At 44.6% G+C, this 72,089-nt stretch overlaps 6 protein-coding genes across 6 annotated transcripts; 5 read left to right on the plus strand and 1 right to left on the minus strand.

Annotated features, from left to right (window-relative positions):
• Positions 1-4,377: 4,377 nt before the first annotated feature.
• LOC147967754 (E3 ubiquitin-protein ligase Os03g0188200-like) lies at positions 4,378-5,387 on the plus strand. Its single transcript, XM_087522536.1, has one exon. It carries the CDS (start codon positions 4,846-4,848, stop codon positions 5,335-5,337), a length of 492 nt encoding a protein of 163 aa, XP_087378662.1. The 5' UTR covers positions 4,378-4,845; the 3' UTR covers positions 5,338-5,387.
• Positions 5,388-20,202: 14,815 nt separating this feature from the next.
• Positions 20,203-21,394, plus strand: LOC147967755 (putative E3 ubiquitin-protein ligase ATL45). The gene has a single exon (XM_087522537.1). It carries the CDS (start codon positions 20,418-20,420, stop codon positions 20,865-20,867), a length of 450 nt encoding a protein of 149 aa, XP_087378663.1. The 5' UTR covers positions 20,203-20,417; the 3' UTR covers positions 20,868-21,394.
• Positions 21,395-25,994: 4,600 nt separating this feature from the next.
• On the minus strand, positions 25,995-26,953 carry LOC147967756 (E3 ubiquitin-protein ligase Os03g0188200-like). Its single transcript, XM_087522538.1, has one exon. It carries the CDS (start codon positions 26,850-26,852, stop codon positions 26,367-26,369), a length of 486 nt encoding a protein of 161 aa, XP_087378664.1. The 5' UTR covers positions 26,853-26,953; the 3' UTR covers positions 25,995-26,366.
• A 1,892-nt stretch (positions 26,954-28,845) lies between these two features.
• LOC147967757 (RING-H2 finger protein ATL70-like) lies at positions 28,846-29,407 on the plus strand. The gene has a single exon (XM_087522540.1). It carries the CDS (start codon positions 28,852-28,854, stop codon positions 29,317-29,319), a length of 468 nt encoding a protein of 155 aa, XP_087378666.1. The 5' UTR covers positions 28,846-28,851; the 3' UTR covers positions 29,320-29,407.
• A 6,212-nt stretch (positions 29,408-35,619) lies between these two features.
• On the plus strand, positions 35,620-36,395 carry LOC147967758 (E3 ubiquitin-protein ligase Os03g0188200-like). Its single transcript, XM_087522541.1, has one exon. The coding sequence runs from the start codon at positions 35,652-35,654 to the stop codon at positions 36,105-36,107; it is 456 nt and encodes a 151-aa protein (XP_087378667.1). The 5' UTR covers positions 35,620-35,651; the 3' UTR covers positions 36,108-36,395.
• An 8,344-nt stretch (positions 36,396-44,739) lies between these two features.
• LOC147967759 (polyubiquitin-like) lies at positions 44,740-45,790 on the plus strand. Its single transcript, XM_087522542.1, has one exon. It carries the CDS (start codon positions 44,789-44,791, stop codon positions 45,635-45,637), a length of 849 nt encoding a protein of 282 aa, XP_087378668.1. The 5' UTR covers positions 44,740-44,788; the 3' UTR covers positions 45,638-45,790.
• The last annotated feature ends 26,299 nt before the right edge of the window (positions 45,791-72,089 follow it).

The following is a 72,089-nucleotide window of genomic DNA, read 5'->3' on the forward strand; positions in this document are numbered from 1 at the left end:
TTCAGCATTGCGAAGAGCTCGGGAATAGTCTTATTCATCCCTTGCATATTATAGTTCATCACGAAGCTCTTGTAGCTAGATGGCAGTGATTGGAGAATTCTGTCAATGACGCAATCATCTGGAAGATTAACTCCCAATTGAATCAAGTGATTATTATACCCAGACATTTTGAGTATATGCTCACTGACAGAACTGTTCTCCTCCATCTTGAAGGTATAGAACTTATTGGAGACTTCATATCTCTCAATCCGGGCATTTGCTTGAAATATTAACTTCAACTCCTGGAACATCTCATATGCTCCATGACGTTCAAAACATCGTTGAAGTCCCGATTCTAAGCCATAAAGCATGACACACTGAACTATCGAATAGTCATCAGCTTTGCTCTGCCAGACGTTCATAACATCTGGTGTTGCTCCAGCAGCAGGCCTGGCACCTAGCGGTGCTTCCAGGACGTAATTCTTCTGTGCAGCAATGAGGATAATCCTCAAGTTACGGACCCAGTCCGTGTAATTGCTACCAGCATCTTTCAACTTTGCTTTCTCAAGGAACGCATTAAAATTCAAGGAACAACAGCGCGGGCCATCTATCTACAATCAAACATAAACAAGCAAGATACTATCAGGTACTAAGTTCATGATAAATTTAGGTTCAATTAATCATATTACTAAAGAACTCCCACTTAGATAGACATCCCTCTAATCCTCTAAGTGATTACGTGATCCAAATCAACTAAACCATGTCCGATCATCACGTGAGATGGAGTAGTTTCATTGGTGAACATCACTATGTTGATCATATCTACTATATGATTCACGCTCGACCTTTCGGTTTCCGTGTTCCGAGGCCATATCTGTATATGCTTGGCTCGTCAAGTATAACCTGAGTATTCCGCGTGTGCAACTATTTTGCACCCGTTGTATTTGAACGTAGAGCCTATCACACCCGATCATCGCGTGGTGTCTCAGCACGAAGACCTTTCGCAATGGTGCATACTTAGGGAGAACACTTCTTGATAATTAGTGAGAGGTCATCTTAAAATGCTACCATCAATCAAAGCAAGATAAGATGCATAAAAGATAAACATCACATGCAATCAATATAAGTGATATGATATGGCCATCATCATCTTGTGCTTGTGATCTCCATCTTCGAAGCACTGTCATGATCACCATCGTCATTGGAGCGACACCTTGATCACCATCGTAGCATCGTTGTTGTCTCGCTAATCTTATGCTTCCACGACTATCGCTACCGCTTAGTGATAAAGTAAAGCATTACAGCGCAGTTGCATTGCATACAATAAAGCGACAACCATATGGCTCCTGCCAGTTGCCGATAACTCGGTTACAAAACATGATCATCTCATACAATAAAATTAAGCATCATGTCTTGACCATATCACATCACAACATGCCCTGCAAAAACAACTTAGACGTTCTCTACTTTGTTATTGCAATTTTTACGTGGCTGCTACGGGCTTAAGTAAGAACCAATCTTACCTACGCATCAAAACCACAACGATAGTTTGTCAAGTTGGTGCTGTTTTAACCTTCGCAAGGACCGGGCGTAGCCACACTTGGTTCAACTAAAATTGGAGAAACTGACACCCGCTAGCCACCTTTGTGCAAAGCACGTCGGGAGAACCGGTCTCGCGTAAGCGTACGCGTAATGTCGGTCCAGGCCGCTTCGTCCAACAATACCGCCGAACCAAAGTATGACATGCTGGTAAGCAGTATGACTTATATCGCCCACAACTCACTTGTGTTCTACTCGTGCATATAACATCAACACATAAAACCTAGGCTCGGATGCCACTGTTGGGGAACGTAGTAATTTCAAAAAAAAATCTTACGCACATGCAAGATCATGGTGATGCATAGCAACGAGAGGGGAGAGTGTGATCTACGTACCCTTGTAGACCGACAGCGGAAGCGTTATGACAACGCGGTTCATGTAGTCGTACGTCTTCACGGCCCGACCGATCAAGCACCGAAACTACGGCACCTCCGAGTTTTAGCACACGTTCAGCTCGATAACGATCCCCGGACTCCGATCCAGCAAAGTGTCAGGGAAGAGTTCCGTGAGCATGACGGCGTGGTGATGATCTTGATGTTCTACCGTCGCAGGGCTTCGCCTAAGCACCGCTATAATATTATCGACGATTATGGTGGAAGGGGGCACCGCACACAGCTAAGAAAACGATCACGTGGATCAACTTGTCTGTCTAGGGGTGCCCCTGCCCCGTATATAAAGGAGCAAGGGGAAGAGGCCGGCCGGCCCTATGGCGCGCCAAGGAGGAGGAGTAGGACTCCCCTCTTTCCTACTCCTACTAGGAGGGGGAAAGGAAGGGGGGATGGAGAAGGAAAGGGGGGCGCCGCCCCCCTCTCCTAGTCTAATTCGGACCAGGGGGAGGAGGTGGGCGGCCCACCCTGGCTGCTCCTCTCTCTCTCCACTAAGGCCCATAAGGCCCATTACTTCTCCCGGGGGGGGTTCCGGTAACCCTCCGGCACTCCGGTTTTCTCCGAAATCACCCGGAACACTTCCGGTGTCCGAATATAGCCGTCCAATATATCAATCTTTATGTCTCGACCATTTCGAGACTCCTCGTCATGTCCGTGATCACATCCGGGGCTCCGAACTAACTTCGGTACATCAAAACTCATAAACTCATAATATAACTGTCATCGAAACCTTAAGCGTGCGGACCCTACGGGTTCGAGAACAATGTAGACATGACCGAGACATGTGTCCGGTCAATAACCAATAGCGGAACCTGGATGCTTATATTGGCTCCCACATATTCTACGAAGAATTTTATCGGTCAGACCGCATAACAACATATGTTGTTCCCTTTGTCATCGGTATGTTAGTTGCCCGAGATTCGATCGTCAGTATCTCAATACCTAGTTCAATCTCGTTACCGGCAAGTCTCTTTACTCGTTTCGTAATACATCATCTCGCAACTAACTCATTAGTTGCAATGCTTGCAAGGCTTATGTGATGTGCATTACCGAGAGGGCCCAAAGATACCTCTCCGACAATCGGAGTGACAAATCCTAATCTTGAAATACGACAACCCAACATTTACCTTTGGAGACACCTGTAGAGGTCCTTTATAATCACCCAGTTACGTTGTGACGTTTGGTAGCACACAAAGTGTTCCTCCGGCAAACGGGAGTTGCATAATCTTATAGTCATAGGAACATGTATAAGTCATGAAGAAAGCAATAACAACATACTAAACGATCGGGTGCTAAGCTAATGGAATAGGTCATGTCAATCACATCATTCTCCTAATAATGTGATCCCGTTAATCAAATGACAACACATGTCTATGGTTAGGAAACATAACCATCTTTGATTAACAAGCTAGTCAAGTAGAGGCATACTAGTGACGTTTAGTTTGTCTATGTTTTCACACAAGTATTATGTTCCCGGATAATACAATTCTAGCATGAATAATAAACATTTATCATGATATAAGGAAATAAAATAATAACATTATTATTGCCTCTAGGGTATATTTCCTTCACAGCCCACTATGGGAATGAGAGGATAAGGGTCGCCGAGGCCCGTATCGCGGCGGAAATGGCGGCGGCGCGGGCGGCCGCAGAGTAGGAAGCCATCCGCACCCGCATTGTGAAGAAACGATAGCGGAGGACACGTGCACCCTCGCCTGAGGGCATAATCGGGCGGTCCATGCCATGGTTGGACTGCCACCGAAGGAGGAGGAGGACAGCGATAACGATGACTGCTCCGGCGATGATTAGATCCGGCTCGATCCCTACTGCGTTTTCGACCGGTACTTCCGCGAGAAGGACGGCCAGGGCGCCAGGAAGGGCAAGAGCAGCCGCGGATGATCTCCATCATAACCAAACATGCCTAATTTTGGTAGTCCGATGGCATGCTTAGTGTAGTGATGGAGTAGCCGGACGGTGTGTGTGCATCGACGTAGTTGCATGAATTTGAGATATGATAATTGAGATATTCGGTTGTAGATTGCATTATTTGAGATGTGACCAATCAACGTCTACAGGTGCGTCCACGGACGTTCGAGGGCTGGATTTGCCCATGGTGGTTGTTGATGCTCTCAGCAACCAAATGAGCGACGAATCTTGGTAACAGTTCGTGCAGGCAGAAAAGTGAGTGCACCAAATGAAAGAAAGAAACAGTCGAATGTTGCCTAGGGGTAATTGACGAGATACGAATGTACGGTCTTCATTAGCCAACACAAATTAAGCCACGGCAACGCCTTCTTGACCGCTGAAATTTTGCTCCCGGTCCCGGTTTCATTTCACGAGACCACACAGAGCACTATACTAACAAATTCCAGATTCTCCAAGCAGGCGTAGCTAGCCAACGGGTTACGAACAGGTCAGAAATTAAGCCTCATTCTTTCGGCCTAAACGCATGAACCCCGCAAAACAGCTACTAGTACTAGGCCAATCTGCAGGGTCTTTCTCCTGGCAAAGTTACACGGTGGTCGTATAAGTACACGGAGTATTATACTACTGGCACGTGAACCATTGACGCGTGCAACAAGCAATCGTTAAAAGAGTATACTTTGACGAGGAACAGCCGGTAATTACATGATATTCAAACAAGATGCCTAATTAGCCTGCCAATTAGCAAGTAGCGCGTTAATTTGGATTTGGACCGGGCTAGTTCGTTCTCACTGGGTTATCTATGCATGTCCGAAGGCTGATGCCAGAGATCTGATTTGATCTCGACCCGTGACGTCGCCGGCAGCTCGACGCACCCACGGACAATATATTGAGACTTGAGACTTGAGAGTGGCACGACCGGACGGCTTGCGGTTGGATATTGCCGCGAGAGACCACCATGCCCGGCTCCACCGTGCTGCTGATCGGCGCCTCCATGGTCGCGCTCCTCGTCGTCTCCCTCTTCACCTTCCTCTGCTCCAACCGGCGCCAGGCCCACCGCGCGTCGCCGTCGCCATCACAGCGGAGCGTCGTCGACCTCGAGCTCGGCCTGGGGCGGCCGTGCGGGATCGACGAGGCCGTCTTGGCCGCGTACCCGACCACGGTGTACTCCTCGACGGCGAGCCGACAGGACGAAGGCCAGATGGCTGCTGCGGTCGCCGCGTCGGCAGATGGTGGCCAGCCGCCGGACGACACGCACACGATGTGCGCGGTGTGCCTGGCGCAGTACGCAGACGGCGACGAGCTCCGGTGGCTGCCGGGGTGCCGGCACGCGTTCCACCGGCCGTGCGTTGACGAATGGCTGCGGCGGCGGCCGAGCTGCCCGCTCTGCCGCACGTCGCCGCCTAGCACGTGCGCTCCGCCACCGCCGCCTGCGGTTATGGACTCCTGAACGGTCACGGCGTCGCCAAAATGTGTCGTACGAGGTCGTGAACTTTCCACGAGGGAGCAACATTCACTCCATGCATGCATGCACTAGGTAGGGCAGAGTGTAGAAGAGGAACACGGTAGTGCGTCGGTCTAATGGACCACACATTTGTATTCATCCCTTGGCTCATATTTATTCATGTGTACAATGCACCGTGTGAAGTTATAAGGGTATCTTCAATAACAACCCGTAAATGTTTTTGACAGGCAAAGGCGGACCCAACGAAAAAAGGGGCAAAAATGCATGACCATATTCATGAACCAACAAGTCAAGCATCCATACTGACTAAAATATGGGCATAACCCAATTTCCATTATGCAGAGGCACCCATGAAAAAAGTTGAGATGGGCAACAATGTAGGGGCGGACCCCCTATATCAATTCCACTAATTAAACCCTTATTAAGAGAGACCTTTTCTTAGAAAATTGCACTATTATATGCTTATTCTGCATATATTATATAAAAAATTTGTGTTGTGTGCAAATTTTCATTTTCCTTTTACACTAATTTATTAGTATTCTTAGAAAACTTCATTTTTTGTCTATTCCATTTTCTTCGTATGGAAAACTACACATATTATAGGCCTACCTATGTCTTTGTACATCATCCTATGTGAAGCTTAATTGAACTCTAACTTCATATATATACACAAACCTCGTACTATAATAAATTTTTATTGGACCGATTAATCAAAACTAACACAAAGAAGATATATCTATGAGTTCCCAACACCTGTGTGTAGCTTTCAGGTTCTGTTCAACAAGATATATTATTATAGCTAGCTAACTTGTACTCTAAGCTAAGGAAGATCGTCTGAAGCATGCATGCAATCATAAAAACTCAAGATAGTCGCCGCCGGCTAGTACATATGTGATGTCGACCTAATCTTGATGTCGAGTGATTTCACACGAGTAGGTTTATTCGTGTGCTTGTATGTGTATAAGTAGGGAAGCACACACCCTACCCCTTTGTAATATGGGTATCCATGAGATATCAATAGAAAAACATTAGGTACGTACGTACCGGTGGCCACCAATCAAGTCACGATTGGTGTGCGTGCCTATACTTTGAGTCAATCGGCTAGATATTAGTCAGTCGTGCTTTGTTGTATGCGTGCGTATTTTGATCTCGGCGAAAGATTTCATGAAGTCCAAGAAAGCTAGGTTTAGATGTGCCCGCTTGTAAAAAAAGAGTGACCGGCTAAAACTGTAAATTCAGTCACTTGACCCTTATCCAGCCCTGACGATAAAAGGACAAAGTTTTGGCAATACACAACACAGTTTGTTCACAGCATATTTACATGATAAATGCAAAACATAACCCGTGCACAAAAAGTAAATGGCCAAAACACAACATATTTACAACTATTGTTGGGAGGCTGCACGGTCTGTGCGACTGCATAAGCGACAAGGCCAAACTTCCGTGATTTCGTCACACGCGGTGGTTGACGTGTGTATATGAAATCTGGCCACTGGGATCGAGTTGATTGGATGGATGATCAAGCACGTGTATAGGATACATCAACTCTATTGGTTTTGGGTTGCTTCTTCAAAGCTTAGACTAACATGATGCTTCTAGAGATACACAAGGAGCTTAGTTGAGTGGGGGCTTGGAAATAAACTGAGTGGGGGCATATGTGGTATACATGATACCAATTATAAGTGGAAGGAAAATTTGAGTGGGGCAGCTGCCCCCACAGCCTCACACATGGGTTCGGCCCTGTGTACAGAGGACCGGTCCGCGGACACAAATACAGAAGAACGTCATTCAACGACAGCAACATACATTTTTACCTACATTTGAGCAACCGAACGAAATTCATGCAAAACGACTGATATTCATCAAAGTCCGGATAGAAAATAGCATAAATCATCCATAGCATGCAAATTAAGTCTAGCACAACAATGTCTCAAATTCGACTAGATTCCGAATGTCCAACCAATTTTTCATCAACGGATCATGTTGTTCCACACAAACTTTTCTTTCAGCTTCATCTAACAGTGTGTGCACACAAATGACTGTTCCTCTACCCTGTAGTACACCACGTCAGCGTGCACGGACTACAAATAGAGAAAGAAAAAAAAAGTTGGGATTTTTGTAGGGATCTCATCGCGGACTGCAGCTTGAGCCTTGAGGAGGAAGGAGCTCACCGGCGGATGCCACCTTCCTTGATGCTACGCAAGGACGATCCCGTGGATATACTTCCTCCTTTTATCTATATAGGGCCTAATGTGTTTTTCGAGACTGCCTTTAACTATTGATAAGACTAATAATACATGCAGATGTATAATGTGAAAATTATATCATTGAAAGCTCCTTTCACGTACGAATTTGACGGTATGCTTTGTGTAACTTGCATGTCATATATTATTGCTACTAGAAGAACGCCCGTGCGTTGCAACGGGGCCACATTAACTTTAAAAGTTTGATATCAATTATGTTAATATTACATTTAATATTCTCATACATATTAAGTGACATTGACGATCTTTTTTACCATCAAATTCTCACATACACACACCCTCTACCTCCCTCTTCCTCACTCTCTCTCCCCCTCTCCCTCACTCGGGAGGTGGGACAAAAATAAATCCGGAACGGAGACAACCAATTGAGACATTAGGAGTAGAGATCATTTAGTTGATAAGAATAAATAGAAAACGGTGTTAAAAAGGAGAAACAGATTAGAATACATTGAAAAACCAAAAGGACAATGTAAAAGGGGATTCGCCCTGCCCCCCGGGCTTTGCCACCGAACCGGCTCAGCGGTCTAGTCCCCACGCGGTCGTCTTCTCCTGTTCCCCGAGCCGCGTCGCTACTGAGTTGGGCTCCCGCCCGACCACCTCGCTGGCATCGAAGGAGAATGGATAAGGGTGACGCCCTTCCTTCCCTGCCCCCATGGCCTCACCCCTCCTCGACGCCCCCTCCCAAATCCACTTCCCCTCCTCGCTCGCTCGATCCCGTCAATCTGGACGAAGTCAGACGCCACGGCCACCATGACCGACTCCGTCCACATGGCAACTGCCCTCCCTGCGGGCTAGGAGCTTGTCGAGGAGCTCCGAATGCCTTCGCTACTTCGTCTGCGCCAACGAGATCAAGTCCAGCACGCCCGCATCAACGCCATTGCCGTCTTCCTCAACCTCGGGCCACCGCGACATTGCCGTTCGATCCGCGCCGCCCCGAGCTCCCATGTCTTCCCCTAGGGCGCCATTGACACCGCCATGATCTCCTCTTGCCTTTCCCCTGTTTCCCCTCCCGTTTGCTCTCGTTAGGTATTTCACCGTGGCCGAGAACCGCCGTCCGCCATGGCCATTGCAGGGGTAGCCACTGAGCTCCTCGGATTGACCCCGTGGCACATGCCCGCTCCTATGCATGCCCATGCCCGAGCCTGCCGCTCTTCTTCCGCGCCCGTGGGGCCACTCCCCCTCCATGCCCATGCCCGTGCTACACCGCGTCGGCCGCGCCCGCCGCTGCCGCCGCGCTCGCCGCAGCCACCGCACCACTGTGCCCCGCGCGACACACACCCTGGCCGCGCGCCACACTCTCGCTGGCTGCGCTCGCCCCGTCTGCTGCCGCCTATCCCTTCGCTCGCCCCGCTGTCGCGCCCCTGCCTCGCGCCGCCTCCAGTCGTGGCCATTTTCTGTCGTCCGCCCCCTCAGCCACACCGGCCGCATCTCTGCCCTCCACCGTCGGCCGCTCGCCTCGCCTGTTGCATGTTGCTTCCTGCTGCTATGCGCTGCTCTACCGCTGGTATTGTTGGGGAACGTAGTAATTTCAAAAAAAATCCTACGCACACGCAAGATCATGGTGATGCATAGCAACGAGAGGGGAGAGTGTGATCTACGTACCCTTGTAGACCGACAGCGGAAGCGTTAGCACAACGCGGTTGATGTAGTCGTACGTCTTCACGGCCCGATCGATCAAGCACCGAAACTACGGCACCTCCGAGTTCTAGCACACGTTCAGCTCGATGACGATCCCCGGACTCCGATCCAGCAAAGTGTCGGGGAAGAGTTCCATCAGCACGACGGCGTGGTGACGATCTTGATGTTCAACTGTCGCAGGGCTTCGCCTAAGCACCACTACAATATTATCGAGGAGTATGGTGGAAGGGGGCACCGCACACGGCTAAGAAAATGATCACGAGGATCAACTTGTGTGTCTAGGGGTGCCCCTGCCCCCATATATAAAGGAGCAAGGGGGGAGGAGGCCGGCCCTAGGAGGGGCGCGCCAGGGGAGTAGGATTCCTACTCCTAGTTGGAGTAGGTTTCCTCCTTTCCTAGTCCAACTAGGAGAAGGGGGGAATGGGGGGAAGAGGGGAAGGAAGGGAGAGAGGGGCCGTGCCCCAAACCCCTTGTCCAATTCGGACTGTGCTTGGGAGGGGCGCGCGCCACCTCCTGGTCCTTCCCACTAAGGCCCATTAAGGCCCATTGCTTCTTCCTCGTATTCCCGTAACTCCCCGGTACCTCTGAAAATACCCGAATCACTCGGAACCTTTCCGATGTCCAAATATAGTCGTCCAATATATCGATCTTTATGTCTCGACCATTTCGAGACTCCTCGTCATGTCCCCGATCTCATCCGGGACTCCGAACTCCTTCGGTACATCAAAACTCATAAACTCATTATATAACTATCATCGAAACCTTAAGCGTGCGGACCCTACGGGTTCGAGAACAATGTAGACATGACCGAGACATGTCTCCGGTCAATAAACAATAGCGGAACCTGGATGCTCATATTGGCTCCCACATATTCTACGAAGATCTTTATCGGTTAGACCGCATAACAACATACGTTGTTCCTTTTGTCATCGGTATGTTACTTGCCCGAGATTCGATCGTCGGTATCTTAATACCTAGTTCAATCTCGTTACCAGCAAGTCTCTTTACTCGTTCCGTAATACATCATCTCACAACTAACTCGTTAGTTGCAATGCTTGCAAGGCTTATGTGATGTACATTACCGAGAGGGCCCAGAGATACCTCTCCGACAATCGGAGTGACAAATCCTAATCTCGAAATACGCCAACCCAACATTTACCTTTGGAGACACCTGTAGAGCACCTTTATAATCACCCAGTTACGTTGTGACGTTTGGTAGCACACAAAGTGTTCCTCCGACAAATGGGAGTTGCATAATTTCATAGTCATAGGAACATGTATAAGTCATGAAGAAAGCAATAGCAATATACTAAACGATCGGGTGCTAAGCTAATGGAATGGGTCAAGTCAATCACATCATTCTCCTAATGATGTGATCCCATTAATCAAATAACATTCTTTGTCTATGGTTAGGAAACATAACCATATTTGATTAACGAGCTAGTCAAGTAGAGGCATACTAGTGACACTCTGTTTGTCTATGTATTCACACATGTATTATGTTTCCGGTTAATACAATTCTAGCATGAATAATAAACATTTATCATGAAATAAGGAAATAAATAATAACTTTATTATTGCATCTAGGGCATATTTCCTTCAGTCTCCCACTTGCACTAGAGTCAATAATCTAGTTCACATTGCCATGTGATTTAACACCAATAGTTCACATCATTATGTGACCAACACTCAAAGGGTTTACTAGAGTCAATAATCTAGTTCACATCGCTATGTGATTAACACCCAAAGAGTACTAAGGTGTGATTATGTTTTGCCTGTGAGAGAAGTTTAGTCAACGGGTCTGCCATATTCAGATCCGTATGTATTTTGCAAATTTCTATGTCAACAATGCTCTGCACGGAGCTACTCTAGCTAATTGCTCCCACTTTCAATATGCATCCAGATTGAGACTTAGAATCATCTGGATCAGGGTCAAAGTTTGCATCGACGTAACCCTTTACGACAAACCTTTTGTCACCTCCATAATCGAGAAACATATCCTTATTCCACTAAGGATAATTTTGACCGCTGTCCAGTGATCTACTTCCTAAATCACTATTGTATTCCCTCGCTTAACACAGTGTAGGGTATACAACAGATCTGGTACACAGCATGGCATACTTTATAGAATCTATGGCTGAGGCATAGGGAATGACTTTTATTCTCTTTCTATCTTCTGCCATGGTCGGGCTTTGAGTCTTACTCAATTTCACACCTTACAACACAGGCAAGAACTCTTCCTTTGACTGTTCCATTTTGAACTACTTCAAAATCTTGTCAAGGTATGTACTCATTGAAAAAACTTATCAAGCGTCTTGATCTATCTCTATAGATCTCGATGCTCAATATGTAAGCAGCTTCATTGAGGTCTTTTTTTGAAAAACTCCTTTTAAATATTACTTTATGCTTTCCAGAAAATTATACATTATTTTCGATCAACAATATGCCGTTCACATATACTTATCAGAAATGTTGTAGTGCTCCCACTCGCTTTCTTGTAAATACAGGCTTCACCGCAAGTCTGTATAAAACTATATGCTTTGATCAACTCATCAAAGCGTATATTCCAACTCCGAGATGCTTGCACCAGTCCATAGATGGATCGCTGGAGCTTGCACATTTTGTTAACACCTTTAGGATTGACAAAACCTTCTGGTTGCATCATATACAATAAATCCATTAAGGAATGCAGTTTTGTTTATCCATTTGCCAGATTTCATAAAATGCGGCAATTGCTAACATGGTTCGGACAGACTTAAGCATAGATACGAGTGAGAAACTCTTATCGTAGTCAACACCTTGAACTTGTCGAAAACCTTTTGTGATAATTCTAGCTTTGTAGATAGTAACACTACTATCAGCGTCCGTCTTCCTCTTGAAGATCCATTTAATCTCAATGGCTTGCCGAACATCGGGCAAGTCAACCAAAGTCCATACTTTGTTCTCATACATGGATTCTATCTCAGATTTCATGGCCTCAAGCCATTTTGCGGAATCTGGGCTCATCATCGCTTCCTCATAGTTCGTAGGTTCGTCATGGTCAAGTAGAATGACCTCCAGAACAAGATTACCGTACCACTCTGGTGCAGATCTCACTCTGGTTAACCTACGAGATTCGGTAGTAACTTGATCTGAAGTTACATGATCTTCATCATTAGCTTCCTCACTAATTGGTGTAGTAGTCACAGGAACATATTTCTGTGATGAACTACTTTTCAATAAGGGAGAAGGTACAATTACCTTATCAAGTTCTACTTTCCTCCCACTCACTTCTTTCAAGAGAAACTCCTTCTCTAGAAAGGATCCATTCTTAGCAACAAATGTCTTGCCTTCGGATCTGTGATAGAAGGTGTACCCAACAGTCTCCTTTGGGTATCCTATGAAGACATATTTCTCCGATTTGGGTTTGAGCTTATCAGGATGAAACTTTTTCATATAAGCATCACAATCCCAAACTTTAAGAAACGACAACTTTGGTTTCTTACCAAACCACAGTTCAGATTGTGTCGTCTCAACGGACTTAGATGGTGCCCCTTTTTAACGTGAATGCAGTTGTCTCTAATGCATGATCCCAAAACGATATTGGTAAATTGGTAAGAAACATCATAGATTGTACTATATCCAATAAAGTACGGTTATGATGTTCAGACACACCATTATGCTGTGGTGTTCCAGGTGGCATGAGTTTGTGAAACTATTCCACATTGTTTTAATTGAAGATCAAACTCGTAACTCAAATATTCGTCTCTGCGATCAGATCGTAGAAACTTTATTTTCTTGTCACGATGATTTTCCACTTCACTCTGAAATACTTTGAACTTTTCAGACTTATGTTTCATCAAGTAGATATACTCATATCTGCTTAAATCATCTGTGAAGGTCAGAAAATAATGATACTTGTCGCGAGCTTTAATATTCATCGGACATCATACATCAGTATGTATGATTTCCAACAAATCTGTTGCTCGCTCCATTGTTCCGGAGAATGGAGTCTTTAGTCATCTTGCCCATAAGGCATGGTTCGCAAGCACCAAGTGATTCATAATCAAGTGATTCCAAAATCCCATCAGCATGGAGTTTCTTCATGCGCTTTACACCAATATGACCTAAACGGCAGTGCCACAAATAAGTTGCACTATCATTATTAACTTTGCATCTTTTGGTTTCAATATTATGAATATGTGTATCACTACGATCGAGATCCAATGAACCATTTTCATTGGGTGTGTAACCATATAAGGTTTTATTCATGTAAACAGAACAACAATTTATTCTCTTACTTAAATGAATAACCATATTACAATAAACATGATCAAATCATATTCATGCTCAACGCAAACACCAAATAACACTAATTTATGTTCAACACTAATCCCGAAAGTATAGGGAGTGTGCGATGATGATCATATCAATCTTGGAACCACTTCCAACACACATCGTCACTTCACCCTTAACTAGTCTCTGTTTATTCTGCAACTCCTGTTTCAAATTACTAATCTTAGCAACTGAACTAGTATCTAATACTAAGGGGTTGTTATAAACACTAGTAAAGTACACATCAATAACATGTATATCAAATATACTTATGTTCACTTTGCCATCCTTCTTATCCGCCAATCACTTGGGGTAGTTCCACTTCCAGTGACCAGTCCCTTTGCAGTAGAAGCATTTAGTCTCAGGCTTAGGACCAGACTTGGGCTTCTTCACTTGAGCAGCAACTTGCTTGTTGTTTTTCTTGAAGTTCCCCTTTTTCCCTTTGCCCTTTTCTTGAAACTAGTGATCTTGTCAACCATCAACACTTGATGCTCTTTCTTGATTTCTACCTTCATCGATTTCATCATCATGAAAAGCTCGGGAGTCGTTTTCGTCATCCCTTGCATACTATAGTTCATCACGAAGTTCTACTAACTTGGTGATGGTGACTAGAGAATTATGTCAATCACTATCTTATCTGGAAGATTAACTCCCACTTGATTCAAGCGATTGTAGTACCCAGACAATCTGAGCACATGCTCACTAGTTGAGCGATTCTCCTCCATCTTTTAGCTATAGAACTTGTTGGAGACTTCATATCTCTCAACTCGGGTATTTGCTTGAAATATTAACTTCAACTCCTGGAACATCTCATATGGTCCATGACGTTCAAAACGTCTTTGAAGTCCCGATTCTAAGCTGTTAATCATGGTGCACTAAACTATCAAGTAGTCATCATATTTAGCTAGCCAAACGTTCATAATGTCTGCATCTGCTCCTGCAATAGGTCTGTCACCTAGCGGTGCATCAAGGGTATAATTCTTCTGTGCAGCAATGAGGATAAACCTCAGATCACGGATCCAATCCGCATCATTGCTACTAACATCTTTCAACACAATTTTCTCTAGGAACATATCAAAATAAACACAGGGAAGCAACAACGCGAGCTATTAATCTACAACATGATTTGCAAAATACTATCAGGACTAAGTTCATGATAAATTTAAGTTCAATTAATCATATTACTTAAGAACTCCCACTTAGACGGACATCTCTCTAGTCATCTAAGTGATCACGTGATCCAAATCAACTAAACCATGTCCGATCATCACGTGAGATGGAGTAGTTTTCAATGGTGAACATCACTATGTTGATCATATCTACTATATGATTCACGTTCGACCTTTCGGTCTCCATGTTCCGAGGCCATATCTGTATATGCTAGGCTCGTCAAGTTTAACCTGAGTATTCCGCGCGTGCAACTGTTTTGCACCCGTTGTATTTGAACGTAGAGCCTATCACACCCGATCATCACGTGGTGTCTCAGCACGAAGAACTTCCGGAATGGTGCATACTCAGGAAGAACACTTCTTGATAATTAGTGAGAGATCATCTTAAAATGCTACCGTCAAACTAAGCAAAATAAGATGTATAAAAGATAAACATCATATGCAATCAAAATATGTGACATGATATGGCCATCATCATCTAGCGCCTTTGATTTCCATCTCCAAAGTACTGTCATGATCTCTATCGTCACCGGCATGACACCATGATCTCCATCTTGATCTATATCAATGTGTCGTCACGTGGTCGTCTCGTCAACAATTGCTCTTGCAACTATTGCTATCGCATAGCGATAAAGTAAAGCAATTATTGAGCGCTTGCATTTTATGCAATAGAGAGACAACCATAAGGATTTTGCCAGTTGCCGATAACTTTAACAAAACATGATCATCTCATACGACAACTTATATCTCATCACGTCTTGACCATATCACATCACAACATGCCCTGCAAAAACAAGTTAGACGTCCTCTACTTTATTGTTGCAAGTTTTACGTGGCTGCTACGGGCTTAGCAAGAACCAATCTTACCTACGCATCAAAACCACAACGATAGTTTGTCAAGTTGGTGCTGTTTTAACCTTCGCAAGGACCGGGCATAGCCACACCCAGTTCAACTAAAGTTGGAGAAACTGACACCCGCCAGCCACCTGTGTGCAAAGCACGTCGGTAGAACCAGTCTCGCGTAAGCGTACGCGTAATGTCGGTCCGGGCCGCTTCATCCAACAATACTGCCGAACCAAAGTATGACATGCTGGTAAGCAGTATGACTTATATCGCCCACAACTCACTTGTGTTCTACTCGTGCATATAACATCAACACATAAAATCTAGGCTCTGATGCCACTGTTGGGGAACGTAGTAATTTCAAAAAAAATCCTACGCACACGCGAGATCATGGTGATGCATAGCAATGAGAGGGGAGAGTGTGATCTACGTACCCTTGTAGACCGACAGCGGAAGCGTTAGCACAACGCGGTTGATGTAGTCGTACGTCTTCACGGCCCGATCGATCAAGCACCGAAACTACGACACCTCCGTGTTCTAGCACACGTTCAGCTCGATGACGATCCCCGGACTCCGATCCAGCAAAGTGTCGGGGAAGAGTTCCATCAGCACGACGGCGTGGTGACGATCTTGATGTTCAACTGTCGCAGGGCTTCGCCTAAGCACCACTACAATATTATCGAGGAGTATGGTGGAAGGGGGCACCGCACACGGCTAAGAAAATGATCACGAGGATCAACTTGTGTGTCTAGGGGTGCCCCTGCCCCCATATATAAAGGAGCAAGGGGGGAGGAGGCTGGCCCTAGGAGGGGCGCGCCAGGGGAGTAGGATTCCTACTCCTAGTTGGAGTAGGTTTCCTCCTTTCCTAGTCCAACTAGGAGAAGGGGGGAATGGGGGGAAGAGGGGAAGGAAGGGAGAGAGGGGCCGTGCCCCAAACCCCTTGTCCAATTCGGACTGTGCTTGGGAGGGGCGCGCGCCACCTCCTGGTCCTTCCCACTAAGGCCCATTAAGGCCCATTGCTTCTTCCTCGTATTCCCGTAACTCCCCGGTACCTCTGAAAATACCCGAATCACTCGGAACATTTCCGATGTCCGAATATAGTCGTCCAATATATCGATCTTTATGTCTCGACCATTTTGAGACTCCTCGTCATGTCCCCGATCTCATCCGGGACTCCGAACTCCTTCGGTACATCAAAACTCATAAACTCATTATATAACTATCATCGAAACCTTAAGCGTGCGGACCCTACGGGTTCGAGAACAATGTAGACATGACCGAGACATGTCTCCGGTCAATAAACAATAGCGGAACCTGGATGCTCATATTGGCTCCCACATATTCTACGAAGATCTTTATCGGTCAGACCGCATAACAACATACGTTGTTCCTTTTGTCATCGGTATGTTACTTGCCCGAGATTCGATCGTCGGTATCTTAATACCTAGTTCAATCTCGTTACCAGCAAGTCTCTTTACTCGTTCCGTAATACATCATCTCACAACTAACTCGTTAGTTGCAATGCTTGCAAGGCTTATGTGATGTACATTACCGAGAGGGCCCAGAGATACCTCTCCGACAATCGGAGTGAAAAATCCTAATCTCGAAATACGCCAACCCAACATTTACCTTTGGAGACACCTGTAGAGCTCCTTTATAATCACCCAGTTACGTTGTGACGTTTGGTAGCACACAAAGTGTTCCTCCGGTAAACGGGAGTTGCATAATGTCATAGTCATAGGAACATGTATAAGTCATGAAGAAAGCAATAGCAACATACTAAACGATCGGGTGCTAAGCTAATGGAATGGGTCAAGTCAATCACATCATTCTCCTAATGATGTGGTCCCATTAATCAAATAACAACTCTTTGTCTATGGTTAGGAAACATAACCATCTTTGATTAACGAGCTAGTCAAGTAGAGGCATACTAGTGACACTCTGTTTGTCTATGTATTCACACATGTATTATGTTTCCGGTTAATACAGTTCTAGCATGAATAATAAACATTTATCATGAAATAAGGAAATAAATAATAACTTTATTATTGCCTCTAGGGCATATTTCCTTCAGGTATGCTGCTGCGCCATGCCCTCAACACCGCCGTGGACAAATGTGGCAGAGGGATTGTTAATGGAGTACGAGAAGGAGGTGGCGGAGAAGGTGTGGAGAGGCAGGAGGTCTAGGGCGGTGTCACCTGGCTGTGGTGGAGGTGTTTATGCGAGAAGGAGCCGGAGTGGAAGGAGAGGTCACAATTGGAAAGAATCGCAAAAAAATCATAACCCGAAGATCTCAGTTCAAAAAAATGCTAATATCGATGGAGGGGTGATTTCCTTCAATAGGTGGAAAACATAGGAAATATTGGTTGTTATCAAGCAAAGGTTAAAATTTAGGAAAGTTAAGATTTTTCAACTGATTTCTATGCAAATGGGGTTTTATTGTTTGGTAACGTGATATCAGTACCTGCCCGTTTGTGACATGTCTGATTATGAAAGTTTGCAAATGTTAAGAAACTATTTATTGGGAGGAAAGTTGTGACGTGTCTGTTATTTGTTTCCTAAAACAAATTTCACTAATAAGAGAAATCGATTGATTTAGATAAGTTAGGAAAGTTAGATTAAAATGTATTATTTGTTTTCTGAAAATCTGTTATTTGTTTCCAAAGACAAATTGAACCAATAAAAGAAATTGATTGATTTGCATAATTTAAGGAAGTTAGATTAAAATGTATTGTTTGTTTCCGGAAAATCTGTTATTTATTCCCTAAGACAAATTGAACCAATAAAAGGAATCGGTTGATTTGCATAATTTAAGGAAGTTAGATTAAAATGTATTATTTGTTTCCTGCAAATCTGTTATTTGTTTCCTAAGACAAATTGAACAAATAAAAGGAATGGATTGATTTGCATAATTTAAGGAAGTTAGATTAAAATGTATTATTTGTTTTCTGAAAAACTGTTATTTGTTTCCTAAGACAAATTGAACCAATAAAAGAAATCGATTGATTTGCATAATTTAAGGAAGTTAGATCCGTGATTTGTTATACGTTAGGAAAGTTCTGGTTGTAATAAAGAATGGAGAGAAAAATAAACCGATGGACCAGGGTGGAAGGGGGTGGTGGGAGGAGAGACGAAAAAAACCCAGCGAAAATAAACCGCGGAGACGATTCACCAACTCGTTCATTAGAAGTAGAGATAACACTTGGTCAAAATTAGCCTCGAAAAACGATTATGCCCTATATAGATGGAAGGAGGGAGTAGCATTTTCGCTTCTGGCCACTAAATTTTTGCTCCAGCTCCGTTTCATTCAACGAGATGGCACAGAGACTAGTGCTGCCAAGAGCATTTAAATCCAGACCCCCATTTTCTTCTTAAATGTCTAAAACTTCTATTCGGTTAAAAAAACTTTAACCAAACCGGCCATTTATTTTATCCCTAAACACCCGAACTCACCGGCATACCTCAAATCCTTCTTAAATCTGAGGATGATATCAGGCTGGTCACGCCGGGGCCGGTAATGCTACACATACAAGAGATTACAGGCCTTACAGGATGTGTTTAAGCTGTCAAATTGTGATTGAATTAAGGTTAGGTTGGGGCCCCACCCACTTAAAAATCGGAGGGGGGCATGTTTGGTTGGTTAGGAAGGAGCCTCTAAAAGTCTGTAGGAGCCCGTACGTTTAGCATTTTTGCGCCCGGGCACCCCACTCCATGTCACAGCCCTCCCACGTGGTCCCACATGCAGCCACACACTCCTTTGTCTCTCTCTCATCTCTCTGTTGGCCGCCCGCGTCCTAGCCGCTTCATGCCCACCAGTCGTGCGCGTCCTAGCAGCTGGGTGCACGCCGCTGCTCGCGTCCTGGCTGGCCGCCCGCGTCCTAGCCGCTGCGTGCATGCTGCCCGCCGGCCGCCCGCGTGCCCGCCGCGCCTCGCTTCCTAGCCGTCGGCGTCCTAGCCGCCCGCGTGCCCGCCGCTGCTCGCGTCCTAGCTCGCCGTTATGTCCTAGTCACTGCGTGCCCGCCGCTGCTCACGTCCTAGCCATGCGTGCCGGCCGGCCGCCCGCGTGCCCACCGCTGCTCCCCTCCTGGCCACGTCCGGTTTGTGCAGCCCGGCCCGCATGCTAGCTAGCTAGTTAGCTGCGAGCCGCTGGCCACGTCCGGTGGCTTGCGTGCACAACCGCTGCGTGTGCGCTCGAGCATGTGCCCGCGGAGCGTTGGAGCTCGCGCGCCCGTGAGGATCAGCGCCGGAGCTCGCCGCCATGGTCGTTACCTGCTCTGGCGAGGTCGCACGCAGTGCCTTGAAGTAGGGAGAAATATTTGAGGTGCGTGATTATTTAAGACAAAATATAAGGGTTAAAACGGACAAGCCCGGCTGCTGTCCAGACGTGTCCGCAAACGTTTGAGGGATGAGATTTGCTTATTGAGGCCGACAGGCCGTAAATGCTCTAACAAGTTCGAGATTCCAGAGTCTCCAAGCAGGGCGCAGCTAGCCAACGGGTTACGAAATGCTCAGAAATTAAACCTCTTTCAACGCATGAACCCCGCAAAACAGCTAGTAGTACTAGACTAATCTGCAGGCTCTTTTTACTTGGCAAAGTTACACGGTGGTCGTAGTATATTACTTTGACGAGAAAGAGCCGGTAATTATAATTAACTAATAGTCAAACGTGCGTGATGCCTAATTAGCTTGCCAATTACGACTAGCGCGTAAATTTGGATTTGGACCGAACTAATTCTTTGGCAGTGAGTATATATATGTACGGGGCTGACAGCTTGATATCGACTGTGACGTGGCCGGCCGGACAGGTTGTACTACGATACTGCTGCCATCGACCACCATGCCCGGCTCCGCTGTGTTGCTGATCGGCGCCTTCGTGACCGCGCTTCTCGGCGTCTCCCTCTCCACCGTCGTCCTCTGCTCCAACCGGCGCCAGGCGCACCGCGCGTCGCCGTCACAGCGCAGCTTCGTCAACCTCGAGCTCGGCCTGGGGCGACCGCCGTGCGGGATCAACGAGGCCGTCCTGGCCGCGTACCCGACCACGGTGTACTCGTCGTCTGCGAGGCGACGGGGCGAAGGCCAGAGCCAGATGGCTGCTGCCGCCGCGTCGGCCGATGGTGACCAGCGGCCCGAGGAGACGGACACGAACACGACATGCGCGGTGTGCCTGGCGCAGTACGCAGACGGCGACGAGCTCCGGTGGTTGCCGGGGTGCCGGCACACGTTCCACCGGCTGTGCGTCGACGAATGGCTGCGGCGGCGGCCGAGCTGCCCGCTCTGCCGCACGTAGCCGCCTGTGGCTATCGACTCCTGAACGGTCACGGCGTCCTTATAGCGCCAAAACGTGTCGTACGAGGTCGAGAACTTTGCATGTCTTGTAGGGAGCAACATACGCGACGAGTGCATCTACGTCCGCGCCGGAAGAAATGTCTCACGGAGCCTCCATGCACGCATGCATGCACTAGCTAGAGCAGAGTGTAGAAGAGGAACACGGTAGACGGTAGTGCATGCGTCTTGTATTCATCCCTTGGCACATCATCTTTGTTCAGTGTACAAACAAAACAAACAAACTGCCTAGCTAATGCCCGAGATAGATTGCCTGTCATGTCGTGTCGTATCGTGTCGGGACCATTCCTAGGGCGGCAACGGATGGTGTAGCTAGTTCGCGTACGTACATGTCTCCTGCGTATTACGTATGGAGCCACACCCGCCGCGGAGAGATAGGAAAGTACACCGCAATTCTCTTTTAGTTGTAATCCGGTCAGGCAACTATCCAGCTCAGTTTTGTGTAAAGTGTGCTTGCACATTGACCGTGACAGAAAGCTGGGTGGAAGAAACTCCTAGCTTTTTGGTGAGCAACTTCTGACTGATGATCCAGCAAATGCTTTTATTTAAATAAAGCTCTCAATATTGCCTGCAAAAAAAACATACAAAGGAGGCAGATCATTGTGATTCGTCAGGATGCAGACGATGCAGCGATTTCGGTCATGTTTACTTTAGTTTTTCTTGTCCAAGCATAGTAATATATCATACAGGTAATTTGTGCAACTCTATAATGAACTATTTCTATTTCTTCTCTTGCTTTCTTAGGCTCTTTTCTGTATGTGGGAACTTCGTTGGGCTCTATATCTGTCTGCGGGAGAGCTAGGACATGGGCCAATCTTAGACATTTTCCTTGTCCTGCCGTCTTTCTTTTTATCTTGAGACAAACCTTATATTGCATAAGATTGTCGGGACGCCGCACATCCTTCACCCGTAATTGGTCTGGCCCTTTTTTGTCTGGTTTGTATAGGAAGATGCCGACCGGTTCAACTTCCTATGTCGCCCCCCCCCCCCCCCATTTTCGTCTCTCTTCCCCTTCTCGTCTCGGGCGGTAGGTGGGTGGTTCTTCTTCACCTTCTCATCCCTTCCGACGTGTCTCTCTGATAGAAGCTAGGCTTTCTGTTTTGTTCTTTTTTTGTTGTTGATGGACATGATTATGTAGAAGCTAGGGTTTCTGATTTGTTCTTTTTTCCTCTTTCAGATCTAGTTTGAAGGTGGCGGGTAGGCGGGTTGTTAGTCATTTCCTTAGGCATGGAGTGGACTGGGATGTGGCAGCTACGGATGAAAACCCTATTCCGACTGGTTGAAACGGTGATTATGACACCTAGGAATCATGTACATTTTGGGCGCATTATTCTGTTGTCGCCTCCTTTCCTTTGCTCGAGGTCCATACAGTTGGGGTTGGGGTGGGGGGGATCCATAGGTCCCGTTCGGGTGATGGTGACATTTTTGTTGATTGCCCTTCTTGAAGGATTTGTTATGGAACTGGTTGGTAATGTCGAACTTGCAAATTTTGGCTTGCTCGTGTGTGTGTTGAGATGGGTCATGCCATGGTCTTGGTAACTGGCTCGATCTCCAACATGTTCATGGGATCTATATGGCTTCCTTCGTCACATTAATTAAAGTTAGAGCGGCAATAAGATCATACATAATGGTGATGACGACAAGCAGTGAATGCTTTTATTTGAATAAAGCTCTCAATATTGCCTGCAAAAAAACATACAAAGGAGGCAGATCATTGTGATTCGTCAGGATGCAGACGATGCAGCGATTTCGGTCATGTTTACTTTAGTTTTTCTTGTCCAAGCATAGTAATATATCATACAGGTAATTCGTGCAACTCTATAATGAACTATTTCTATTTCTTCTCTTGCTTTCTTGGGCTCTTTTCTGTATGTGGGAACTTCGTTGGGCTCTATATCTGTCTGCGGGAGAGCTAGGACATGGGCCAATCTTAGGCCTTTTCCTTGTCCTGCCGTCTTTCATTTTTTCTTGAGACAAACCTTATATTGCATAAGATTGTCGGGACGCCGCACATCCTTCACCCGTAATTGGTCTGGCCCTTTTTTGTCTGGTTTGTATAGGAAGATGCCGACCGGTTCGACTTCCTATGTCGCCCCCCCCCCCATTTTCGTCTCTCTTCCCCTTCTCGTCTCGGGCGGTAGGTGGGTGGTTCTTCTTCACCTTCTCATCCCTTCCGACGTGTCTCTCTGATAGAAGCTAGGCTTTCTGTTTTGTTCTTTTTTTGTTGTTGATGGACATGATTACGTAGAAGCTAGGGTTTCTGATTTGTTCTTTTTTCCTCTTTTAGATCTAGTTTGAAGGTGGCGGTTGTGGCGGGTAGGCGGGTTGTTAGTCATTTCCTTAGGCATGGAGTGGACTGGGATGTGGCAGCTACGGATGAAAACCCTATTCTGACTGGTTGAAACGGTGATTATGACACCTAGCAATCGTGTACATTTTGGGCGCATTGTTCTGTTGTCGCCTCCTTTCCTTTGCTCGAGGTCCATACAGTTGGGGGTAGGGTGGGGGGGATCCATAGGTCCCGTTCGGGTGATGGTGACATTTTTGTTGATTGCCCTTCTTGAAGGATTTGTTATGGAACTGGTTGGTAATGTCGAACTTGCAAATTCTGGCTTGCTCGTGTGTGTGTTGAGATGGGTCATGCCATGGTCTTGGTAACTGGCTCGATCTCCAACATGTTCATGGGATCTATATGGCTTCCTTCGTCACATTAATTAAAGTTAGAGCGGCAATAAGATCATACATAATGCTGATGACGACAAGCAGTGAATGCTTTTATTTGAATAAAGCTCTCAATATTGCCTGCAAAAACAACATACAAAGGAGGCAGATCATTGTGATTCGTCAGGATGCAGACGATGCAGCGATTTCGGTCATGTTTACTTAGGTTTTCTTGTCCAAGCATAGTAATATATCATACAGGTAATTCATGCAACTCTATAATGAACTATTTCTATTTCTTCTCTTGCTTTCTTGGGCTCTTTTCTATATGTGGGAACTTCGTTGGGCTCTATATCTGTCTGCGGGAGAGCTAGGACATGGGCCAATCTTAGGCCTTTTCCTTGTCCTGCCGTCTTTCATTTTTTCTTGAGACAAACCTTATATTGCATAAGATTGTCGGGACGCCGCACATCCTTCACCCGTAATTGGTCTGGCCCTTTTTTGTCTGGTTTGTATAGGAAGATGCCGACCGGTTTGACTTCCTATGTCGCCCCCCTCCCCCCATTTTCATCTCTCTTCCCCTTCTCGTCTCGGGCGGTAGGTGGGTGGTTCTTCTTCACCTTCTTATCCCTTCCGACGTGTCTCTCTGATAGAAGCTAGGCTTTCTGTTTTGTTCTTTTTTTGTTGTTGATGGACATGATTACGTAGAAGCTAGGGTTTCTGATTTGTTCTTTTTTTCTCTTTTAGATCTAGTTTGAAGGTGGCGGTTGTGGCGGGTAGGCGGGTTGTTAGTCATTTCCTTAGGCATGGAGTGGACTGGGATGTGGCAGCTACGGATGAAAACCCTATTCCGACTGGTTGAAACGGTGATTATGACACCTAGGAATCGTGTACATTTTGGGCGCATTGTTCTGTTGTCGCCTCCTTTCCTTTGCTCGAGGTCCATACAGTTGGGGGTGGGGTGGGGGGGATCCATAGGTCCCGTTCGGGTGATGGTGACATTTTTGTTGATTGCCCTTCTTGAAGGATTTGTTATGGAACTGGTTGGTAATGTCGAACTTGCAAATTCTGGCTTGCTCGTGTGTGTGTTGAGATGGGTCATGCCATGGTCTTGGTAACTGGCTCGATCTCCAACATGTTCATGGGATCTATATGGCTTCCTTCGTCACATTAATTAAAGTTAGAGCGGCAATAAGATCATACATAATGGTGATGACGACAAGCAGTGAGCCCCCCCTCCCCCCCCCCCCCCCCCCAAGCTCCTCAATGATCAGAATTGCGGATGTCTCTTCATTGGCGCATTTGGCCAACTTTTCGGCAGAGGCCGGTGTGGTTAGTATGTAGCTTTTGTTGGGTCCTGTCGATAATTGTCCACAGACTCTAAGTCAAGGCGAAATGTGATGACCATGACGCTTCTAGGCAACCTCGGCAATGTTTCACACAACAATGTGTGTGTGTGTGGGGGGGGGGGGGGGGGGGGGAGGTCCCAGTTTGTAGCCAGGGTGGCTGGGCTATGTGTGTTATAATCTTGTTAGTTATCCATTTTTATTTTTTAATACAGTACAATTAAAGTCGCTCACATACACGAGCATACAGTCACCCCTATAAATACCCACACACACACTTTATCCCTACGAGCATTTCTGAGAGACTGAGCCGACACATCATCTTGAGATTGACTTAGTCACCACTCACCACAAACGCCTTTATAGTCGACGGACATGTATCGTCCGTCTGAACACACATCTTCGCAAGGCCTGGAATAAACCCCAAAAATACGAGCACAAATGTCAAGTTTAGAACTTATACTTTGATAAACTGGAATACTATTGTACTCCTAACCATCTTATTTGTTTAAGTGTGAAATGCACTTTTGGTTGATTAAAATAAAACGGCCAATGTTTTGCCAGGTTAAAAAAGGTTGCCAGATCATATGCATATCGGTGATTCAGGGTGTAGATGTCACTAATCAGCGGTTTGTCACGTGTAAATTCGTTCGAGCTGGTTTCTTATTCATTTAAAACCACGAATAGTGCGTACTCCCTTCGTCCTACTCCCTCCATTCCATAATGTAATGTGCCTGCGCTTTCTAAGATATAAGTTTGACTATAAATTTAATCGACGAGACCAACAGCGCAGGAGCAAAAAATATACCATTGAATTTGCTATTTCGATATGAATTCAGCGATATAATATTTGCTCCCGCCACAGTCAATCTCGTTGATTAAATTTATGATCAAACTTAGATGTTGGAAAATGCGAGGGCACTATTATATAGGACGGAGGGAGTATTAGGCCCCATCTTATTTTGTGCTAAAGTTTGACCTGTAACTTTAACTAATAAAATGTAAATTATGTGTCACAAAAATTATATTGTTGAAAAGTTCTTTCAAATACAAATCCAAAGGTGTACTTTTTGTATCTTATATTTTTATATTTTTCAGTAATATAGGTGGTCAACATCCGGCACAAAATACAAGAGAAACTAATAAATCCGGACGGAGGTAATACGACAGGACGTATCTAATAAGCTTGTTTTAGCTGACCGGGACATGGTCTCACATGGGACATGCCGATGCATGACGACCTACCCACAGACTCTGCTCTAGAGCATTCATGGCGGCTTCGTACGGAACATTTCTACTGCCACGTACTACATGTCTTTGTCATGGCAACGGCAGCATTTGGGTTCGTACGAGACATGGCATTTCGGTTTCGCCGCTATACGGCAACGGCATGCATGCATGGTCCCGATCGGCATGCTACCTTACGCCGTGGCGGTTCAGGGGTCATCGGTGGTGGCCGCAGGCGGCGCGCGCGTGGCGGGAGGCGACGTGCGGCAGAGCGGGCAGCTCGGCCGCCGCCGGAGCCACTCGTCGACGCACAGCCGGTGGAACGCGTGCTTGCAGCCGGGCAGCCGCCGGAGCTCGTCGCCGTCCGCATACTCCGCCAGGCACACCGCGCACGTCGTGTGCGTCGTGTCCGTGTCGTCGGGCGACGGTTCGGCAGCAGCCATCTGGCCTTCGCCACGTCGCCTGGCCGCCGCCGAGGAGTACACCGTGGTCGTGTACGCGGGCAGGACGGCCTCGTCGATCCCTGCGGCCGCGCACCCGTGGCCGAGCTCGACGTCGTCAACGACGCTCCGCTGTGACAGCGACGGTGGCGCGCGGTGCGCCTGGCGCCTGTTGGAGCAGAGGAAGGTGAGGAGGGAGATGACGAGGAGCGCGGCCACGGAGGCGCCGATCAGCAGCACGGTGGAGCCCGGCATGGTGCCAGCACAGGAGCATATACTACAACCCGGGCGTGCCGCTTCTATGTAGGTATATGATTTGTCCGTGCGTGCGTCGAGCTCGGCCAAGTCACGGTCGAGACGGTCGAGATCAAATCGGATCTCTCGCATCAGCCCCGTACATATAAATACTCACTGCCAAGGAACTATAGTAGCTCGGTCCAAATCCAAATTAACGCGGTCGCTGTAATTGGCAAGCTAATTAGGCATCACGTTATTTGACTACTACATTAGTTAATTACTGGCAGTTTCTCGTCAAAGTGATACTCTCTTACGATTGCTTGTTAGTACATGCGACGATGACTCACGAAGTTAGTATAATGGTGCCTTTTCGTGTAGTTAGCCTGTTGGCTAGCTGCCTTGAGACTTTGGAATTTGCTCGTAGTACTACCCTGTGTGTTGTCTCGTGGAATTTGCTCGTAGCTAAAGAATTTCAGCAGTCAAAAGGGGTTGCCGTGGAATGTTTAGCTCACGTATTGAATGACTCATTATACAAACTTACACACGTGTAGAATTCATCCACGTTCCCCAAAAAAATGAACACATCCACATGACATCTGGACTTCTTTTTTCCGATTTTGTTAAGACTTGAAAAACTGACTGTTGAAAATCCCATTAAAGAGGCTCCATGGAGTTCGAGCTACAAAACGAAATTATGTACTTGACAATATGTATCCATAGTTCCTATTTCCTAAACATACAAATGTGTGTTTATATTATTATCGGAAAGTAAACTGCGACACAATATGTGTTCCCCCCTCCCCAAACAGGATTTTTGGCTAGTTGACATGCTTTTAAATACATTATTTTTACCAAGGTAGGGTATTGTCAGATAATAACATAAAAAGCAAAGTCCTATTGTCTCAATGTATAACTAACCACTATATGAAGTGTCCCCGCAAAAAAGACCACTATATGAAGTGATTTCTTATGTTAACGATCTAGTATCCATCCTTGAAGTTGGATATCGACCAGGATCCTCGTCTGGAATAACTAAAGAGTCAATTTGCATTCCTGTTACGGGTGCAAATGGGTAGCCTTTAGGGTATTCTGTAACCCTATTTAGTTCAACTAAATGAACTACTCCCTCCCTCCGATCCAAATTAACCATCACAGCTTTAGTACAACCTTGCACAGTATACCTTTTGGGTCATAAGGACATCTTCAATGATGAGCGCTTAGTTAGGCGCTTAAAATCAGCATGCACAAGCGTCGGGCGCCAGGAGCTCTGTTTTGTGCGTATTTTTGAAGCGCCCGACTCCTCCCTGAGCATGGATGCCAAGAAACGAACCAGGAATACCCTGAAAACTGCCAAAACAGCTGGGATTTATTCCCTAGCGCCCCATGCTAAGCACCCGCGTTGTAAATGCCCTAACATTGCATCCCTAATCCTGTCGCATCAAACTGCAGTCAAATATCTCATTTACCTAGCTTCATCATTCATAGTATAAACAAATCACTTAAAATGCATGCTTCAACGTCTTAATCGCCTACTTTAGCATCATGTTCCTACATCATTACTAGTAATTCTTTACTATACTATCAGCACACACACATTTCTTTTCAAGCTGTCGCATTTGCATTAGCGAACATGCCACGACACCCTCTTCTTTACTGGTTAAAATTTGCAGGCTGTTTTTCTCAATCAAATCAAAGCAAAAAAGCCGATAGTCATGAAAAATTGAGAGAAAGGTCCCACTGTCCCAGGAATATGAATACAACTGTATATCTCAACAGGGAATCGTGCACGCAGCAAGCAACGCATATGTTGACAGGAAAAGGTAAAAGTTGGAATGCGAGGCTTGGTCATCGTCATTACCATTGTCTTTGTGGTGGACGGCGGAGATTTGATCTGATCGTGAGGTGGCAGTTGGCGCAAATCTTAATACTCGCAGAAAGTTATATATATATATATATATATACGTACGTATGTGCCACGGCCAGGTTGTCCCTGTGACGTACGGTACAGTCTGCAACCATGTCAAGGGACAGCGTGCTGATCGGCGCCTCCATGTTCGTGCTCGTCGTGCTCTCCCTCGTCACCTTCTTCTGCTCCAACCGACGCCGACTGGCGCAGAGCTCGTCGCGGCAGGGCGTTGTCGACATCGAGCTCGGGCACGGCAGGTGCGCCGCCTTGGGGCTCGACGAGGCCGCCCTGGCCGCGTACCCGACGACGGTGTACTCGTCGTCCATCCAGCATCATCAGGCGGCGGCTGCCGTCGAGCGGACTGCGAAGGAGGAGCGGGGGTGCGCGGTGTGCCTGGCGGAGTACGCCGACGGCGATGAGTTGCGGGTGCTGCCCGGCTGTGCGCACGCGTTCCATCGACGGTGCGTCGACCAGTGGCTCCGGCGGCGGCCCAGCTGCCCGCTCTGCCGCACGTCGCCGCAGAGCAGAGCATCACCGGCGCATGCTAACCGTCGTCAGAGCGTCAGCGTGCCGATGTAGCCTGTCGACAGTCGGGACCGTTCCGGCCGTATAGCGGCAAGATGTATCGTACTCAATGCCTCGGACGGAACAATTTGGTGACCATCTACGTGCCGGAAGATGTATAGATTTCCGGAGCCGCCATCTACGTGCCGGAAGATGTATAGAGTACGTAGCTAAGCTAGGTAGGTCGTCATGCATGGCCATGTGATGTGACCATGACTCGTTCCCTCTAAAAAGACACAGCTGCTAAATTGGGAAGCTAGCTCGGACATTCATTCTTGGAGTGGATTGCTAACCGCACAAGCTATCAGAGTTTGGTACGTCAAAAGCTTGTGCGGTTACCGGTTAGCAATCCAGTCCAGAAATGTACTGGACTAACAAGGGAATGTACAGTGGTGTTATTTTATTAGTGCCAAACAGAATCCTCCCGACTCTCGGCAGGCAAAAGATTAACCTAGGGAATCTACAATAATATTATTTTATTAGTGCCGAATAGAATTGTCAGAAAAAAAGTTCTTCCCTTAATTAAGAGACTATCTTTAATAACAATTGCCTCATCATATATTTTGAGATATTTGGTTATTAAAGATAACAACTAAGAAATAACAGTAGCACAATATTTTTTTATCGTCTCTCTAGATTACGTGGCGGTCTAAAGATAAGACTGCATTATCCATCACTACACAACCGTAATATGGATTATATAGGAAACATGTTCCTGTTGTGATTCGTCCGAATTAGCGGCATAGCACCTAGACAACCGGTCCGCCCCTGCATACACTTGGGCTGGCCTAACTAGGTTCTTCCGGTTATGGGATCGGCTCTAGAACCTTCCCAAATGGGATTTTTTTTTTGTGTTTTTACTTTTGTTTTTCTTCTTCCTTTTGTTTTCTTTCTATTTACATTTTTTCTTTATTATTTATTTTTCGTACATCTTTCCAATTTGTATTTTCAGGAAATCATGAAGATTTTTAAATCATGAATATTTTTTCGAATTCATGAATTTTATTCCAATTTTGAACATTTTTAAAATTCAGGAACATTTTTAAAGTTGTGGAATTTTTTGAATTTGTGAACATTTTTTGGAAACTCGTGATCAATTTTTCGAGTCATGAACAGTTTTGAATATAGTATGGACATTTTTTGAAATTTGGGGGCATTTTTTAAATGCATGAATATTTTTTGAAATTTTTGCGAAGCTTTTATTAAATTTCCATGAATATTTTTCAAACATTTTTCCAATTCATAAACATTTTATGAATACGTAAACATTCTTTCCAAAATCATGAACATTTCCTTTTTTTTCCCAAACATTTGTTTGAAATCATGGACATCTTTTAATCCTTGAACATTTTTCTAGAATCATGAACATTTTTTAACTCATGAATACATTATGATTTCTCGATTTTTTAAAAAGTCACAATTGTTTTGAACCGGATTATTTTTAAAAAGAAAAAAACAGAAAGAATAAAATAAAAAAGAAAAAATGAAACGATAAAACTGGGGGCATCAAGCCCCGCACGTGGGTACGACTAGGTCGCTTCTGCGGGCCGAATAGCAACGTACTCCCCCGACGCCTCTCTCTATAGCCCCGCCCCCATAATGATGCTTGGTGGGTTTAACTGATATTGGTACTGATGAAACAACATGCACATCCTATATTTGGGATCGGAGTGTGTATTTTCTAGGGCATTCAATTGGACAAAGTCCTGCACGAAGGTGTTTAAAAAAGAGCATCTGTAGCTCGTTTCCTAAATAAAAAAATCGACCACTAGATGCTCGAAAATGATGTGTACTAAACGAACCTTAAAAACAAGACGTGTACTAACCAATGTTTAATGTGCCAAACATATGCCTTTTTAGCGCCAAATCAGATATACGATTGAGTGGGTTCTGTGTTTACCACTTAATAATCAGCATGACTTATTTTTAGTGGGTTAATCGGGGTGTGAACATTGCAGATTTCACTGAATGGTGTGCATAAATGAAGTCAGGCAGTAGTAAAATCACGCAACAGAGTTTGAACTAAAATTACGACAATGTCATACCCTCGATGCGACTATAGCTCCCACGTGTCGAGGCACGACTTAGAGACATAATCGCATTGAAGGCATATGTCGCAAGTTAGGCAATCTTCACAACATCCCATGTAATATACATAATAAAGAGGAGATAACATAGTTGGCTTACACTCGCCACGTCAATCAAGTACATAAATAATATTACATCATCCAAACACTCATGGCCCGACTACGGCGCCAAAATAAAAGAGAACCCAACATGCGACAACGGTCCCGTTCACCCCCAACTGGGCACCACTACTGATCATCGGGAAAGGAAACATAGTAACGTTGAGAGTCCTCGTCGAACTCCCACTTGAGCTCATACGCGTCTCCTGGAGCGGAATCATCAGTCCCTGCATCTGGTGTAGTAGTAATCTGTGAGCCACAGGGACTCAGCAATCTCGCATCCTCGCGATCAAGACTATTTAAGCTTATAGGTATGGCAAGGTAAAAATAAGTGGAGCTGCAGCAAGCGACTAGCATATATGGTGGCTAACTTATTCGCAAAAAAGAGCGAGAAGAGGAGGCAAAGCACGAGCGAGAAACTAGAGAGCAACCTGCGCAAACATTACTCCAACACCGTGTCCACTTTCCGGACTCCGCCGAGAAGAGGCCATCACGGTAACACACTCAGTTGATTCATTTTAATTAATTAAGGTTCAAGTTATCTACAACCGGATATTAATAAATTTCCATCTGCCCATAACCGCGGGCACAGCTTTTGAAAGTTCAAATCCCTGCAGGGGAGTCCCAACTTAGCCCATGACAAGCTCCCACGGTCAACGAAGGAATAGACCTCCTCCCAAGACGTTCCGATCAGACTCGGTATCTCGGTAATTCAAGACACTTCGACAGGTTAAAACAAGACCAGCAACACCGCCCGAATGTGCCGACAAATCCCGATAGGAGCTGCACATATCTTTCTCAGGGCACACTCAGATTGTCCTAGGTACGGGTAGGCCAGCCCAGAGTTGCCCCTGGTGGCCACCGGTAGCTGACAGGTGGACCAACACTCAAAGGAGCACTGGCCCGGGGGGGGTTAAAATAAAGATGACCCTTGAGTCTGCAGAACCCAAGGGAAAGAAAAGGCTAGGTGGCAAATGGTAAAACCAATGTTGGGCATTGCTGGAAAAAATTTAATCAAGGCGAAATATCAAGGGGTTCCCATTATAACCCAACCACGTAAGGAACGCAAAATCCGGGAACATAACACCGATATGACGGAAACTAGGGCGGCAAGAGTGGAACAAAACACTAGACGAGAGGCCGAGCCTTCCACCCTTTACCAAGTATATAGATGCATTAAGATAACATGGCAATATAATGATATCCCAACAAGTAAATAAAAGATGTTCCAACAGGGAACGACCTCCAATCTTCACCTGCAACTAGCAACGCTATAAGAGGGGCTGAGCAAAGCGGTAACATAGCCAATCAACGGTTTGCTAGGACAAAGGTGGGTTAGAGGTTTGACATGGCAATTTGGGAGGCTTGCAATCAAGTGGTAGGCATCGTAGCAATGGCATAGCAAAAGAGCGAGCAAACTAGCATAGCAAAGATAGTAGTGATTTCGAGGGTATGATCATCTTGCCTGCACAGTTGTCAGAGTTGACTGGATCCTCGAAAGCAAACTCAACGGGCTCCTCGTTAGCAAACTCGTCTCCCGGCTCTACCCAAACAAGACAAACAAGCAACAAGGATACAATCAACCACGTGCAAGACCAAGCAATATGATGAAATGATGATATGCTATGCAGAATGCGATGCGGGGTGCAAAATGCAAGATATGACAGAAAATGCATGAACCTGGCCTCAACTTGGAAAACCAAGTGTGCCACTGGAAAGATGAGATGAAATCGCTTAAAAATGATATAAAGAACGCCGGAATTGGAGTTACGGTTTAGAAATGGCAAGCGATTCAAAAATGACACCGGTCTGCGATTTACAGCAAGTAGGCATCTAAATGCAAGAAATGAACATGCTACAGCACCCAAACCTGACAACAAAATACATGGCAGGGATGCACACAAGATTCTTAACAAAAGTCTAGCACTGAGCTACGGCCAATTCATCCATTAACAGGTTCAAACAAGCATGGCAAAAATGCATATGGCAAACATATCTCAGACTTAGTGAAATTAACACTTGTCTGGAATTTCAGATCAGGTAGCCCTCTTCGGAGCAACAAAACTACATGCTACAGGATATGAACATGGCAAAGTAAAGCATGGCATGGAGCTACTCAAAGAGCTTAACAAAAGTCCCTTAGTGACTTTGAGCCAAAAGGGATCAGAAAATACAATTGCAAGTATGTGAACATAGCAAAAACACAATCAGTTTTCAGACTTGGTGAAAACTGACACATGCTGAAATATAACTCAAGTAGGCATGTTTACGAGCTCGATGCACTCACTAAGGTGCAAGTCATGGCAAGACAAGCATACTCCCATAAAGAAGGCACAAAATGCAAGCTAGACATGGCAAGAACAATAGCATATCATGCACGGATCAACTACAACATCACCGGCAAAATTGCAAACAAGTTGACAATCTGCCAAGATTCACAAAGTAGCAAAAGTAGAGCTTGATTGACTCAAGCTAGGGTGCTCCATAATTGCAAACAAAGACATGGATGGATAGAGCACTAGAATATTAATAAAACTCCCTTACTTATCATTTTCAAAAGAGGCACGGATCACTAGGAAACAACAAGAACATATGGCATCATGAGATAAACAGCTCCACGACTTAGTGAAATTACTAAGTCCCTGAAAACAGAATTAGCAAGTGCACCACTTTGCAAGCTTGCACAAGTCACCACACACATTCTAAAAATATATGGGTTGCACCTCTGGAAAGATGACAAAACCCTTAACAAAACATATGTAGAACTCATGGGCATAGCATGCACATATTAATCATGGCAAAAATGACAAAAGTGCTAAACGGAGTAGCAGATCTGACAATTAACTCAAGTAGCCCTCTTCTAACAGCATTTCGGACATCAAGATGAGCTCAGATGAAAATGATGCAATGGAATGAATTGATGTACTCTCTGAGATCAACATTTTGATATGCTATATGCATGAATCGGAGCTACAGAGCAAAGTTACAGGGCCATGAACATGGGCATATGAACTAAAAATATCTGGGACTTAGACGAAAATGACCTAGGGTTTTTGGATCTAGATCTCGCGCACAGAAATCGAGGCGGGGCCGGGCCCTGTAGGCCGGCGGGGAAGGAGCTCGCCGGAGCCGGTGTTGACGGCGGGAGGCGGCGGGGCGAGGCCGGTGGCCGGGCGAGGCGGCGGCGGCGGCTGGGCGAGGCGGCGGCGCGGGGCGCGGCGCGAGGCGGCGGCGCGCGCGAGGAGGCGGGGAGGCGGGCGCGGCCCGGTTGGAGCGGGGAGGGGGCCGGCGGGCCTCGGCGGCGGCGCGGGCGAGAGCCGCCACGTGGCAGCGCGCTAGTGGGCGCGGGCGCCGGCGGACATTGTCCGGCCTGCTCCGGACACGTCCGGCGGCGGCGGCGGTGGATCTAGGGTTAAGGGGGAGAGTGGAACCGCGAATTTGAAGGAGGGGGTCTATATATAGGTATAGAGGGAGCTAGGGGAGTTCAAATGAGGTGTGGTTTTCGGCCACGCGATCGTGATCGAACGCTCTAGATGATGGAGAAAAGCTAGGTGGGTTTTGGGCCAAATTGGAGGGGTGTTGGGCTGCAACACACACGAGGCCTTTTCGGTCCCTCGGTTAACCGTTGGAGTATCAAACGAAGTCCAAATGATACGACACTTGACAGGCGGTCTACCGGTAGTAAACCAAGGCCGCTTGGTAAGTATCGGTCCAATCCGGAAATGTTTAATCCCCACACACAAATTCAGTTCCTTCCCGCGTTGGCTGGCCGCCGACCAGAATCCTCTCCGCCCAAAAACAATTAGTAAAGGAGTCAATGTGCATTTCTGTCAGATCAAGTTAGGGGCAAAGATATCTCGTGCAGGCTCTTTCTTTTTCTACAAATAAATTAATCAAAGCTAAAAGGTCGACATCGTCGGAAAATTATCCATAAAAAGGTCCGGGAACAAAAACACTGTATGTCTCAACAGGAATAGTTCAAGCAGAAGGCAAAGAATTTGTTGACCAAGAAACGGCAAAGAAGACGTGTTGGTAGATTTGGTCATTGGCGCGTTAATTATAGTTCGGGGCTAATTCGTTGACAGTGTTGACACGCGGGCAAAAGTAGACTATATATATGTGGTGGCACGGTGAGGTTGCCACTGCGACGGTGTGATCACCATGTCTAGAGACACCGTGCTGATCTGCGCCTCCGTGGCCGCGCTCCTCGTGCTCTCCGTCTTCACCTTCCTCTGCTCCAGCCGGCGGCGCCAGGGACACGGCTCCTCATCGTCGTCGCACCCGAGCGTCGACATCGAGCTCGGCTGCCGGTGCGCCACCGCGGGTATCGACGAGGCCGAGCTGGCCGCGTATCCGACGTCGGTGTACTCCTCGCCAGGACGCGTCGACGACGTCCAGCCTGCCGCCGTGCCTTCGGCCGACAACAGCGATCGGGCGCCGGACAACACGACGTGCGCGGTGTGCCTGGCGGAGTACGCGGACGGCGACGAGCTCCGGCAGCTGCCAGGGTGCCGGCACGCGTTCCACCGGAGGTGCGTCGACGAGTGGCTGCGCCGGCGGCCCAGCTGCCCGCTCTGCCGCACGTCCCCGCAGTCCACCGCCGCGAAGAATTCCTGAACCGCGCGTCACAGATAGCGTCAGCGTGCGCTAGATAGGTCGCCTGTGGTGTCGGGGCCACTTCGTCCGGCGGCAACAGATGATGTTTGCTCGCAGACATAGCAGAGCAGAGTAGTAGGAGTATATCGTTTTGGCCATGTGACAATTCGTGTCTGTTTCCATGAAAAGACAAAGATAGAGATATAGCTTGCACATTCATGCTCTTTCGACAGATTACAGCGACTTTGGCTACGTCTACTGTACTTCTTCCTTGTCCAAACACTGTATATATACGGATTTTTTGTTTCACTCTGTACCGGCGCATTTCCTATCCGGCGCGCCAGTTACTTTGATGAAAGAAGTCCATTTTTCATCCCCAAATGTAGCCTGAGAGACAAATATCCCCTGAACTCAAATTTGATATCCAAATCATTAAGACTGGTCATAGTGGGGAGTAACTTATACTAGTGTCATGCATATGACACTAGTCTAACTTACTACCTCCATAGTGCAAAATAACTAAGTAGTAATGTCATAGATGGTTTCATTTATTAGCTCATAGACTCATTTTGTCTCGGAAAACGCTATGTTACAGTAACATATTATGTTATCACAAACACCTATTTCCTTATTAAATACTTGCCACATAAGCAAAATTATCTTGGGATGTGTTAAGTTACTAACTAAGTTACTCCCACTATGGCTAGCCTAAAACCGAGTAAATCTCCCCCTCAGATGGTTTTGCTTCAATTTTAGGCGGTTTTGGGGTCAGAAGTGTGACGTGGCATGGTATTTGGGTGTGCAGACATAGATAGTTAGCTTGCCTGCTCGTGATGCACGTCGTCTGCCATGGCGCCGCCTCCTGTTTGCGCCGTCGTTCCTGCCATTCCTCTCACACTACACGCTCCTCGAGGGCGCGGCGACGACGGCAATCTTCATGGTCTACGAATAGATCGACGTGCGGTGGGACGGGCTTCCGGCGCCCCCGATACTTTGCCACCCGTTGTTCCTCTCCCGCCGGCTGTCGCTCCGGTCTATGGCCGCGGCTGGGCGGCTCATCCTCGTCGTGGGGTTCCTGCAGCCGCTCGTATTGGACCCGGCCGCCATGACCGTGCCGTGCCGAATGGCAGACTCGCGGGTTCTACTTGCTTGGCGAAAGACCCTCTCCGCTGCGGGACGGGGCGGTTCATCCGAGACGCCGCAGATGCCGTCTGCTCGGGCGGAAGACCTATATGGTAGCCTACGCGGCAGCTACCGGAACCGCGGCACAACATCATGGAGTAGAAACTCGGGGTCGATGGGCTTGCCAGGGAGGCGTCAGTAGCACCGTGAACACCAGAGGGATCTCAAAGGGAGGCAGTAGAGGCGTCAGGGCTCCTCAGAGCTAGGGAATCAGGCGCGCCGGCGGCAGATCCGAAACGAGGAAGACGACGTTCCCGCTGTAATTCAGGGGGCGACTCGCACAAGTTACTTTGCCAAAGTAGGCGAAGGAGGCATGGCGAAGATTCTTGACATGGCAGTGTGGCTCAAGGTGGCCGGTGCACGCGTGGGCGGCAACGGCAGCGGCGCTGGCTGCAGAACGAGCGCGTGTGGGGCACGCGATTCCCATCGCGAGAGGGTGTGAGAAGGGTGGGGGAATGGGAAGGAGGGGCTGGGGCATCTGGGGCGATGCTGTAGCACCTCGGTGGGGAGCATCAAGGGGCATGGCTGTCGATGAACGACATAGAGGAGAGATGGAGGGAGGAGGAAGACGACGTCTTCTCCCAAAACCATCAAAATTATAACAAAACCGCTCTAGGGTCAGATTTATCCGGTTTTGAGAATTTCAGGGTTAAAATCATACCAAAATAGACTTGGAGGGAGGGGGGTGTTTGTCCATTGAGGCACATTCAAGGGTGAAAAATGAACTTCTTTCTACTTTGATATATTCAAACGGGCGCACACCCCCTCTACACTGGGCCGGCCCATCTTATACTATTTTTTCATTCTGCAAAACCTTCAAAAATGAGTGTAGTAGGGTGTGTACAACCACGATAACCAACTAGGCAACTTTCCTGTTGTGCCTAGTTACCTTCTTTATTTTTCTTCACGTAAGCAACGCAAACTCTTTTTTGGCAGGTTTTCTTCTGTTTTTCTTACATTTTATATTTTATTATTTTTTAAATTCCCTAAACTTTTTTTCAAAACTGATGAACTTTTTTTCAAAACAGATGAACTTACTTTGAAATTTGGTGAACTTTTCTTCATAATCAATGAATGTTTTTTTAAATCAATAAAAAAATACAATTTTGTGAACTTCTTTTCAAAATTGATGAAATTTTTCAAGACCGGTGAACTTTTTCTAAAATCATATTTTTTTTCAAATTCGTGAGTTTTTCTCAAAAATTCATGAATTGAACTTTTTTCTCAAAATTAATTAAGATTTTTAAAATTAATGAAATTTTAAAATCTGAACTATGTCAAATCCACGAATTTTTTGTCCAAAATTCATATTTTTTATGAATTTATCTAATTAATTATTTTTACAAAAACTCAATTGGTCAACATTTAACATGCAAGTGTCGACCGAACGATGGGATCGAAAGAGAGACGTGCGATCCGAGTGACAGGGCAGGCCATTTTTGTTGGGCCAGCCCAGGCGAGTTAGCGGCAGGAAAGAAATGTGGCGCTAAAGGCGCCATACAAGAGCTCCACCATGTGAGGTTCGTCGCCGGCTGCTCGCGGTGATGGGAAGTTATTTTTTCTGTCTTGCATGTTCTGCATTGCAAAAACTGCAGTTCTTATGTCCTTATCTAAATAAAGTCATTATCTCTACTACTTAAAAAGAACGTAACGTTTCCATTTCACCTCTTCTCATCATCCATTCGTCCAACCATCCATTTATATGATAATCAATCACCTTAATTTGCTTACCTTCTGAACCAATTCCATTTTAATTTACCTACCAAACTTCTAATCAAAATATAAGCTAATTCATGGTGAGAATTTGATGAACATTTATTTACACAATCACATTATTATTGACAGGTAAATCACAAGCTAACGTATTAAAATATTTATACCCCGTTGCAACGCACAGGCATTGTTCTAGTTTTGTTGAAAAATAGAGGTGGAAATTTTTGTATTTCGTATGTACATGTTCCTGTGGCTCAGATAAGTATAGTTATTTATATCGCGACAACTATAGATAGTTCCTTGTTCCCCATTAACAAAACATCCCCTTTTTCCCAATGATCCAATGGTGGAAACCGTTCTTCGTAATTTTCTTGGCAACTAATCCACAACATATACCATATTGTAATAGATATTGCTTCCTATTACCCAACATGGGTAATCCACCACATTTGTTTCTCCGACAATTGGAGTAGTTCCTCTAGAGTGGCAGACCTCTATCTATCTACCAAAGTAGCAGACTCTATGGTTGCAATTAGGTTGAGCTTCTGTGAGATATAAATTGTTGCTAGGCATTAAAATTGAAGGATCACAAATAGGGGCATCCACTAAATGCGAGTATGTTTTGGCTTCCAAGGGTAGTTTCTAGAAGGATAATATCATAAGTGCATGCCAACATATTTTAAATTTTTGCTTGGGATCTTTAATTGACACACACTAATTTCCAAACCGAGTTCGAAGAGCACTGCACGTCGTACCTCCAAACTGGTGATGCCACTTGAGGTGGTAAGCTACAGGCAAACAACAGTTCTTCATACAACTCCAGAAATTAAGTCACCGAAACCTTTGTTATTTAGAGGAATTTGCAGTATGCGTAACATTATATGTAAAGTCTCATCCAATCTTTATCCCAATCACTAGTACCTGGATAAATAAGATCAATCACACATAGGAATTGCTCCTCGCTGTGGAGAGATAACATTGTGCTTTGTGCTCGATGGGATCCAAGGGTCCTTCCTCCAAGAGTTTGATATCCGCTCCATTTCTTACACACCGAGTAGTTCCACTTTTAAACGTGCTAGTCCTGCCAATTTTTGTTTTTTGAAAAGGGGGTTAATCCCCGGCCTCTGCATCAGAACAATGCATGTGTCTATATTATTAATAATCCAGGTGTTCAACAAAAGTCTTCAGGTCTCAAAACAAGACGGAAAAAAAGGCTCACTAAGAGCTAACAAAATACAGGAAAGCCACAACCGGTCGGCATTAAAAAAGATAGGAACACTAAATGCCTATCCTATTACATGACCGCCATCCAAACCGGTTGAAGATAGCCCGTGCTACCGTCTCCCATCGGATAGATTCAGTAACCAAACGCTCCCTGGCCTCCGTCGGAGTGAGTAGCAACCACATACGGATCAGTGCAGTGGCTCGAAACATAACCTGCAAGAAATGAATTTTTGTTGTTCTGTTAAAAACCAAATCGTTTCTGCAGTTCCCTTCTGTGTAGTGGCTCGGAACATAACCTGCGAGTCCTGCCAAATTGATTTGCCACCTGAAGCCCTTGGGCTAGCTTTCAGTCTGTCCCCTTCTGGGTAGTATTTAACTTTCAGTATCTCATCACACAATGAGTTACAATAGGTCAGTAATATCCAACACGGGTTTGACAACAAGGTTAAATTAAAAGAGTGGAGATACATTGAATCCAACACGGGTTTGACAACAAGGTTAAACTAAAAGAGTGGAGATACATTGAATCCATCCCTCCAATTATATTTAGGCGTCGCAAACTTCCACCGGTTGAACCAATGATATTTCTACTTTTTCATCATCTCCCCACCAAAACTGTTATGTAACATAAGTCACGTCCTTGCGTACCCCTTTCAGAAGTTTGAAGATCGACATGGCACACACAAGGATGCTTTGACAACAACTTTCAACACGATCTCCTTCCCCGATAGTGATAGTTGTTTTTACATACATCCTAATAATATTTAACAAATCGTCTGCCCCAGTTTACCCCAGAAGGGCCATTAGCTCCAAATACTAATAGATCTTGAATATCAACAAGGAACTCAATATAAATATTCGCTCTAACACCACCATGGGTACTCAGACACAAGAAAAATATCAGATTTTGTTGACATTACCAGTTTTCTAGAATTTGTGCAATATGTATCTAACACTTGCTATTTTTAAGTTGCATCAGTCAAATTTGCATTCATAAGAATCACGGAATCGTCAAAAAGTAATGGATGTCAAACTAGGTTGCATTTATGTACACCCTCTTCTTCCAAGCCTTTTTGCACACAAGGTCATCAACTTGGTCTAGCGATAATATTGTGCTTGGGTTCCTAGACCGGGGTGACCCCCCCCCCCCCCCCCCAATTGTTCAATGTCCCCGGGGTGATCAATCTCCAGCTATCCAGCATATGCGTCGATCTACTATTACCTTATTAACCTAAAATTTATTCCTCTACGGATCTTTGCAAGTACTTTAGTGGATTGATTTCTCGTTGTTGTAATATCCCTTTGTTTAGGGTGCAATTTGTATCTCCGGGTATATTTATCCTATATATGGTTGGATTCAGTGTTCTATCAATATAGACCAAAATTGTTTTAGAAACTAAAGATATCATTAGCCTACCACCGTCAATGTTTGCAATTTAATGAGTGTATATCTATTAATGTCGTTAAGCTCCTTCATTATCAACACATTTAGAAACATTATAACCGAACACTTTTCCGGCCATCCCAGGCTATCTGCGTTTGAGACCGTTGGATCATCACTTGTACGCATTTTTGGCCGTCCGACTGGCTTTTAATCCCGCGTGGGCCGCTGTCCGTACTGGGACGCTACTCCGGTGACAATTTTGGGCCACTGATGTTATTTTGGGCCTACTTGGCCAACTTCCCATCCTCTACACGACCCTTATCCGTAGCGAGAGGAAAAGAACAGGCCGCGAGTTTGCCTAAAAAAAGAGGAAAAGAACAGGCCTCTACATGACCCTTATTATGTTGGCTCGGCCGCAACCCTGGTATGGTGATGTGCGGTGGACATGAATGAAGACCCGCATAGCGACCGCGAGCCAAGCTTGGCGATGCGATCACGCGGCCTTGCCTGTCACGCAGACGCAGCGAACCATGCGACCAAGCAGGTTCTAGCCTCCTATGCAGGTAGATGCGATCAGGCGAAGCGGTGGTGGACTGTTCGTGAGCCATACCAGTGAAACGGATTTGCCGGGATTGAAGGAGGCAATCAATTGTCAGTTCAATGGAGAATTCATCGCGGGTGATGTGCGCCACTCGCCGACGGCAATTAATGGAGGTGTGTATATATACTTCGTCTCCCGACGCTCCCCCTTTCCTGTATGATTTGATTGTGTCGCCGGTCTGTTCCCTGGTCAAGTTCGATGGTGGTGCATCAATTAGTGGCCTGATTCCCTATGTTCTCCTTACTTCGTATAAGCCTATTTATATTCTTTGGTTCATTATATGTAATTTCTCTACTTAGATTTTGAATTCTTGATTCCTCATGCCTTTCCTGGTCCTGACACTCGACGACTTTCCCGGCCTCCATTGGCTTTGCAGCTTGGATTCACTCCAAGGCTGCAAGCTGGCATCATCTGCTCCAACATTGTTGTCTACCGCCGGCACACTCCTTTTTGCCTACGATATCCTTCTCTATGTGCAACAGACGGTGGTTCTGGTTGCATCCTCAAACAAGGTCAGTCCGTTGTTGCTTGATTTACTTCTGGATTGATTTAAAACTGGGATAATAGGTTTCTTGATTTGTCCCACGACAACCTTTTTTCTGTCAGGTGAGAATCTCACATCACTTCTGAATTTCTGATCAATGATTGAGACTAAGCTTAATTATGTTCGATCTAAAAAGATAGGAAGATTCTTACTTTTCATAATGTTTTGGCAGTGTGATGAACAAGGCATTATAATTTTTCCTACTCTACTTGGCATATACATCAACTTCTCCTTGATTCACCATTTTCTTGATGTGGAGTATAATATCATGCACGAGGCTATATCTTGCCGTACTAATTCCAGTCGAGATTTGATTATATTACTGCAGGGTGTTGGATTCAATGGCTCAAAAGTCCTTACTGTTTTCTTCGGATCCTCTATCTGCCAATAGCCTGTCAGCCATGAGACCAACTGTGGGTGGTTTACGTCTGTGGAAAAAATTATAGGGCTCTAGAAGAATTGTTTCAGGGTGTTATGTGAGCAGAAGGAAACTCGGCGACCTTCTTGATGGTAATTGTGAACAAACCTTATAAGGTATATTTCCTTCTTAATTATTTATCCTGACTTTATATATACACAAAAAGTGTAATATCTTGTTGCTTTTTTTTGCAGGAAGATATCTTGTTGCATAACTTGCATAAGTTTGGGACAATCTGAAACTTGAGGTGCCTTTTCTACTTTCCTATCTATAGCAGAACAAATAGCTGAAACTATAAGCAAAAAAGGATTCTCACAACAGAAATCATTAACTATGTAGTGACAGAATTATATTTTTCTTCCAAATTTATCAAATTACTTTCCTCTCTGCCCCAGTGTTTTTTTTCTATAGGCTTTCCAACTAATGGTTGATTAGGGGTAAGGAATCCCACTGCCAATAATTATATGTTTGGTCCATATCTTTTACCTCGTGTAAGGTTGAAAATCTGCAGGTAGCATTGGTTGATGAAACAGACTTGCACTCACCAACTGTCTTATCAAATGTCGTGCCATATACTCAAAATTTGTGTCATGTGAATTATCTGAATATGGAGTAAAGTTATCTGAATATATATGGAGTGAAGTATTTGTGGTGAGTTACTATGAATATACATGGTGTGAAGACTAAGAATCATCCTAAAATTTTGCGTTCATAATTTAGGAATACCCCCTAAACTGGTATATTGTTTGGATTGTTGATTCTTCAAGAGGTGTTAATATGTGCTATTAAGAAAATATATTATAGCTCTGTAAATGCTTAAATACAAGAAAAATTAGTAGGGAAATACTATAATGGTGTGCTTTTTTACAAATGGTAAGTTGGAGCATGTTGCGAGGCCGTATGCACCTGGAGTTAAAGGCTAACAAGGTGGCGGGTAGGATGCATAACAAAAATCGAACATTTATCCATGGACAGTCCTAACTAAATACCCACAAGGCTCGAACCGACTTTGCACTATTTCGCTCAGTATCAACTAATTTTATATGTTTAATTACTGAGATATTTAATCGCCCACAAAAAATAATTACTGGAGATATTTATTGGTCTTAATGCAAATTTACTTTTATGGTTCATGTCTTAATATATTTATAGAAATTCTTATCATTTTATAGAAAAAACCGACGGGCGCGGCAACGCGTGCCACTATGGTCTAGTTTATCTGAGAAATATGGCATCATGCATGGATCGATGCATCATGCATGCACATATCTTAGAATATATTTTCATAAATGCTTGCACAATAATTTTGCAGATATCAGAATATGATGAGTAAAAAAAATGGATGCAAATTTTGTTATAAATGCACGTACATTAATTTTCACACATATGGTATGTTATATCTGAGAATATATGTTATAAATGCCTATATATTGCACCTCTACTGGCGTGGTGAAAGATGTAACCTTAATAATAATCATATTAATGAAATATAAGGAGGCACTTTAAGCGGTCAAAAGAAATCTGAGAATAATAACATGGGAGTAAATGATGGATGTGCAATGCCATATATTGTGTGTATAAATAAAATGCTCGGCCGCACGTTTTCTTCACAAATCACACAAGCGGCTGAATCGCGATGGAGGTGACGTTCGAGACGACGCAGGGCCGCCGATTCGTCGTCGAGATTTGGTATTTCTCCACCGTGCGGAGGATCAAGGAGTACATCCTGAAGCAGGAGGGCATCCCCGTGGAGTCCCAGCGGCTCTTCTTCCAGGGCAAGGAGCTCGACGACGACCGCGACACCGAGCACTACCCCATCCTGGAGGGATCCCACGTGCTCATCGTCCTGCCGGATGAATCTCCCGCTGCCGCCGCCGTCGCCGCCGCTGACGGCCATGCTGCAAGCGCCCCGGGCGCCGTCGTCCACGTCGTCGCCTCCGGGCCGGCCCTCGGCCAGGGCCGCAGCGTCGCGCTTGAACTGGACGCGTCCTGCACGGTCGCCCGCCTCAAGGAGACGCTCCAGGAGCGTACGGACGGCGCGCTTCCCGCCGCCAAGGTGAGCGCGTTCTTGGACAAGGACGAGATGGAGGATGACAAGGCGCTGGCGGAGTTCCAGCCGCCGGCCGATGGGATGAAGATGGAGGTGCGCGTAGTCGTGCGCCAGCCGCCGCCGTCGCCAGCGTGCAACAACGGGAACGGGAACGGGAACGGGGTGGCCAATTGCAAGGTTAACAAGCGGATGTCGGTGGAGGTGAAATGGGGCGCCAAGACCGCGACGCTGGAGGTGAGCGACATGGACGCCGTCAAGGAGCTGCGGGCGGAGCTGGGCAGCGCGGCGCCGCACCTGCTCCTGCCCAACGACGGCGCCTACTTCTTCATCTACAAGCAGAACGTCATGGAGGAGGAGCGCACGCTGCGCTGGCACGACGTCAAGACCGGCGACACCATCGAGATCTTCAACGGCAGGGTCACCGGAGGCGCTTGATATGCATGTTTTGTTCTTGTGCATCACACACACCGGAAACATGCTGCGTACGTCCATCGGTTTACAGATCTGCATTCACCATGCATTGAGTCGTTATGTTGCATGCATGATACGTACTTGACCATTTCATTTCTTTCGCGCAAATTGCTATAATCTAGTTGAGTTAACGATCCTGAAGAAGATCCGATTTGTTGGGTTAAGATGTCAACAAGAGTGACCTATTCCTTTGCTCCGCAATGTTACCGAACTATGCGTCTCTGACTTTTGCAATTATCAACCGAACAGCAGGGGAATTTTTTTGGGGGGTTTGAAGGAAGATACTTTCATTTACAATAATGTGCCCGTACTTTGCTATGAGCAGGGAAAAAATGTAAGCTCTCCACTTAAGAGGATTACTTATTGGGTGTGTCTAGGACACATCTAGATGTGCTCTAGTTATTGCACATCTAAGTGAGTGAATCAAGCATAAAAAGGGAAAAAAAAGAAAAAGAAAATATCCACACGAACCTCAATGTATGATCAATGACATAGGACTTAGATGTGCAATACTTATGACACATCTAGATGTACTTTATCAAAGCTGTTACTTAATCTCATCTGTCAAATTGATCAAGGTAAACTAGGGTATACAAATAGTATTCCCTTTGTTTTTATTTACTTTGCATATTAGCTTTGTCTCTAGTCAAACTTTCTAAACTTAGATCAAGTATATACTCCTTCCGTTCCTAAATATTTGTCTTTCTAGACATTTCAACAAGTGACTACATACAAAGCAAAATAAGTGAATCTACACTCAAAAATATGTCTACATACATCCGTATGTTGTAACCATTTGAAATGTCTAGAAAGACAAATATTTAGGAACGGAGGGAGTAGTACAAAAAGTTTTGTTAACATCCACAATATATACCAAATCAATGTCATTAGAATCATCATTCAATATATTTTCATATCGTATGTATTTGTTAATGTAAAAAGTTATATTGTTTTCAATAAACTTGGTCAAACTTTATGTATTTTGACTTAGGTCAAAGCTAGTATACGGAGTAAATAAAAATGGAGGCGAGTAAGTGTGGTAAGTTTAAAATCAACTAATTTTAGCAGATTTAATCCTTTCTTTGGAATATAGACTTCCATATATACTACATGTTTGGTTAAAAAAACTATGACCACACACGTACTAACATTCTCACATTCTACTGTTGTAGAAGAAAAACATTATATATGCATCATTGAGACATGTAAAGTTAAATATTTGATGACTATATTTGTATTTAATATGTTTATACCATATAAATGCTGAAAAATAAATATTTAATGATTATATGTGGGTACTTCGAGCATCTACAACCGCAATACCCAAAAGCCGTCCCCCAAACGCCCGTAGATGCACCCGGGCGTGCCTGCGAACAATGACCGAACGCCACATCAAAAATGTCCTCCACAACCATGAAACTCAAACTTCATACCTCAAATCCATAATACCCTTGCAAATAAAAACCTACATACTGGTACATAGGTAAAATTACTCACCGTCATAGATCTCGACGATCTCCGTGCCCAGCGCCGGTTAGACGGGCAAGTGCGAAAGCTCCTACGACCGTGGAAGCTCTGGCACCTCCTCCGCCTCTGTCTCCGCGTCCAATTCGGTGAACAACGTCTTCGTCGTCACCTGTTCTTTCTGGATGAACTGCCGGTTGGCCTCGACATGGGCCTCGTCCTGGATGGACTCGAGGATGGCGGTCTGCTCCGCCATCTCCATCGCTTGGGTGGTCTCGTACTCCGTCTCCGCGTCCGCCATGGCGAAGCCTGCGGCCGGGAACACGTCCTCCGTAGGCACCTCCTCCTCCTCCTCCATGGGCTCCACTTCCGGCGTCTGCTGCCCCGGCTCCTCCTCCTCCCTCACCTGCTCCTCCTCCTCCGCCTCTCAACCTCCGACGGCTCCAGCGAATTCGGAGGAAGGCCGACGGCGAAAAGAACAGCCTGCCTCGCCTGGATCTGCTCCATTACCTGCACCCTCTGGTCCGGAATGAGCATGGCATATGTGGTGATTGGGCACCTCTCGGCATCGGAAGCGGTAGATGAAAGCGAAAGTGCCAACGACAAACAGGAGAAAGGGGAAGAAATAAGGCGGGCTAGGGTTTTGTTACCGCCTTCCGACTTAAATAGCCGTCTTCCTCGGTTGGCCGGCACGACGGAGCGGCGCCACGCGAGGCGGAGCCGAGGAGGCACCCATCGGACCAGCGGTCTCTCACCGTCTCCGTGTGGACCCTATCTGTCAATACTACATGGTGTGCGTGCCGGGTTTCCCTAAATCCGCCCCAGATATGAGCCGGATATGGGGAGTGCCGGTCAGTATAGGCGTTTGGGCGGCCGGCTATGGGGAGGCCGGTTGGGTGATGTTTTTGCGTCCGGACACTGACTAGGCAGCCCGTCCAGACGTTTGGGACGGTTATGAGGGGTCTGGTTGTAGATGCTCTTATAAGCGTGTACAAGCATTTATCATACGTGTCAACACAGAAAATTGTTATACATAACCAAAACTGAGAAATAGCAATAGAATTAATTGAATGTTTATATATTTTCTTATTTGGTTGTGATTTAATTTTGATATTTATTTGTTTATTTGCTTATGGAAGTAAAGTGTCCATAGAAAACACATTGGGCGAGAAACAATGAAGAATTGTGAGGGAAACTTCCAGGCAAGCGATGTCGGAAACAACAAAAGGCGAGAGAAATCTCTACTATCTACTACAAAATAGGTATGGATCCGGCTGCAGCAATTTATGAGGAGTGTTCTTTTCTGGCTCGCAATTTTATTTCAATAGCTTTTTTTCACTGTTCTAGGGAAGCTAATGAGGCGGCTGATTTGTTGGTTAGGAACTCGGAGGTTTCTCGAACCATTGTTTGGAAATCAGAGCCTCCGTGTTTTCTTCTGAATGTATTAACAAACGATGTATCGCTGTTTTCGCATGAAATATAAACCGCCGTGATGGCTTTCCTTAAAAAAAAAGGCAAGGATCCTTTTCCAGCCAAAATGGACCGCGTTCTGCCGAATCCTTCGTCAGCTCTCCCCGCACCGCACGCCCATGTTCCACGCGTTTTTTCCCGTTTTACTTCCCATTACGCTCCGGTTTTCCCCTTCAACTCCCGTTCCTCACCCCGACGGCCCGACCGACGCCGCCAACGCCTTCGTCCCTCGCTTCACCTCCTTCTCTCTCCACCAATCCGGCCAGGGTTCTCATTTACCGCCGCTCCCTAATCTCCTCGCCCACTGTGCAGTTCCTACCACCACACCACGGCACTCGCCTCCAGCGCGCTCCTGGCCACGGCCGCCTACTTCCTTGCGCCCACACCCGTGCCCAACCTAGTCGGGTCCCCTTCCCTCCTCTTCTCATCCTCTTTCGCGCAGTCGTTGCAAGAGGATGCCCGCAGACCATCCCCATTGGCGCCTGACCGGGTGGTTCACGAACCGTACGGAGTGGCTTCGTCTGCACTACCCACGTCCACGTGGGCTCAGTCCAAGGCGCGACCCTGGGACTGCGTGCTCATGGTGTCCAGATCGGAGTCCCACTGATGCGTCGGCGAAGTGGCGACATGCTCCTGCACTTCCTCAAGAGTAAGCTTGACTACGGTGGCCGCCTAAACAAGATTGAGCTCTTGTACAGCAGGGCCCTGCTGCAGCCTAACATGGTGGCGTATTGGTCCAAGATCACAGCTGCGTGTGCATGCCACCATGCTCACCCACCCGATCGAGGCCGAGTGGGTCTGGCTCGACACCAACACGCTTGATCAGCAAGGTAGTACTTTGGCCTCAACGGCGACGTCTTCCTCATCCACAGCCGCCGGTGGTCGCTCGACCTTACGGACGGCTGGGCGTGCACACGGTGGTGGATCACGTTCAGCAACAAGACCAACAATGAGCGAGCTTTTTTTTTTAAAAGAGGATAACCCCGCCTCTACATCAGGACGATGCATGTAAATATATATTATTAATAGAGCAAAATCCAGTAACTGACCATTATTGACCCCCCAAAAAAACAAAAACAAGCTCTGATGCCATATACCTCGCGACAGTAACTCCCCCAGCTGATAACCACTAACCCTATGATACAAGACACAACATAAACGAAAAATACACAACTCCTAAGCAACCCCTTTAAGAAGAAATCGCCGCACGTGCGCCGATGATGGCGAGTCCACCACAAGGTTGAACTTCGGATTCTCATCCCCAAAGCAAAGCTTCAATCCACCACCTTCAGCAAGGACACGCAGGCGCGCGACGACATAGCTCGATCAGAGATCTTGTGTTTACACTGAAGTGCATAAGCTCGTCGTTGAAGCTGTCTGTACCATCCACCTTTATCCGTCGTCCACTGACGCCTCGATAGCTGGATACCTCTACAGGAGACAACGAAAGACAAAGACGTCCCATACCGCCTGCCTCCCGCTACTGTCACACCACCTTCCATCTTACAACAACAGGCTAAACTTGACACCTCCGCCGGAGCCGCCGTGCATCACCTGCCAGTAGCAGGCATGACTTGACGTCTCCCTATAAGACGCCGTGCGTAGCATCCACCGGTAGCACATCCATCGGTGGTTCACCTGACGACAACAAGCACAACCCGACAACTCCGAGAGAGGCTCATGTGTCACCTGCCGAGCCGCATCGAAACCGGTCTGTTGATGGAGGGGACGTCCCATACCGCCACCAGCCTCAGAAGGCCGTCACCATCTCGAGATCCGGACTCCGAGTCGCCCACACGACCCCAGAGTCCGCCGCCATTGATGAAGAGGGGCCGCCGTCCCGATTCTGGGCGCTACAGGGAGCACCCACTGTCGCGCCAACCGATGTCATCATCCATACAATGGCAATCGTCGCCGCAATGCCGCATCAAGCGCCGTCGACGCTGGAGGAAGCTCCAGCCGCCACGCATGTCCTGCGACGAGCTCGGACACGGGATCCCAAGATCCGTCGCCACCGATGCCACCACAAGGACCCACCACCTGGCTTATCATCCCCGGCGGAGGGGACGCCGCCACCTTCATGGTTGGATCCGGGTTAGCCATCACCATCGCTACCGCCAAGACCGGACCCGGGCTGGACGCCGCCGCCGCCGCCGCCGCCGCCACCGGCCACACCCAGCCCCACCTTCATCTTCTGGCCACGTCTAGCCGACCGGCACGCCACACCCAACCGATCCACCCGCGCCGCCAAGCGCCGCCGCCAGGATCCATCGTGCCGCCGTGCCATGGATCCGCAAGACGCCGTCTCTGAAGCTGTCATCCCACGCCGCCCGACTTCATGCGAGGAGAAGGGGATCCCCGCTTCCGCACACGCCGACCGGATCGGCGGCGCACGTCGGGGGCGGCGAGGGAGGGAGCTGGAGGCGGCGGACTAGGAGCTGCGGCTGGGGTTCGCCCCCTCGGTCGCTCGCGGGAGCGACGCGAGGGGGTTACCTTGCGAAACCGAGGAATAGATGGCTAGCTAGCTTTGTCTGAATATTTCATTTGCCATTGCTCTATTAATTTATTTTACTGGCAACCATTTGCTGTTGCTGGGATGACAAGCTTCATTCTGAATTTTTGATGCGATCGTGTGTCCGCGAACATCCGCGACTTCCCGAAACGCTAATCCATATTGCTTTAATTTTCATCCACACTTTGATTTTGCTCCTGCAGACATATGCGGACGTGCGGACACCGTCCGCTTGCACGCTGGATCTCACGTCCCGTCTACCGCAACATGAATGTACCATTGTCTTACTATTTCATATACACTGGACACAACTCATATATTACCGGTAATTAGCTAAGCAGTGATATTTCTTTGATGTAATGAAATTATCAAAACATTGTCAAATAGGTGTGCATGTAATGGAATTAGAAATGTGGCCAGATTCTTCTAAATATGAAAATGATATTTTCCATGGAGGGTACACATCACACTATGACTGCTCTACAAAGGGCATTCCAAATGCCAGGACTTCATTCTATTTCTTTGACTCTTCCTACGACCACTTATGTTCCCAATATCATTTGTGAAATGCTTCACATCTATCAAACATTTCATTTCATGCAAAAGTAGGTAGTTCTTGTAATATACTTTCACCTATTTTCTAATTTACTTCCATTATGAAATTCTTCACCAATTTGGCTTTAGGAGAAAATGCTTCCTTGAGAATTTAAGAGATGGATGTTGGAATTATAATGATATTGGGAAATGATATATTGCCTTTAGAGTTTCAGTTCATGAATCGATTGCCCTCTTTTCTATTTGTTGCCACTCTTTTAGACTTCACATTGGGCGTTAAGATACAACATAGAACTAAGGTCATTTCGTCATTTTGGAAAAAGAAAATACAATTGTATTCAGAAATCAAAACCTTGTATATCGATCGCAAGTTTTTCTCAAGCTACTAAATTTTGACTTGTACAACTTTTTTCCCAAGATAAGCTTCTCAATCATACTCCCTCCGTCCTCTAGATACATCCGTTTGAGCGACACTTTATATGAGACCGAGTGAGTACTAATTATTTTTCATGCTACTCAATGTGATTTGAAGAAGGGACTCAGCGGAGGGAAGAAAGAGAAAGGAGCCACAAGGAGAAGTTCAGAAAAAGACATAAGCTTCAAATTAACTAATGTTTGAAAATCGGTATGCTTTTGATGGTTGTCATGGATGAAAAATATTATAATATTCTTTTGATTATTGACATAGCACAACTTAGTCGATCGCACATGCCAACAATTTCATAGGAAACACTTTGGTGCAAGTTTCTTCACCATTGAGCATAAATTTTTTTTTTGAGGGACACCATTGAGCACAAATTGACATAGCCTGGAGACTTGATATGCTTGGCTGGTCATGCATGCACCTCTGCAACTAAAGAATTACAAGATGTTCTGCTTGTTATATGTCTTTTTGGATTAGTTGGGTGCAAAGATTCATGGAGCCTTAGTAGGAGTTCCCAATAGACCATTTTCTACAAGGATGTTTCTTTGGCAATCCATCGAAGTAATATTCATGTAAAGAAGTAGATGTTAATGCAGTTCAACACCTTAGATTTGTTTCATTATTTCAATCAAATTATTTTCTGACCTGTTTTCTTGCAGCAATCATAATTTTATGTTTGTTTGCGTCCTTGATCATGTGTGGATTGTATTTGTGTTTGTTCATGGGTGTATGATGGACTATAGCTGGTGCTAGCCTTGTTTGGGTTGGTGAGACCGGGACAAATGATCGAGAAAGAAGAGTGATTTATAAGGTACAAAAAACTATACTATGTTTCCCTAAATAATTCAAGCTTGATATATCACATGCTTACACAATTGCAGTGTAACCACCAAATGTTTACACCCGTAGCAACACATGGGTATTTTCCTAGTTGAGTTAAAAACTTTCGGGCACGATGGGAAATCAGGCAACACAAAACACATGGCGGGCAAGCTCTTTTCTGTCGAGAAGTCAACCTAGCTAGCTGCAGCATGTGTCACCAGACTACGATCTTATTAGACAGAAAATAATTGATCACATATTGCACAGTTTTAGTTGCGAGTCTTGAAAATTCAAAAAGATGAATATCGTGGTGGCCACCTGGAAGGCCAAGGATGTGTTGTCATAGTGGTTCCTGGACTGGCTAGGCGGCGATGTTAGTGACAACCATTATAACGTGTCGCTCAACCACGACACGCTGATGGTCACCGATTATATATATATATATATATATATATATATATATATATATATATATATAAGTATATATATATATATATATATAAGTATATATATATATATATATATATATATATATATATTGCCATGTCAGGTTGATAGGGTGGATTAAGGCTCCGGCAAGCCCGACCACGTGTTGCCCTTGAACGGCGATATATCAACAATGTGCCCTTCATTGTCGCCCAAGCACAAGTAGGGCATCCAGCTCATGCTGCAGTGTGTTGAGGAGCCGCACGTCACCATCTTCATCCACGAGGCAGCGGCCCGTTGTTCATTGTGGCAATGGCGCTGGCCTGGCGCGGCTGATCACCCAAGTGGCATTTTATTTGGTGGTGACATAAATAACGTATCAATCAATTTTTTTCATACATGCATGCGTGCATGTTGTACTATTGTGTAAGGAGCTGATCACTTTCCTTTTTCATTTATGAGTGAGATCCATGGGTAGTGGCATGTATTTTCAGGCAACTACAAGACTACTACTACTTTGGTACTAAACCAGTACTTAGGTACTCCCTCTGTAAAGGAATATAAGAGCTTTTAAATCACTAAAGTAGTAATCTATATGCTCTCGCACACGTGCCCCCCTCGTACCCCCTCGCATCGCCTCCCTGGGCGACGCCAGGGGGCCAAAAAACCAGCGCCGCCAACAGCCTCCCTCGGCCATCCTCCTGCCGCCGCTGCCGCCGGCAAGGTCCGCGGTGGCGGCGGGCCCGGTGCCAAGGCGCTAGGGCGGGCAGATCTGATCCCTAAGACTACTCAACTTATCCATCCCTAATCAGAGCATTGGTTCTGATCCCTTGTCTTGGAATTCAAAATTCCTTTGCAATTGAGCTTTGAGTTAGTGAGTTGTTTCTATAATCTGATTCCTTGCATTCTTTCTTCATCTGGTTGAATACTGATGCTCGCATCTGGTCCCTTGTGGACCACCAGACCCTTTGTCGGATTTTATCCGACAACGTCCTTCATATTCAATAAGCTTGTGAGCCTTTCCTTTAATGCCTTTGGTAAATTGTATCATCTGCTTTGTCAAGCATGCTCTACTATCGAGCTTGTGTTAATTATTCTTGAAATTTATGGTATATGCTCCTAAGATACCCCGATGGGTTGAACCTATGCCTTCCCCAAACTGTATGAACCCGAAAGTTTTCGCGAGTCATACCCTTTTTGATGCTTCGCCAAATAAAATTTCGACACTACAACTTTTTCTAAAACGAGAAGTGAATGAAAGGTTATGCATTGCAGAAGTGGGAGTCGACCCTGAACCTTTGTGTTCATGCCCACGGACACGGTGTGGAACTTATCATGGAAGCTTCTCTTAAATTAACTATTCCTTGGTATTAGTTCATCTTATATCTGGGATCTGTTCTTTTGCAATTGTGGTTTCGACCATATTGTACTTCTTTGATCCCATTTCTTGGACAAGTTCAAGTACTTGTGTTCTACAGATCAATACACCTATCCAACCTCTATTCTGCTCTACCTTTGAGTATACCCTCTGGTATCTCGATAATATCACCGAACCATGTTGCTTATTAGGAGCCTTCATCAAGTATTATTCCTCACCGATTCCAATGTTTCCTAGTTCCGAGTTTTTAGTCACTCGTGGACACCGATAACTAAATCGGGTCCTCACCACGATTAAACAACTCTTAGTAATCTCCTTTACTCACGAGTTTGTACTCGACCATGTCATTCCTGGCCTGCTGGACTATATCATTATCGTGCCGATTTTAACTGTGCTACCTGGTCCTTATTCCCGGATGCACAACTTTCGATGATGAGCTAAGCTTACATCGATCTTCCTTGTCTTATCATTTCACCTCGAGCAGCAAGCTTGATTCCGAGTTGGTGTCGCATCCGTGATTCCAATAATCTTTCGCTGCATCAGTCCTTTTGCTTAATGCAGTCGCTGTTCGATTGCTTCTTCGTGGAGCCTTTTGACAAAATGTGTCGTGAACATCATCAACATTCTGAGCTCTTCCAAGATATATATCGAATTCATGATGAGAAATACCATCCTTTCCCCTCGATGATTTGCGTTAACATTGAGAACAACCTTGCTTTCCTACCAACACAAAACTTGTTCTTGTTTTGTGTTGTACCTTGAGTTCTTTGCTACCCAACTTATGCGATGTTCTACCATGAAGTATTACCTTCTTTTATGTCAAGAATATTGTTAGAATTTTACCACCTCTTGAGAATTCTTGGTATAGTGATACTTCTCACCAACACCATTCTTTCTTGGTCCCCATGTTTATTCTAACCGGGATACCAACAAGTGAACGGTGTTGCTTGGATTCTGTACTTCTAGCAACACTATTATGTTGAAGTTAATGATCGATAGTTCCATTCTAAGACTCTGGTTGTCGAATCACCATTCTAACATTGATCTTGCTACCTAAGCCCATAATTTGGGTGCACTTTTCAACCAATGTTTAATTGTGTATGTTTTCCTCGAGCATACATCATTATATCATTTGATCCGACAAATGTTATCCCCTTGTTCACCTAACTACGGAAATCCACCTTTTTGGAAATCTCGATGAATTGTCGCTGAGTCCATCAGCCACCTCCTCATCCTCTCCTTGGTTTAATGATGAACTCTTGTTTCGGAACTTGCTTCCATATTCATTTCCCGAGAATCTTATAATGTCATCTTGTTAATTTGTGTTGCACCTTTTCTTCTCAGGCATCCTAAGTCTGAGGTATCCTGACACCAATCAGATCTGAACCTCGGTCAGGTATGATGGTTGGAACATTTTCGAAGCGTTATAACATTGGTCTTCATGTGACCTGGTAAGGTGATGTCATGCCTAGCACACCTGGCCGGAGGACCTATTGTTATCAGTTTCCTATTTAGCAAGGTGAAAAATGATACGTCTCCAACGTATCTATAATTTTTGATTGCTCCATGTTATATTATCTACTGTTTAGGGCAATATTGGGCTTTATTTTCCACTTTTATATTACTTTTGGGACTAACCTATTAACCGGAGGCCCAGCCCAGATTTGCTGTTTTATGCCTATTTTAGTGTTTTGAAGAAAAGGAATATCAGACGGAGTCGAAACGGAACAAAATCATCTGGAGAAGTTAATTTTGGAAGGAAACACACCTGATAGACTTGGACCACACGTCAGAAGATACAGGAGCTGCCCACGAGGGTGGGAGGCGCGCCCACCCCGTAGGGCGCGCCCCCTGTCTCGTGGGACCCTCATGGCTCCCCTGACGTACCTCCTGCACCCATATATACCCACGTGACCTAAAACTTCCAGAACGCAACATAGATCGGGAGTTCCGCCGCCAGAAGCCTCCGTAGCCACCAAAAACCAATCGGGACCCTGTTCTGGCACCCTGCCGGAGGGGGGAACCCTCACCGGTGGCCATCTTCATCATCCCGGTGCTCTCCATGACGAGGAGGGAGTAGCTCTCCCTCGGGGCTGAGGGTATGTACCAGTAGCTATGTGTTTGATCTCTCTCTCTCATGTTCTTGAGATGATACGATCTTGATGTATCACGAGCTTTGCTATTATATTTGGATCCTACGATGTTTCTTCCCCCCTCTTCTCTCTTGTAATGAATCGAGTTTCCCCTTTTAAGTATTCTTATCGGATTGAGTCTTTAAAGACTTGAGAACACTTGATGTATGTCTTGCCGTGGATATCTGTGGTGACAATGGGATACCACGTGCCACTTGATGTACGTTTTGGTGACCAACTTGCGGGTTTCGTGACATTGGGAGCCTATGCATAGGGGTTGGCACACGTTTTCGTCGTGATTCTCCGGTAGAACTTTGGGGCACTCTTTGAGGATCTATGTGTTGGTTGAATAGATGAATCTGAGATTGTGTGATGCATATCGTATAATCGTGCCCACGGATACTTGAGGTGACATTGGAGTATCTAGGTGACATTAGGGTTTTGGTTGATTTGTATCTTAAGGTGTTATTCTAGTACGAACTCTAGGGCTGTTTGTGACACTTATAGGAATAGCCCAATGGATTGATTGGAAAGAATAACTTTGAGGTGGTTTCGTACCCTACCATGATCTCTTCGTTCGTTCTCCGCTATTCGTGACTTTGGAGTGACTCTTTGTTGCATGTTGAGGGATAGTTTTATGATCAAATTATGTTAGTATTATTGAGAGGACTTACACTAGCGAAAGTATGAACCCTAGGCCTTGTTTCCTAGCATTGCAATACCGTTTACGCTCACTTTTATCACTTGCTACCTTGCTGTTTTTATTATTTCAGATTACAAATACTATTATCTACTATCCATGTTGCACTTGTATCACCATCTCTTCGCCGAACTAGTGCACCTATACAATTTACCATTGTATTGGATGTGTTGGGGACACAAGAGACTCTTTGTTATTTGGTTGCAGGGTTGCTTGAGAGAGACCATTTTCATCCTACGCTTCCTATGGATTGATAAACCTTAGGTCATCCACTTGAGGGAAATTTGCTACTGTCCTAAAAACCTCTGCACTTGGAGGCCCAACAACGTCTACAAGAAGAAGGTTGTGTAGTAGACACCAAGCTCTTTTCTGGCGCCGCTGCCGGGAAGGTGAGTGCTTGAAGTTATATCTTTAGATCTTGCAATCGAGTCTTTTAGTTTCTTGTTTTATCACTAGTTTAGTTTATAAAAGAAAATTACAAAAAATGGAATTCAGTTTGCCTCATACGCTTCATCTTTTTAATATCTTTCGTGAGTATGATGGAAAGGATAATTGTGCTCAAGTGCTAGAAGAAGAGATCTCTAAAATGTTTGGCACTAAATATTTGAATGATGAGCATGATTGCAATGTTGTTAGTATGAATTCTTTGAATATCCATGATGCTAATGATGATTGCACTAGTTATGATGAAAATGCCTCCTATAAACATGTCAATTTTTGTGGAGTAGACTGGGTTTGCAAGTACACACCAAATAGGGAAGATAGATATTGCAAGAGGCATAAGTACTTAGAAACCAAATTGTTGCAAGAAAGTCTTGATGTGGGTGCTGAAAATTTAAAATATCTTTACCGTACTTGTGAACTTTGCAATGAACATGGTCATTTAAATATCAAATGCAAATTGTTTCATGACCGAATCGTGTCCAAAAATTGTGATGACTTGATTTCCCTTGCGCATTATAATGAACTAAGTTTGCTTTTGGGTTATGAAGAATTGAAACGTCAAACTAAGCATATTCCAGAATATAACCTTGAGAAATTCCTCGATATTGATCTAGAGAAGGTTTATATGTATTGTGTGGTGAATTTCATTGAAAATCCTTATATTGCCAATTACATAAAGAAAAGAAAACAAATAGAAGATGAAGAGAATGCTAATGAAAGGGAAGAGACTTCCCAATATCCTCCTATTATTTCTTATGATGAATCAGGTAACGAGGAGGAGCCTTCTACTCAACCAATCTCATTAATAAGGAGCTCCAAAAAGAGGATTGAACCCCCACATGATGTGGTGAAGAGGAAGAAAAGAAAAAGGAAGAGAGGTAAAAAGGTATCTCCCCCAAATAAAGTTGCTCCTATTATTGCTGTGCCTCATGAAAATGAAGTTGATACACTTTATGATGATCTCGTTATGCCTATTGCTTGTTGTGATGATTATGATTGGGAAGATAATGATACTTCTTATGATCTTGAAAATCTTTTTGGTACTTGCTTGAAAGAATATGATAATAATGTTTGCTATACTATTGGTGCTATCCATACTATTAATGATGAGAGTGATTATGCTTATGATACGAAAAGGCCCAAGCTTGGGGAAGCTATGTTTGATGAGGATCACATATTTGAGAATATATTTACTGCAACTAATGTTTTTCCCAAGCTTGGGGATGCTATGTTTAATAATGATGATATTTCTAGCCTTCCATGTTTGGATATGAAAAGTGATTATGATGAGAACAAAGTTGCTATTTATGATGATTATTGTGATGAAACTTATGCTATAAAAAGTAGTGATGATTATATTTATAAAACTTGTCATGATTATGATTACCCCTTCTCTGAACATTACTCTTTTAATATCGAAACAATTTATAGTATCCAAGTCTCTTATGATACTCCCACTATTATTCATGAGAAGAATTTTGCTTGTGTGAAGAGTAGTAAATTTTCTATGCTTGTAGATCATGAAAATAATGCTTTAGGTGCTGGTTATATTGTTAAATTCATTCATGATGCTACTGAAAATTATTATGAGGGAGGAATATATGCTCGTAGGAATTGCAATAATATCAAGTTTCCTCTCTATGTGCTTAAAGTTTTGAAGTTATGCTTGTTTTGCCTTCCTATGCTAGTTGATTATTGCTCCCATAAGTTGTTTGCTCACAAAATACCTATTCATAGGAAGTGGGTTAGGCTTAAATGTGCTAGTCCTATTCTTCATGATGCTCTCTTTATGTTACAATTCTTATCTTCTATATGAGCATCATTGAAATCGTCGTGCCTAGCTAGGGGCATTAAACGATAGCGCTTGTTGGGAGGCAACCCGATTTTATTTTAGTTCCTAGATTTTTGTTCCTGTTTAGTAATAAATAATTCATCTAGCCTCTGTTTAGATGTGGTTTTATGTGTTTAATTAGTGTTTGTGCCAAGTAGAACCTTTGGGAGACTTGGGGAGAGTCTTGTTGATCATGCTGTCAAAAACAGAAACTTTAGCGCTCACGAGAATTGCTGCCATTTTTATTTGGAGAGCGATATTTAGTTAATTATTTTTGAAGATGATTAATAGATAAATTAATCAGGTCCAGCAATTTATTTTAGAATTTTATGAGTTCCAGAAGTATACTTTTGATCCAGATTACTACAGACTGTTCTGTTTTTGACAGATTCTGTTTTTCGTGTGTTGTTTACTTATTTTGATGAATCTATGGCTAGTAAAATAGTTTATAAACCATAGAGAAGTTGGAATACAGTAGGTTTAACACCAATATAAATAAAGAATGAGTTCATTACAGTATCTTGAAGTGGTGATTTATTTTCTTATACTAACGGAGCTTACGAGTTTTCTGTTAAGTTTTGTGTTGTGAAGTTTTCAAGTTTTGGGTAAAGATTCGATGGACTATGGAATAAGGAGTGGCAAGAGCCTAATCTTGGGGATGCCCAAGGCACCCCAAAGTAATATTCAAGGATAGCCAAGAGCCTAAGCTTGGGGATGCCCCGGAAGGCATCCCCTCTTTCGTATTCGTTCATCGGTAACTTTACTTGGAGCTATATTTTTATTCGCCACATGATATGTGTTTTGCTTGGAGCGTCAATTTATTTTGTTAGGATTTGCTTGCTGTTATTTAGAATAATGTTTTGCATCTTTTATTTCAATAAAAGTGGCACGGATAGCCTTTACTATGCCTATGTTACAAGTATACATGTTGCTGTTTGAAAACAGAAAGTTTACCGCTGTTGCAATAATTCCCTAGAAAATTCAGAATGTGATAAAATGTTGAAACCTTTTGCATATTAAGCTCTGATAAATTTACAACAGTGGGAATTTTATTTCATAATTTTTGGAGCTAGGGAATTATGGATTTTGCAGCATTCTTTACAGACTATCCTGTTTAGGCAGATTGCTGTTATGTTTGCATTGTTTGCATATGTTTGCTTCTTTAGTGATTCTATTTGAGGATAGGACTGTTAAATATGCAGAGGCATGTAGTATTCAATGTTGAACAATAATTTTAGTGATTTTATACAGTAGAGTATGATAAGGTTTTTGCAATGGTTTATGCTAACTTATCTCACGAGTCCTTGTTGAGTTTTGTGTGGATGAAGCTTTTGAGATTTAGGGAGACCGTGATATGAGAGGAATTAAGGATACACAAAAGCTCAAGCTTGGGGATTTCCAAGGCACCCCAAGATAATATTTCAAGAAGTCTCAAGCATCTAAGCTTGGGGATGCCCCGGTTGGCATCCCACCTTTCTTCTTCAACAACTATCGGTTAGTATCGGTTGATCCTAAGTTTTTGCTTCTTCACATGATGTTTGCTATTCTTAGATGTCATTTTATTTAGTTTTTCTTGCTGTTTGAATAGAATTCCAAGATCTGAAGTTATTAAATGTTAGAGAGTCTTCACATAGTTGCATAATTATTCGACTACTCATTGATCTTCACTTATATCTTTCGGAGTAGTTTGTCATTTGCTCTAGTGCTTCAATTATATCCTTTTAGAGCATGGTGGTAGTTTTATTTTGAAGAAATAGATGAACTCTCATGCTTCACTTAGATTATTTTGAGAGTCTTAAATAGCATGGTAATTTGCTTAAAATCCTAATATGCTAGGTATTCAAGAATAATAAAATTCTCTTATGAGTGTGTTGAATACTAAGAGAAGTTTGATACTTGATAATTGTTTTGAGATATGGAGATGGTGATATTAGAGTCATGCTAGTTGAGTAGTTGTGAATTTGAGAGATACTTGTGTTGAAGTTTGTGATTCCCATAGCATGCTCGTATGGTGAACCGTTATGTAACGAAGTCGGAGCATGAGGTATTTATTGATTGTCCTCCTTATGAGTGGCGGTCGGGGACGAGCGATGGTCTTTTCCTACCAATCTATCCCCCTAGGAGCATGCGCGTAGTACTTTGTTTCGATAACTAATAGATTTTTGCAATAAGTATGTGAGTTCTTTATGACTAATGTTGAGTCCATGGATTATACGCACTCTCACCCTTCCACCATTGCTAGCCTCTCTAGTACCGCGCAACTTTCGCCGGTACCATAAAACCACCATATACCTTCCTCAAAACAGCCACCATACCTACCTATTATGGCATTTCCATAGCCATTCCGAGAAATATTGCCATGCAACTTTCCACCCTCCAGTTTATCATGACACATTCATCATTGTCATATTGCTAGCATGATCATGTAGTTGACATAGTATTTGTGGTAAAGCCACCGTTCATAATTCTTTCATACTTGTCACTCTTGATTCATTGCATATCCCGGTACACCGCCGAAGGCATTCATATAGAGGCATATCTTGTTCTAGTATCGAGTTGTAATCATTGAGTTGTAAATAAATAGAAGTGTGATGATCATCATTCAATAGAGCATTGTCCTAAAAAAAGAGAAAGGCCAAATGAAACAAAGGAGAAAGGCCAAAAAAGAAAGGCCAAATAAAAAAATAAAAAAATAAAAGGGACAATGCTACTATCCTTTTACCACACTTGTGCTTCAAAGTAGCACCATGATCTTCATGATAGAGAGTCTCCTATGTTGTCGCTTTTCTATACTAGTGGGAATCTTTCATTATAGAACTTGGATTGTATATTCCAATGATGGGCTTCCTCAAAATGCCCTAGGTCTTCATGAGCAAGCAAGTTGGATGCACACCCACTAGTTTCTTTTGTTGAGCTTTCATACACTTATAGCTCTAGTGCATCCGTTGCATGGCAATCCCTACTCACTACATTGATATCTATTGATGGGCATCTCCATAGCCCGTTGATACGCCTAGTCGATGTGAGACTATCTTCTCCCTTTTTGTCTTCTCCACAACCACCATTCTATTCCACCTATAGTGCTATATCCATGGCTCACGCTCATGTATTGCATGAAGATTGAAAAAGTTTGAGAACATCAAAAGTATGAAACAATTGCTTGGCTTGTCATCGGGGTTGTGCATGATTTAAATATGTTGTGTGGTGAAGATGGAGCATAGCCAGACTATATGATTTTGTAGGGATAGCTCTCTTTGGCCATGTTATTTTGAGAAGACATGATTGCTTTGTTAGTATGCTTGAAGTATTATTATTTTCTATGTCAATATGAACTTTTGTCTTGAATCTTTCGGATATGAATATTCGTATCACAATTAAGAAGAATTACATTAAAATTATGCCAAGTAGCACTCCGCATCAAAAATTCTGTTTTTATCATTTACCTACTCGAGGACGAGTAGGAATTAACCTTGGGGATGCTTGATACGTCTCCAACGTATCTATAAATTTTGATTGCTCCATGCTATATTGTCTACTGTTTAGGGCAATATTGGGCTTTATTTTCCACTTTTATATTACTTTTGGGACTAACCTATTAACCGGAGGCCCAACCCAGATTTGCTGTTTTATGCCTATTTCAGTGTTTTGAAGAAAAGGAATATCAGACGGAGTCGAAACAGAACGAAATCATCTGGAGAAGTTAATTTTGGAAGGAAACACACCCGATAGACTTGGACCCCACGTCAGAAGATACGGGAGCTGCCCACGAGGGTGGGGGGCGCACCCACCCACCTAGGGCGTGCCCCCCTGTCTCGTGGGACCCTCGTGGCTCCCCTGACGTACCTCCTGCACCCATATATACCCACGTGACCTAAAACTTCCAGAACGCAACATAGATCGGGAGTTCCACCACCAGAAGCCTCCGTAGCCACCAAAAACCAATCGGGACCCTGTTCCGGCACCCTGCCGGAGGGGGGAACCCTCACCGGTGGCCATCTTCATCATCCCGGTGCTCTCCATGATGAGGAGGGAGTAGTTCTCCCTCGGGGTTGAGGGTATGTACCAGTAGCTATGTGTTTGATCTCTCTCTCTCTCTCTCTCGTGTTCTTGAGATGATACGATCTTGATGTATCGCGAGCTTTGCTATTATATTTGGATCCTATGATGTTTCTTCCCCCCTCTTCTCTCTTGTAATGAATCGAGTTTCCCCTTTGAAGTATTCTTATCGGATTGAGTCTTTAAAGTCTTGAGAACACTTGATGTATGTCTTGCCGTGGATATCTGTGGTGACAATGGGATACCACGTGCCACTTGATGTACGTTTTGGTGACCAACTTGCGGGTTTCGTGACATTGGGAACCTATGCATAGGGGTTGGCACACGTTTTCGTCGTGATTCTCCGGTAGAACTTTGGGGCACTCTTTGAGGATCTATGTGTTGGTTGAATAGATGAATCTAAGATTGTGTGATGCATATCGTATAATCATGCCCACGGATACTTGAGGTGACATTGGAGTATCTAGGTGACATTAGGGTTTTGGTGGATTTGTATCTCCCTCTCTCCCTCTCCTTCCTTCCCCCTCCCTCCCTCTTGGTAGAATCCTACTAGGACTTGGAGTCCTAGTAGGACTCCCCTCCTTGGGCGCGCCCCCTAGGGCCGGCCGGCCTCCCCTCCTTTATATACGGGGGTGGGGGCAACCCATAGACACACAAGTTGATCTTTAGCTGTGTGTGGTGCCCCCCTCCATAGTTTTACACCTCGGTCATATTGTCGTAGTGCTTAGGCGAAGCCCTGCGCCGGTAACTTCATCATCACCGTCACCACGCCGTCGTGCTGACAAAACTCTCCCTCGGCCTCAACTAGATCAAAAGTTCGAGGACGTCACCGAGCTGAATGTGTGCAGATCGTAGAGGTGCCGTGCTTTCGGTACTTGGATCAGTTGGATCGCGAAGATGTTCGACTACATCAACCGCGTTACTAAATGATTCCACTTTTGGTCTACAAGGGTACGTGGACACACTCTCCCCGGTCATTGCTATGCTTATCCTATATAGATCTTGCGTGATTGTAGGCAATTTTTTTGAAATACTACATTCCCCAATAGTGGCATCTGAGCCAAGTCTATGCGTAGATGTTATATGCACGAGTAGAACACAAAGAGTTGTGGGCGATAATAGTCATACTGCTTACCAGCATGTCATACTTTGATTCGGCGGTATTGTTGGTTGAAGCGGCCCATACCGACATTACATGACCGCCTTCATGAGACTGGTTCTACCGCCGTGCTTCGCACACATGTGGCTAGTGGGTGTCTGTTTCTCCAACTTTAGTTGAATTGAGTGTGACTACGTCTGGTCCTTGTTGAATGTTAAAATAGCACACTTGACAAAAAATCGTTGTGGTTTTGATGCATAGGTAAGAACGGTTCTTGCTAGAAGCCTGTAGCAGCCACGCAAAACTTGCAACAACAAAGTAGAGGACGTCTAACTTGTTTTTGCAGGGCTTGCTGTGGTGTGATATGGTCAAGACATGATGATAAATAAATTATTGTATGAGATGATCATGTTTTGTAATAGTTATCGGCAACTGGCAGGAGCCATATGGTTGTCGCTTTATTGTATGAAATGCAATCGCCATGTAATTGATTTACTTTATCACTAAACAGTAGCGATAGTCATAGAAGCAATAGTTGGCGAGACGACAACGATGCTTCAATGGAGATCAAGGTGTCTAGCCGGTGACAATGGTGATCATGATGGTGCTTTGGAGATGGAGATCACATGCACAAGATGATGATGGCCATATCATATCACTTATTTGATTGCATGTGATGTTTATCTTTTTATGCATCCTATTTTGCTTAGTACGATGGTAGCATTATAAGATGATCTCTCACTAAATTTGAAGGTACAAATGTTCTCCCTAAGTATGCACCGTTGCGACAGTTCGTCGTGCCGAGAAACCACGTGATGATCGGGTGTAATAAACTCTACGTTCACATACAACGGGTGCAAGCCAGTTTTGCACACGCAAAATACTCGGGTTAAACTTGACGAGCCTAGCATATGCAGATATGGCCTCGAAACACTGAGACTGAAAGGTCGAGCGTGAATCATATAGTAGATATGATCAACATAGTGATGTTCATCATTGAAAACTACTCCATCTCACGTGATGATCGGACATGGTTTAGTTGATATGGATCACGTGATCACTTAGATGATTATAGGGATGTCTATCTAAGTGGGAGTTCTTAAGTAATATGATTATTTGAACTTTAATTTATCATGAACTTAGTACTTGATAGTATTTTCCATGTCTATGTTGTTGTAGATAAATGGCGTCTGTTACTGTTCCGTTGAATTTTAATGCGCTCCTAGAGAAAGCTAAGTTGAAAGATGATGGTAGCAACTACACGAACTGGGTCCATAACTTGAGGATTATCCTCATTGCTACACAAAAGAATTACGTCCTGATAGCACCGCTAGGTGCAAGACCCGCTGCAGGAGCAACGCCGGACGTTATGAACGCCTGGTAGAGCAAAGCTGATGACTACTCGATAGTTCAGTGTGCCATGCTTTACGGCTTAGAACGGGTACTTCAACGACGTTTTGAACGACATGGAGCATATGAGATGTTCCAGGAGTTGAAGTTAATATTTCAAGCAAATGCCCGGATTGAGAGATATGAAGTCTCCAATAAGTTCCACAGCTGCAAAATGGAGGAGAATAGTTCTGTCAGTGAGCATATACTCAGAATGCCTGGGTACCACAATCACTTGACTGAACTGGGAGTTAATCTTCTGGTTGATAGTGTCACTGACAGAGTTCTTCTATCACTGCCACCAAGCTACAAAAGCTTCGTGATGAACTATAATATGCAAGGGATGGATAAGACAATTCTCGAGCTCTTCGCGATGCTAAAGGCTGAGGAGGTAGGAATCAAGAAGGAGCATCAAGTGTTGATGGTTAACAAGACGACTAGTTTCAATAAGAAGGGCAAAGGGAAGAAGGGGAAATTCAAGAAGAACGACAAGCAAGTTGCTTCTCAAGTGAAGAAGCCCAAGTCTGGACCTAAGCCTGAGACTGAGTGCTTCTACTCCAAAGGGACTGGTCACTGGAAGCGGACCCCCCCCAAGTATTTGGCGGATAAGAAGGATGGCAAAGTGAAAGGTATATTTGATATACATGTTATTGATGTGTACCTTACTAATGCTCGTGGTAGCGCCTGGGTATTTGATATTGGTTCTGTTGCTCATATTTGCAACTCGAAATAGGGGCTATGGATTAAGCGAAGATCGGCTAAGGATGAGGTGACGATGCACGTGGGAAATGGTTCCGAAGTTGATGTGATCGCCGTCGGCACGCTACCTCTACATCTACCTTCGGGATTAGTTTTGGACCTAAATAATTGCTATTTGGTGCCAGCGTTAAGCATGAACATTATATCTGGATCTTGTTTGATGCGAGACGGTTATTCATTTAAATCAGAGAATAATGGTTGTTCTATTTATATGAGTAATATCTTTTATGGTCATGCACCCTTGATGAGTGGTATATTTTTATTGAATCTCGATAGTAGTGATACACATATTCATAGTATTGAAGCCAAAAGATATAAGTTTAATAATGATAGTGCAACTTATTTGTGGCACTGCCGTTTAGGTCATATTGGTGTAAAGCGAATGAAGAAACTCCATGCTGATGGGCTTTTGGAATCACTTGATGCTTGCGAACCATGCCTCATGGGCAAGATGACTAAGAATCCGTTCTCCGGAACAATGGAGCGAGCAACAGACTTGTTGGAAATAATACATACTGATGTATGCGGTCCGATGAGTGTGGATGCTCGCGGTGGGTATCGTTATTTTCTGACCTTCACAGATGATTTGAGCATATATGGGTATATCTACTTGATGAAACATAAGTCTGAAACATTTGAAAAGTTCAAAGAATTTTAGAGTGAAGTGGAAAATCAACGTAATAAGAAAATAAAGTTTCTATGATCTGATCATGGAGGTGAATATTTGAGTTACAAGTTTGGTCTTCATTTGAAACAATCCGTAATAATTTCGCAACTCACGCCACCCGGAACACCATAGCATAATGGTGTGTCCGAACGTCGTAACCGCACTTTATTAGATATGGTGCGATCTATGGTGTCTCTTACTGATTTACCGCTATCATTTTGGGGTTATGCTTTAGAGACGACTGCATTCACATTAAATAGGGCACCATCTCAATCCGTTGAGACGACACCATATGAACGGTGGTTTGGCAAGAAAACCAAGTTGTCGTTTCTTAAAGTTTGGAGCTGCGATGCTTATGTGAAAAAGCTTCAACCTGATAAGCTCGAACCCAAATCGGAGAAATGTGTCTTCATAGGATACCCAAAGGAGACTGTTGGGTAGACCTTATTTCACAGATCTGAAGGCAAGATATCCGTTGCTAAAAATGGATCCTTTCTAGAGAAGGAGTTTCTCTTGGAATAAGTGAGTGGGAGGAAAGTAGAAATTGATGAGGTAATTGTACCTGCCCCCTTATTGGAAAGTAGTTCATTACATAAATCAGTTCCAGTGATTCCTACACCAATTAGTTAGGAAGCTAATGATGATGATTGTCGTGGAATTGTCACGTCAGATGTCCTAGTGTGAGGACTTACTCATGGAGCCATCGCAACTAAGTTAGCTCAAAGGGGTTAAACGGGACAAAGGACACAAAGAATTTATACTGGTTCCAGTTTGAGGCGGTGAAGGTAAAGGCCTAATCCAGTTTGAGGCGGTATTGCTTATGTCTAGATTACCAGGGAGCGAATACGCTTGACCTAGCTTTCGATCTCTTGTCTCTTCCCCTAAGTCGCCGCCGGGTCGTCCCTTTATATACACAGTTTGACTCCCGGTGGCTCACGGAGTCCCGGCCGGCTCATAAACAACGTGTCCGGCTCGGTGACTAACTGTACATGCCTTATATATAATACAAGCCATACATATACGGCGGTTTACACTTATTTGGGCCTTAAGTCCCATCATTATTAAGATTCATATCCAGTCCCATCATATTCAGTCCCATCATTATTAAGATTCATATTGCAAAACAAAGATTTAATAGGGGACACATCAATAACTTTTAGATCTTCATCTTTATTTTCAAAGGAACTAGAAGAACACGCTCTTATAAAGGCATCTTTCTTAGCACGCATCCTAGCGGCTCTTTCTTTGCACTCATCAATGGAAATTATCATGACTTTGAGAGACTCATTGATATCATGCTTAGGTGGAATAGATCTAAGTTTCAAAGAATCAACATCAAGAGAAATTCTATCAACGTTCCTAGCCAACTCATCAATCTTAAGCAATTTTTCTTCAATCAAAGCATTGAAATTCTTTTGCGAAGTAATAAATTCTTTAATATTAGATTCAAAATCAGAGGGCATCTTATTATAATTTCCATAAGAATTGTTGTAGGAATTACCATAATTATTAGAGGGATTACTAGGATAAGGCCTAGGATTAAAATTTCCTCTATACGCGTTGTTACCAAAATTGTTCCTACCAACAAAATTCACATCCATAGATTCATGATTATTCTCAATCAAAGTAGACAAGGGCATATCATTAGGATCAGAAGAAACATTCTTACTAGCAAATAATTTCATAAGTTCATCCATCTTTCCACTCAAAACATTAATTTCTTCTATCGCATGCACCTTTTTATTAGTAGATCTTTCAGTATGCCATTGAGAGTAATTAACCATAATATCATCTAGGAGTTTAGTAGCTTGTCCTAAAGTGATTTCCATAAAAGTGCCTCCTGCGGCCGAATCTAAAAGATTTCTAGAAGCAAAATTCAATCTGGCATAGAAATTTTGTATAATCATCCACAAATTCAAACCATGAGTAGGGCAATTACGTATCATTAATTTCATCCTCTCCCAAGCTTGTGCAACATGTTCATGATCAACATGCTTAAAATTCATAATATCGTTTCTAAGGGAGATGATCTTAGCAGGAGGAAAATACTTAGAGGTAAAAGCATCTTTGCACTTATTCCATGAATCAATACTATTTTTAGGCAAAGACGAAAACCAAGCTTTAGCACGATCTCTAAGCGAAAAAGGAAATAGTTTCAATTTAACAATATCATTATCCACATCTTTCTTCTTTCGCATATCACACAAATCAAAGAATCTATTTAGATGGGTAGCGGCATCTTCACTAGGAAGGCCGGAAAAAGGATCTTTCATGACAAGATTCAGCAAGACAACATTAATTTCACAAGATTCAGCATCGGTAAGAGGAGCAATCGGAGTGCTAATAAAATCATTGTTGTTGGTATTGGTAAATTCACACAATTTAGTGTTATCTTGAGCCATCGTGACAAGCAAGCAATCCAACACACAAGCAAACAAAAAGCAAGCGGACAAAAAGAGGCAAATAGAGAAAGAGAGGGAGGATAAAGAGAGAGAGAGAGAGGGCGAATAAAACGGCAAGGGTGAAGTGGGGGAGAGGAAAACGAGAGGCAAATGGCAAATAATGTAATGCGGGAGATAAGGGTTGTGATGGGTACTTGGTATATTAACTTTTGCGTAGACTCCCCGGCAACGGTGCCAAAAATCCTTCTTGCTACCTCTTGAGCACTGCGTTGGTTTTCCCCGAAGAGGAAGGGATGATGCAGCAAAGTAGCATAAGTATTTCCCTCAGTTTTTGTGAACCAAGGTATCAATCCAGTAGGAGGCTATGCGCGAGTCCCTAGTACCTGCACAAAACAAATAAATCCTCGCAACCAACACGATAAGGGGTTGTCAATCCCTACACGACCACTTACGAGAGTGAGATCTGATAGATATGATAAGATAATATTTTTGGTATTTTTATGATAAAGATGCAAAGTAAAATAAAAGCAAAGTAAAAACAAAGGAAATAACTAAGTATTGGAAGATTAATATGATGAAGATAGACCCGGGGGCCATAGGTTTCACTAGTGGCTTCTCTCAAGAGCATAAGTATTTTATGGTGGGTGAACGGATTACTGTTGAGCAATTGACAGAATTGAGCATAGTTATGAGAATATCTAGGTATGATCATGTATATAGGCATCTTGTCCGAGACAAGTAGACCGACTCCTGCCTGCATCTACTACTATTACTCCACTCATCGACCGCTATCCAGCATGCATCTAGAGTATTAAGTTAATGAAAACAGAGTAACGCCTTAAGCAAGATGACATGATGTAGAGGGATAAACTCATGCAATATGATGAAAACCCCATCTTGTTATATTCGATGGCAACAATACAATACGTGCCTTGCTGCCCCTACTATCACTGGGAAAGGACACCGCAAGATTGAACCCAAAGCTAAGCACTTCCCCCATTGCAAGAAAGATCAATCTAGTAAGCCAAACCAAACTGATAATTCGAAGAGACTTGCAAAGATAACCAATCATACATAAAAGAATCCAGAGAAGATTCAAATATTGTTCATAGATAGACTTGATCATAAACCCACAATTCATCAGTCTCAACAAACACACCGCAAAAAGAAGATTATATCGAATAGATCTCCACAAGAGAGGGGGAGAACATTGTATTGAGATCCAAAAAGAGAGAAGAATCCATCTAGCTAATAACTATGGACCCGTAGGTCTGAGGTAAATTACTCACACTTCATCGGAGGGGCTATGGTGATGATGTAGAAGCCCTCCGTGATGGATACCCCCTCCGGCGGAGCTCCGGAACAGGCCCCAAGATGGGATCTCGTGGATACAGAAAGTTGAGGCGGTGGAATTAGGGTTTTGGCTCCGTATCTGATCGTTTGGGGGTACATAGGTATATATAGGAGGAAGGAGTACGTCGGTGGAGCAACAGGGGGCCCACGAGGGTGGAGGACGCGCCTGGGGGGGGGGGGGGGTAGGCGCGCCCCCTACCTCGTGGCCTCCTCCTTTGTTTCTTGACGTAGGGTCCAAGTCTCCTGGATCATGTTCGGTGAGAAAATCACGTTCCCGAAGGTTTCATTCCATTTGGACTCCGTTTGATATTCCTTTTCTTCGAAACCCTAAGATAGGCAAAAAAACAACAATTCTGGGCTGGGCCTCCGGTTAATAGGTTAGTCCCAAAAATAATATAAAAGTGGATAATAAAGCCTAATAATGTCCAAAGCAGTAGATAATATAGCATGGAGCAATAAAAAATTATAGATACGTTGGAGACGTATCAAGCATCACCGAGCTTAATTCCTGCTCGTCCTCGAGTAGGTAAATG

The sequence above is a fragment of the Triticum urartu genome, chromosome 5A, assembly GCF_056163025.1.
Source record: "Triticum urartu cultivar PI428250 chromosome 5A, HENAU_Tu73, whole genome shotgun sequence".
In the NCBI taxonomy this organism is placed as follows: domain Eukaryota; kingdom Viridiplantae; phylum Streptophyta; class Magnoliopsida; order Poales; family Poaceae; genus Triticum; species Triticum urartu.

Coding starts and splice junctions, on each gene's coding strand:
- LOC147967754 (XM_087522536.1), top strand. CDS start 4,846: ATGCCCGGCTCCACCGTGCTGCTGATCGGCGCCTCCATGGTCGCGCTC.
- LOC147967755 (XM_087522537.1), top strand. CDS start 20,418: ATGCCCGGCTCCGCTGTGTTGCTGATCGGCGCCTTCGTGACCGCGCTT.
- LOC147967756 (XM_087522538.1), bottom strand. CDS start 26,852: ATGCCGGGCTCCACCGTGCTGCTGATCGGCGCCTCCGTGGCCGCGCTC.
- LOC147967757 (XM_087522540.1), top strand. CDS start 28,852: ATGTCAAGGGACAGCGTGCTGATCGGCGCCTCCATGTTCGTGCTCGTC.
- LOC147967758 (XM_087522541.1), top strand. CDS start 35,652: ATGTCTAGAGACACCGTGCTGATCTGCGCCTCCGTGGCCGCGCTCCTC.
- LOC147967759 (XM_087522542.1), top strand. CDS start 44,789: ATGGAGGTGACGTTCGAGACGACGCAGGGCCGCCGATTCGTCGTCGAG.